Source organism: Salmo salar, chromosome 25, assembly GCF_965601325.2.
Source record: "Salmo salar chromosome 25, fSalSal1, whole genome shotgun sequence".
In the NCBI taxonomy this organism is placed as follows: Eukaryota; Metazoa; Chordata; class Actinopteri; order Salmoniformes; family Salmonidae; genus Salmo; species Salmo salar.
This window is the reverse complement of record NC_138315.1, coordinates 11921875-11993963: the sequence shown is the minus strand read 5'-3', so window position 1 is coordinate 11993963 and position 72089 is coordinate 11921875. Positions and strand designations below refer to the sequence as shown.

The window sequence follows — 72089 nt, the reverse complement described above, 5'->3', positions numbered from 1 at the left end:
CTGCACACTGCTCTACCACGGGAACTGCTCAAGAACCACTCGAGAACCTCTCGAGAACCTCGACATGTGTCATAGTCACAATTTAACCGAGAGCTGTGTTGTGAAACAGATATACGATAGGCCTACCATAGTACTTACAAAGTTATTTTGAAAATGGTAAGAAGTCCTGGGCCCGCTGCCGTTGGAAAAATCTCACATCCGACAGAAAAGATTAGGTGATACAGGCTGATATGCAGATAGCATTGGGGAAAGGTGACTGGAAGGCGGGGAGATTCAAAAGATCTAAGATGGAGTCCTCACTACTCAGGTCTTATTATCTGAAAGGGTCAAAGGTTAGGTTGGGGTTAGAGAGTAGACTATGTGCGTGACATAAAGAAAATAAACATTGTTTTTGGAGAGTTCATAACAATGAATTACTCCACCACCAAAATGAAGACAAGCTGCAGAGGATCGGTTGCTGTGATGTTAATGGGTCCAATTAGTAAAATAACGACCAACAAAGCAATGGTGGATGGAGTTAAAGAGGTTTAGAGAAACAAAACAAAACAGAAAACTTTTACACTGGAAAATGTAATGGCCCTATTACATTTTATGACAGTGATGAACCCGGGACAATCCCTGGATGCCTCCCAAATAGCACCCTAAATAGCACCCGAGTGCACTTCTTTTTGACTAGAGCTCTATAAGACCTATTTAGGGAACCATATAGGGAATAGGGTGCAATTTGGGGCGCACAACATGGGTGTCGCGTCCTGACCATAGAGAGCTTGTATTTTTCTATGATAGAGTAGGTCAGGGCGTGACTGGGGGGTTTTGTCTAGTTTATTTGTTTCTATGTTTGGTTCTAGTTTCTTTTTTTTATGTTGGGGTTTATGTTAAATTTTCGATGTTGTGTTCTAGGTTCTTTTTTCGAGGTTGGGGTTTTCGTATGATTCCCAAATAGAGGCAGCTGGTCATCGTTGTCTCTAATTGGGGATCATATTTAAGTTGTTGTGTTTCCCACTAGTGTTTGTGGGAGATTAATTAGATGTAGGGTATGTTGCATCTCTTTGTCACGGTTTGTTGTTTCTTTGTTTATAGTATGTCTTGCATAGTTTCACAGATAAATAAATATGTGGAACGATACACACACTGCGCCTTGGTCTCGTTCATACGACAACCGTGACAATGGGAACAGAGACAATACAAGACAATAAATTAAATCTTATTTTCTTGGGGGTACAACTTGAAAAGAAGATACAATCACGCTTTGATATATCAGCCGCTACCTCAAAGAAGGGCTCATAGGCCGCCGGTACTGGCAAGGTGCTTTGCCCATCTGCGAACTTGGGGAAGTGTAATCATCTGTGTGTGTGTGACCACAGCAGAGCTTTCACTGATGGCGGTGGACTGGGCCCTGACATTCCCACGGAGTCATCCTGATGGGCATCGGCCATCGCCATGTGTGAAGTAGCACAGGGGAACCACATCATGGGCCGGCCCGGCCCAGTTAACCCAGAGCTCCCAGTCACACACCAGATAGGAATCCAACAGCCCCCCCCCCTAGCAGCAATGACCATTAAATACACAGAGACAGGCCCGCCATATGGAACCAAGCAGGACAGTCACATCGGATTTGTCGAAAACTCCTTTTCAGAATCGTGTTGATATGATTGTGGTGTGCGCTGGTGGGAAAATTCACAAACAGTTACAGTGAAGCATGGGAAAGCAGTTTGAATTCAATAATACTGTGCTAGATCATCTAATGCAGTCTGTCACTCTCTGAAATATTGGGATTACTATATGTCATTGAAAGGCATTACGTTTCTAGCATGTTCCAAGTTAAAATGAGTGAAAATATATGATTGAGGATTTATCATGGAGAGTCTGGGGGTGTTGAAACAATACAGGTTGTACAGGTTCTCTACATAGTGTGCAACTTTTGACCAGGCAAATGGCACTGTATTCCCTACATCGTGCACTACTTTGGGCCCTGGTCAAAAGTAGTGCACTATGTAGGGAATAGGGTGCCATTTGGGATGCAGACACACTCCGATCCCATCAATGTGACACAGTGTTTGTCTCTCTGTCTGTCACGGTCATTAGTGTTGGTGTGGTCTATTTTTGATGTTCAGTCAATGTCCATAAAACGATAAAAAAAAGGAAATACATTTAGGTTTACCCAAATAAAAAAGATAATGTTGCGGTTTTATAAAAAAGGAAGGATTTTAAACAACGAGAGGCGGCAGGTAGCCTAGTGGTTAGAGCGTTGGGCCATTAACCATAAGGTTGCTAGATCGAATCCCCGAGCTGACAAGGTAAAAATCTGTCGTTCTGCCCCTGAACAAGGCAGTTAACCCACTGTTCCTAGGCCATCATTGTAAATAAGAATTTGTTCTTGCCTACTTAAATGAAAACAATGCTTTTTGTATTTTTATTGAGTAAACCACTAGGAAAAAAATAAATGTCACTGTCCAATGTGAATAGAAGTACAGAAGAATGCCATTATGAGGAATGATGAACGCTTTTGACCTTTACAGTAGTAAATTACTTAATTATTGCAACAGGATGTTAATAGTTACTTTATGAGTTCTCTGGTATCTGATTGTCTCTATAGCTGGCAGCTCTCCAGAAGCAAAGATATGTCGCATTGATAGCAGTAAAAGATGAATGAAAATATCATTTTTGTGACTTATGTTTATATTGTATATACCGTATAGCATGTGTATCTCTTATGTGTGAATAGTGCAGTTATATGTTTACTACATATCTTTCTTTATCTTATCCGACGCCTATTATTTCAGCATAAAACAAAATGACATTTCAAAATATGCATAGATTTGTCACCTCATTGCCAAGGAAGACCATTTCCTATTTTCTGTGAGAAACGTTTTATTGCTAAATGTATTCCCTATTTGATCATATCCATTTGAAAAGTAACAAAGCCAGACTAAGGAGGTTGTAATGTTGTGATTAAGCATAAAATGGTGGCGGGGCACACAGTACAATGGCCAGAACAAGACATGTTTCAACTGCTCCCTGATTCAGCCACCACTGGCGGAGCACAGAGCTTAAGATGAAAGTCTGTGTTTTGTGATTCATATCTCAGTGATGTGGTCCCAGCTAGTCTGTCAGGTTTACATGCCCTGCTCGTAAATTGGCACCAGAGTGTCAGGGCACCAGAGTGTATGCAGTGTGGCAGTCTGTGGCGGGTGACTTTAAAGAGCTGGATTATCATCTGGATACAATTGTGTCATTACAGTCTACTTCTGTCTGTAAGTATGGGGACGGTAAATACCCAGACGATAATGACTGAAATACCCCCATCCCCCCTTAGACTCACTCAAACCAATCACTGAAGCCACACAAGTCGTGACAAGTAAGTTGGACCTACTTTGACCTCTGACCCCTGTGACTCACTCCTTCCCATAGTGTTTTAATTGGACAAGTAGTCATCCACTTTTAACTATGTTTTGTAAGTCCGTTAAAAACAGCGCAAGAAAGAGATCACTTTTCGATATTACTGGAACTGTCAGAGGAATCCATGAGAATACAAACCTTGGGAGTAATCACAACAGCAGACAAATGCACTATTTGCACGTTTTCTGCTAAGACTGTTCTATTCGCCAAGCTTTCTTTTTTTTATTCCCTTGGAAAACTAGACCTGAACTACTTGTCATAAAAATGCCTGCAATTTATCCTCAAGAGAATTGTCACAAATCCAAAGGTGATGATGACTCAAATATTATTTTTTTATGGCAGACAACTTGTTTTAATATGAACCGCATTGCAGGTCTTCTGAGTCCAGTATGTCTTGAGGTTTCAAGTTACACCTGGGAATTGAGTTAAGTAGTCATTACCTCATCACAAAATACTTTAAGTAGGTCTCTGTCATTTCCCCCCTTACAGGATCTTATATCCTGCCTTTAGCGACTCATTAAACATCTTTATCCTCCGTAAGTGACAACCGTTCATTCTCTGGCCCTGCGATTAACATCACCCTGTTATTTGGCTTCAAGCTGTCTCATCCCTCACATAGGACAGGTCAAAGTCACAGCTATTACACTTAAGCTTGTGGTCATAACTTAGCCTGAAATCAAAGACCTAACTGCATGCAAACTAACTGACTCCCCTGTGAGGTGTTTGACATCTTACCTGCGAGAGGGGCACAACCAGTAATTGTCTAAGTTTACAGTTTACCCATGTCATGGCACTCTGTAATCTAGATATGCAGATTGGATGGGACGTCATGACGGATGGAAACAAATCAAGCACTTGTGTGACAGAGGCTGGACTAGTTGTGTGGTCTGATTCCGTCAACGTGGCCTGCAGATGCCTGATCAGAAAGTCAGTCCAACTACAACCAGGGATCTTAACATCGTATCTATTCTAATGTTTTGACGACATCCAAATAAAAAAACGTCCATCCAAAATGATCAGTCAAATAAAAAGTTATTAGTCACGCTTTCCATATTAGGACAGCCTCAGTCTCAAACAACAACGTCAAACCTGCCATCCAGCGGTTCCAGGATGGCCTGGTTTTGATGTTGAGATCATATCCCCTGAATGGAGACAGCTGTATGGTGTTGATTGAAACAATTCCTGCTGAGACTTAGGCTGTGCAAATATGGACAACGTACACCTGGTCAGCCAGCCGCTCGGGCTTTCCTTCAGTGATGATGCGATGTGTACTGGGATGTCTAACGAACCCTAACCCTGAAGAAAGCCACTGCCTCTTTTTTACGACAACTATTTGGACAAACATGGGTACAGGGTCAAGAAAGAGGATTTCGACACCCACCATCTCAGATTGTTCTGAAATCGTTTCTGTAACAGATAGTAGTAACAGATACAATTAGCATTCCTGAAACATTATTTTGTTGAAATATAATTTGATCTCTGAGAAATTAAGCTAATTGATTGTGCCCAAATTGGCAATTTAAATGTATAGAATTCAGATAATATTCAATTAAAATAGTACCCAACATCCGATTTGGACCAAACTATTTCATACCAATGAGTAAGATTAGGAATACCCCAAAAATGTCAAAAGCCACCCACGGACCCACCACACCCCATGCCAATCCCACCCCAACAACCAGTATACGTTCTCTATGTTTGACGAGTAGTATGGAGCTTTGGCTTGGAATATTGCTTCTCCATACTATGTAATGTATTTTGTTTGAGTTATTTGTATATAGTTTTTTTTACCCTGTTCAGAGAAATTAGTCAGTAGCTAGGTTTCAATCCAATTGGCGAAAGATTTTCATGTGAATACTCTAAAATCAGCATAGAAACATTTCCCCACCAGAGATTCCATTCAATTGACTTGTTTCCATTCAATTGACTTGTTGCGGATAAAAGGTTGTGCATGATTTCGTAGTGCGCATAAAATAACTTTTGCTGTTAAATTGCCACGTACTGAATAAAAAATACAAGTGCAATGGGTTTACATCACATTTTCAACTCTGCTGATGGTTTTGTCACAAAAAAGGTTGCATTATATCATTAAGGATATCTTATACCATATCCATCATTAAGTTTGCTGACGACATAATGGTGGTAGGCCTGATCACCGACAACGATGAGACAGCCTATAGGGAGAAGGTCAGAGACCTGGCAGAGTGGTGCCAGGACAACAACCTCTCCCTCACCGTGAGCAAGACAAAGGAGATGATCGTGGGCTACAGGAAAAGAGGGCCGAATACGCCCACATTCACATCGACGGGGCTGTTGTGGAGTGGGTCGAGAGTTTCAAGTACATTGGTGTCCACATCACCAACAAACTATCATGGTCCAAACACACCAAGAAAGTCATGAAGAGGGGAGATTGAAAAGATTTGGCATGGGTCCCCAGATCCTCAAAAAATTCTATAGCTGCACCATTAAGAGCATCCTGACCGGTTGCATCACCGCCTGTTATGGCAACTGCTCAGCATCCAACCGCAAGGCTCTACAGAGGGTGGTGTGTACAGCCCAGTACATCACTGGGGCCAAGCTTCCTGCCATCCAGGACCTATATACTAGGTGGTGTCAGAGGAAGGACCAAAAAATTGTCAAAGACTCCAGTCACCCTAGTCATAGACTGTTCTCTCTGCTACTGCTTGGCAAGCGGTACTTGAGCACCAAGTCTAGGTGCATATTATCTATGCATAGTCACCTTACTGCAACCTATATGTTCAAATTGCCTCAACTAACCTGTACCCCCTCACATTGACTCGGTACCGATACCGCCTGTATATAGCCTCATTATTATTATATATATTTGTTTTACTTTAGTTTATCTAGTAAATATTTTCTTAACTCTATTTTCTTAAAACTGCATTGTTGGTTAAGGGCTTGGAAGTAACCATTTCACTGTTGTATTCGGCTCATGTGACAAATAACATTTTATTTGATTTGATTATAGCAAATGTGCCCACTCTGGTATTGGCATGTGCGCTCTAGTCAACAGCTCGCAGATACAGTGTGGGTATAGCTTACGTGATGAGTTTTGTATTTGTCAAACTGCAGCCAAGCAGCAATCATCATGTCACCAGAATAAGACCTTCAATATTTATTGGAAAGTAGCATCAAGCTCACACAACCTAAAAGTAAAATAATGGAATTAAGGAATATATAAACATTAGGATGAGCAATGTCGGAGTGGCATAGACTAAATACAGTAGACTAGAATACAGTATATACATAAGAGATGAGTCAAGCACAAATATGTAAACATTATTAAAGTGACTAGTGTTCCATTATTAAAGTGGCCAGTGATTTCAAGTCTATGTATATGGGGCAGCAGCCTCTAAGGTGCAGGGTTACGTGACCAGGTGGAAGCCTCCAAGTGATCGCTATTTACCAGTCTGATGGCCTTGAGATAGAAGCTGTTTTTCTCTCTGTCCCAGCTTTGATGCACCTGTACTGACGTCGCCTTCTGGATGATAGCGGGGTGAACAGGCAGTGGCTCGGGTGGTTGTTGTCCTTGATTATCTTTTTGGCCTTCCTGTGACATCGTGTGCTGTAGGTGTCCTGGAGGGCAGGTAGTTTGCCCCTGGTGATACGTTGGGCAGACCGCACCACACTCTGGAGAGCCCTGCGGTTGCGGGAGGTGCAGTTGCCGTACCAGGCGGTGATACAGCCCAACAGGATGCTCTCAATTGTGCATCTGTAAACGTTTGTGAGGGTTTTAGGTGACAAGCCAAATTTCTTCAGCCTCCAGAGGTTGAAGAGGCGCTGTTGTGCTTTCTTCGAACACAGTGTCTGTGTGGGTGGACCATTTCAGATCGTCAGTGATGTGTACGCCGAGGAACTTGAAGCTTTCCACCTGCTCAACTGCGGTCCCGTTGATGTGGATAGGGGCGTGCTCCCTCTGCTGTTTCCTGAAGTCCACGATCAGCTCCTTTGTTTTGTCGACATTGAGTGAGAGGCTGTTTTCTTGGCAACTCACTCAGGCCTACTATTGTTGTTGTCTGCAAACTTGATGATTGAGATGATTGAGACGGAGGTGTGGGTGGCCACCCAGTCATGGGTGAACAGGGAGTACAGGAGGGGGCTGAGCATGCACCCTTGTGGGGCCCCTGTGTTGAGGATAGCCGAAGTGGGGGCGGCCCGTCAGGAAGTCCAGGACCCAGTTGCACAAGGCGGGTTCAGACCCAGGGCTTCAAGCTTAATGATGAGCTTGGAGGGTACTATGATGTTGAATGCTGAGCTATAGTCAATGAACAGCATTCTTACATAGGTATTCCTCTTGTCCAGATGGGATAGGGAAGTGTGCAGTGCGATGGTGATTGCATTGTCTGTGGATCTATTGGGGTGGTAAGCAAATTGAAGGGGGTCTAGGGTGTCAGGTAAGGTAAGGTAGAGGTGAAATGATCCTTAACTAGCCTCTCAAAGCACTTCATGATGACAGAAGTGAGTGCTATGGGGCGATTGTCATTTAGTTCAGTTACCTTTGCTTTCTTGGGTACAGGAACAATGGTGGACATCTTGAAGAAAGTAGGGACAGCAGACTGGGATAGGGAGAGATTGAACATGTCTGTAAACACAGCTGGTCAGAACATGCTCTGAGGATGCTCTGAGGATGCGGCTAAGGATGCCGACTGGGCCGGCAGCCTTGTGATGATTAACACGCTTAAATGTCTTACTCACGTCGGCCATGGAGAAGGAGAGCCCACAGTCGTTTGTAGCGGGCCGCGTTCGTGGCACTGTGTTATCCTCAAGGTGGGCAAAGAAAGTGTTTAGCTAGTCCGGAAGCAAGACATCGGTGTCCGCGATGTGGCTGGTTTTCCATTTGTAGCCCATGATTGTCTGTAGATCCTGCCACATACGTCTCGTGTCTGAGCCGTTGAATTGCGACTCCGCTTTGTCTCTATACTGACATTTTACCTGTTTCATTGAAGGAATAACTACACAGTTTGTATTTGGCCATATTCCCAGTCACCTTGCCATGGTTAAATAGGGTGGTTCAAGCTTTTAGTTTTGCGCGAATGCTGCCATCTATCCACGGTTTCTGGTTAGGGTAGGTTTTAAAAAACTCAGCAAAAAAAGAAACATCCCCTTACTGTCAACTGCGTTTATTTTCTGCAAACGTAACATGTGTAAATATTTGTTTGAACATAACAAGATTCACCAACTGATACATAAACTGAACAAGTTCCACAGACATGTGACTAACAGAAATTGAATAATGTGTCCCTGTACAAAGGGGGGGGGGGGGGGATCAAAGTCAAAAGATAGTCAATATCTGGTGTGGCCACCAGCTGCATTAGAGCTGCAACACACCTCCTCCTGGACTGCACCAGATTTGCCAGTTCTTGCTGTGAGATGTTACCCCACTCTTCCACCAAGGCACCTGCAAGTTCTCGGAGATATCTCGGGGGAATAGCCCTATCCCTCACCCTCCGATCCAACAGGTCCCAGACGTGCTCAATGGGATTGAGATCCGGGCTCTTCGCTGGCCATGGCAGAACACTGACATTCCTGTCTTGCAGGAAATCACGCACAGAACGAGCAGTATGGCTGGTGGCATTGTTATGCTGGAGGGTCATGTCAGGATGAGCCTGCAGGAAGGATACAACATGAGGGAAGAGGATGTCTTCCATGTAACGCACAGCATTGAGATTGCCTGCATGACAACAAGCTCAGTCCGATGATGCTGTGACACACTGCCCCATACCATGACGGACCCTCCACCTCCAAATCAATCCCGCTCCAGAGTACAGGACTCGTGGTAATGCTTATTTTTTTGACGATAAACGCGAATCCGATCATCACCCCTGGTGAGACAAAACCAGGACTCGTCAGTGAAGAGCACTTTTTGCTAGTTCTGTCTGGTCTTGCGACGGTGGGTTTGTGCCCATAGGCGACGTTGTTGCTGGTGATGTCTGGTGATGACCTGCCTTACAACAGGCCTATAAGCCCTCAGTCCAGCCTCTCTCAGCCTGTTGCGGACAGTCTGAGCACTGATGGAGGGATTGTGCGTTCCTGGTGTAACTCGGGCAGTTGTTGTTTCCATCCTGTACCTGTCGCGTAGGTGTGATGTTCGGATGTACTAATCCTGTGCAGGTGTTGTTACATGTGGTCTTTCTTTCTTTCTCTCTCTCGGAGGACCTGAGCCCTAGGACCATGCCTCAGGACTACCTGGCTTGATGACTCCTTGCTGTCCCCAGTTCACCTGGCCGTGCTGCTGCTCCAGTTCTAACTGTTCTGCCTGCAGCTATGGAACCCTGACCTGTTCACCGGACGTGCTACCTGTCCCAGACCTGTTGTCCCAGACCTGCTGGAACCCTGACCTATTCACCGGACGTGCTACCTGTCCCAGACCTGCTGTTTTCAACTCTCTAGAGACAGCAGGAGCGGTAGAGATACTCTCAAAGACCGGCTATGAAAAAGCCAACTGACACTTACTCAAATCAAATCAAATCAAATTTATTTTTATATAGCCCTTCGTACATCAGCTGATATTCTCAAAGTGCTGTACAGAAACCCAGCCTAAAACCCCAAACAGCAAGCAAAGCATGTGAAAGAAGCACGGTGGCTAGGAAAAACTCCCTAGGAAAAACTCCCTAGAAAGGCCAAAAACCTAGGAAGAAACCTAGAGAGGAACCAGGCTATGAGGGGTGGCCAGTCCTCTTCTGGCTGTGCAGGGTGGATATTATAACAGAACATGGTCAAAATGTTAAAATGTTAAAATGTTCATAAATGACCAGCATGGTCAAATAATAATAATCATAGTAGTTGTCGAGGGTGCAACAAGCACGTCCGGTGAACAGGTCAGGGTTCCATAGCCGCAGGCAGAACAGTTGAAACTGGAGCAGCAGCACGGCCAGGTGGACTGGGGACAGCAAGGAGGAGTCATACCAGGTAGTCCTGAGGCATGGTCCTAGGGCTCAGGTCCTCCGAGAGAAAGACAGAAAGAGAGAAAGAGAGAATTAGAGAGAGCATATTTAAATACACACAGGACACCGGATAAGACAAGAGAAATACTCCAGATGTAACAGACTGACCCTAGCCCCCCGACACATAAACTACTGCAGCATAAATACTGGAGGCTGAGACAGGAGGGATCAGAAGACACTGTGGCCCTTGTGTTACTGACTTGTTGCACCCTCGACAACTACTATGATTATTATTATTTGACAATGCTGGTCATTTATGAACATTTGAACATCTAGGTCATGTGCTGTTATAATCTCCACCCGGCACAGCCAGAAGAGGACTGGCCACCCCTCATAGCCTGGTTCCTCTCTAGGTTTCTTCCTAGGTTTTGGCCTTTCTAGGGAGTTTTTCCTAGCCACCGTGCTTCTACACCTGCATTGCTTGCTGTTTGGGGATTTAGGCTGGGTTTCTGTACAGCACTTTGAGATATCAGCTGATGTAAGAAGGGCTATATAAATACATTTGATTTGATTTGGTCTGCCACTGTGAGGACTATCAGCTGTCCGTCCTGTCTCCCTGTAGCACTGTCTTAGACGTCTCACAGTACGGACATTGCAATTTATTGCCCTGGCCACATCTGCAGTCCTCATGCCTCCTTGCAGCATGCCTAAGGCACGTTCACGCAGATGAGCAGGGACCCTGGGCATCTTTCTTTTGGTGTTTTTCAGAGTCAGTAGAAAGGCCTCTTTAGTGTCCTAAGTTTTCATAGCTGTGACCTTAATTGCCTACCATCTGTAAGCTGTTAGTGTCTTAACGAACGTTCCACATGTGCATGTTCATTAATTGTTTATGGTTCATTGAACAAGCATGGGAAACAGTGTTTAAGTCCTTTACAATGAAGATCTGTGAAGTTATTTGGATTTTTCCGAATTAGGTTTAGGTACTTCTCCTATACACTTCCTAATAAACTCAGTCACCTTATCCGTGTATTCGTCAAATGTTATTCATAGAGGCTTCCCCGGAACATATCCCAGTCAGTGTGATCAGGACGATCTTGAAGCGTGGATTCCGATTGGTCAGAACAGCGTTAAAATGTCCTTAGCACAGGTACTTCCTGTTTGAGTTTTGCCTGTAGGAAGGGAGGAGCCAAATGGAGTCGTGATCAGACTTTCCGAAAGGAGGGTGGGGACGGCCTTGTAAGCATTTCAAAAAGCTGAATAGCAGTCGTCTGTTTTCTCAGAGCGAGTGCTACATTCAATGTGTTGGTAGCGTTTTCCTCAAATTTGCTTTGTTAAAATACCCAGCTACAATAGTCTCTGATCCAAAACCACTAATTTGTCATTCTCTTAGCAACCTAATGCTTCAAACCAACTCTTTAAATAGTCCAACAGGGCTGTGGTGCAATTCTCATATGAAGTTTTCCTACAAGTCCAAAAAGTTAATAGAGAATTGGGCTAGGTATCACATTTGAAGGTAAGGCCCAGGTGCAGACAATGTTGAAGTAACAAAAGTTTATACATTTGAACACGATCAGGCAAAGGTACAGGACGGCAGGCAGGCTCAGGGTCAGGTCAGGCAGAGGTCGGTAATCCAGAGTAGTGGGGCAAAGGTACCAGGCGGCAGGCAGGCTCAGGGTCAGGTCAGGCAGAGGTCGGTAATCCAGAGTAGTGGGGCAAAGATACCGGACGGCAGGCAGGCTCAGGGCAAGCACAAAGAACAAAACCGGGAAAACTAGAAACAGGAAAATAGATGGCAGGAGCAAGGGGGAAAACGCTGGTAGGTTTGAGGAACAAAATGAACTCGCACAGACAGACAGAAAACAAAGGTATAAGTACCCAAGGGATAAATGGGGAAGATGGGTGACACCTGGATGGGGGTGGAGACAAGCACAAGGACAGGTGAAACAGATCAGGGCGTGACAGTACCCCCCTCCTGGGACGCCACCTGGCATCCTACCTGGGCGCATACCTGGTTGAGCAGGGTGCCAGCACTGGAGCTCAGATATGAGGCCTGGGTCCAGGATGTCCCTAGCGGAAACCCATCACCTCTTCATCACCTCACCTTTCCTTACCGTGCGGTAACGCAGAAGCAAAGTCCTGGTACTCTGTGGAGCTGGCAGAGAGGTCCGGGGCAATTTCCAAGCCCCCCCGGGAAGACGTCCAGGCAGGTAGAGCTGATTACAGGCAATGAGTGTGGCAGGACTGGCTCCAGCCCACGGTGGCACCAGTAGCCCAGTCAATGGAGGGATTGTGTTGCTGGAGCCAAGAGAATGCCAATACCACAGGAACCTGCAGAGACTCAACCAGCAGGAATTGGATTGTCTTGCTGTGGTTCCCCGACACTTGTAGGTTGACGTGGGTGGTCTGGTGGGTGACCCGGCCAATAGAGCGCCTGTCCAGTGCTCTAACACCCATGGGAATGTAGAGGGGTTGAGTGGGAATGCCCAGCTTAGACGCCAGGGTAACATCCATGAGATTCACATCGGCCCCTGAGACGATGAGTACCTGGAGAGACTAGGACTGGTCGCCCCACCGCAGAATGGCATGGCGAGGGAGGCGAGCCAGGGGAGATGAAAATTGTTCTTTAAGGCCTACCAGAGTACTTACTCCAACGAATAAGATAGGTTTCTTGAAGGGACAGGTCGACGCATAATGACAGACAGTACCGCAAATCAGACAACTCTGGGTCTCAAGTCTGCGTACGCGTTCGGCTGGGAGCCTAGCCCTGCCAAGCTGCATTGGCTCGGGAAGAGGTGAATCGGCAGTCTCCGGAGGCTCTTGGAGGGACTCAGGTAAGCTCGGATACTCCCGGGCACGTAGACGCCGGGGACTTCCGGAGTTTAACAGATGCAAGGTTGGATCCCTGAGTGAGCGATTGGGACTGCAATCGGACCTCTTCTCCCTCCATGTTCCCGTAGCCAACCATCGATCTGGATGGTTAAAGCGATGAGTGAGTCGAGATTCGATGGTAGTTCTCAGGCTGCCAGCTCAGCCTTTACCTCCTCCAATAATCCGTGCAGGATCGTGTCGAACAGCGCTTCCGGGTTCCAGGTACCCTCCGCTGCTAGCGTGCAGAACTCCACCGCATAGTCTGCCACACTGAGAGTGTCCTGCCGAAGCTGGAGTAACTTTCGGGCAGCCTCTCTCCCGGACACCGGGGCCTCGAAAACTTTTCTCACCTCCGCCACGAATACCTCCAGACTGAGGCAGACGGCGGATTGTTTCTCCCACACCCCCGTGGCCCAGGGGAGTGCCCTCCCGGACATCAACGTAATAATGTTCGCTATCTTCGAGCGGTGCGAGGGGAACGAAGAAGGCTGCAGCTCAAAAAAACGAGGGAGCACTGGGTGAGAAAGGCCCGGCAGGTTCTGGAATCTCTATCATCGCACTCTGGAGGAGGTAAGCGGGGTTCCTGGGAAACCGGGGTGATGGTGCTTCTACCAGCCGGGTTACTGAGGGGCTTGGAGGTTACCATTGTGGTAGGCTGCCTGTTAGGCAACCCACGGAATTGCTCCCGCAATGCGTCCAATGCTAGGTCGTGATGTTCGGCCACATCCTGGAACCCTTCCATCAGTCTGCGAAGCAACTCCTTGTGTCTACTAATAATGGCTCCTTGGGAGGAGATGGCATTGCGGAGCTGGTCCAAGTCTGCTGGGTCAGTCATGGTGAGTTTGTACTATCACATTTGAAGGTAAGACCCAGGTGCAGACAATGTTGAAGTAACAAAAGTTGATTAATTCGAACACGGTCAGACAGAGGTACAGGACGGCAGGCAGGCTCAGGGTCAGGTCAGGCAGAGGTCGGTAATCCAGAGTAGTGGGGCAAAGATACCGGACGGCAGGCAGGCTCAGGCTCAGGGTCAGGTTAGGCAGAGGTTGGTAATCCAGAGTAGTGGGGCAAAGATACCGGACGGCAGGCGGGCTCAGGGTCAGGTCAGGCAGAGGTCGGTAATCCAGAGTAGTGGGGCAAAGATACCGGACGGCAGGCAGGCTCAGGCTCAGGGCAGGCAGATAGGACAAAACCGGGAAAACTAGACAATAGGCCAGGCAGAAGCAAGGGGAAAACCGCTGGTAGGTTTGAGGAACAAAACAAACTCACACAGACAGACAGAAAACAAAGGTATAAGTACCCAGAGGATAATGGGGAAGATGGGCGACAGCTGGAAGGGGGTGGAGACAAGCACAAGGACAGGTGAAACAGATCAGGGTGTGAACCTAGGGATTAAAATATTGTGACAACCCTAATAGAACCCAATAAAATGGCATTGCAAATGCCAATACAGTGTGTGTTTGGACTTTTACAATTAAAGACCATTACAGACCATAACATTGAAACCATTATAACTGCTGTAGTCTAATGGTTTGCTTCTTCACCAGGAATGGTAACTAATTCAGACCATTTTGAAGGGAATAAACCACCCACAAGGGGGCCGTTTCCTGGACACAGATTATGCGTAAAAGAAGAACAAACTGAATATCCCCAGATATAATGACTGATAACATTTTATTTGCTCTTCTTTTCAGGACAAACACAATGCACACTGAGCATGTGTTCCCGTGTTCTGAGAAACAGAACAGTGTCTTTATGCATTAATGAACAAGAATGCTAGTTTATAAATCCAAACACTGTGTCACACCCATCTTTATCACCAGATGCAGAGGTCTCTTATGCATTTTAAACTAAATTGTAAGCATCACGAAATGCCATTGGAATGTGGAACTACAGGGACATCGCTCCTCATTGGTTTTAATAGCTACGCGAACACCAAGGAAACAGAAACATTATTCAACAAACCATTATTCGGCTGACATTCCATTAGCCTGGTCCCAGATTTATTTGTGCTATCATTTCAACTCCCAGGCACATGTTTGGCATGATAGCACAAACAAATCTGGGACCAGGCAAACGTTACATTACCCTACTGTACCCTGACAATGTAGCCAAACTTCAGGTCTCCCTTGTAAAAGAGGTATTCTGACCTCAATGGTACTTCCTGGTAAGATAAAGGTGAAATTAATAAAAATGGGTATATTTTTCAACAAATCAAAGAAGTGGACAAGTGTGTTGACCGTTGCTTCTTCCCAATGACCTGTCTGCCACTGGAGAACAGCTAAACATGATAGATATTAAAGCCTATCTTCTTTACATACCCCTGATAGCCTCAAACCTGACAGCATCTGAACTCTGGGAGAAACCACTTGAGTCCTATGAGCCCATTGCATCCATCATCCTCATGTTATCAAATAGGAGATCAATGACCTCAGGGCCAGATGTGCACGCAGCTAGGCAGAACTAAGGGCTCACGGCCTGCTGTGGTTGCCACTATTGACGATACTGTACATCTGCAAATGAGCCAATTCTTTGAAATAGATGAGGACAGAATACATTAGCTAATGGGTTAGCATTGGACCATTAAAGTATGTGTGTATTGCCAAAATAATGTGATGTAAAGAGTTCATCTGGATAATAACTTTGTCTACTATAATGACATTATGTAATATATTTCATGGTTTATTTTAATTTTTAATTTTTTAGGTTTTAGCTTTAACATTGCAGATAGATTGTGGCTTCCATCAATGTAATTGTCTGCATCATTTTCAATCCCCATATATATTTTGTAAATACACTGTATATCTATAAAATATATAGATATTTAAAAATATCTATATATTTTTCTTTATTATTTTCCCCTAACCCTACCACCCTTTCCCTAATTGGAGAAAACGAATGGACAACAACACTTAGGCTTCTACTTCCAGCTTGTACATAATTACATACATTTTACAAACACTGGATATTTTACAATACTCATATTTTGTTTGTTTTTGGTCCCATCCAGCTTCCCTCAACCACTCCCATCTATCTCTGAACACCATCCAGTTTTGATTTCTATTTTGCCATATATTTTTCAAATGTGCTGTGTTATTTCACAAAAGTTCTGAACATTTCTATTCTCATAGTTTCTACACATTGTAAATCAAAGATAAACATTTTCGCTAAAAGTATTATTATATTATTGAGTGATTGACTACAGTATAACTTTTCAAATCACCCAGCAGTGTTATTTGCAGTGTTAGCTCCAGGTAAATGTTGCAATTCTTCAGCCATTCCTGAATCTACGACCAAAAACAAGCTACATATGGATAGTACCAAAACAAATGATTTAATGATTCTGTCTCTTCGCAGCAAAATCTGCAGAGCTGGGAAGGTTGTATCCCCCATTTAACATTTTATTGGTTGCAAGAATTTTACATAGTAATTTAAATTGAAAAAATGTAATCCAGCGTCATTGTCACACCCTGATCTGTTTCACCTGTCTTTGTGATTGTCTCCACCCCCCTCCAGGTGTCGCCCATCTTCCCCATTATCCCCTGTGTATTTATACCTGTGTTCTCTGTTTGCCTGTTTCATGTGTCCAGAGTTAAACCCATGTCTCACAGCCCTTTGTCTCCTGTTTGTCTGTTGCCAGTTCGTCTTGTTTAACAAGTGATCCAGCGTTTTTTGTCTGTCTCAGCTCCTGCTTTTCCCCAGTCTCTCTTTTTCTCACCCTCCTGGTTTTGACCCTTGACTGTCCTGTCTCTGAGCCTGCCTGCCTGACCACTTTGCCTGCCCCTGACCCTTACACAGAACCCAAACCGGCTGCTCGCATGCGCCATTGTGCGCCATCGTGCATACATTTATTTTGTCCCCCTACACCAAACGTGAACACGACACGCAGGTCAAAATATCAAAACATACTCTGAACCAATGACATTAATTTGGGGACAGGTCAAAAAGCATTAAACATTTATGGCAATTTAGCTAGTTAGCTTGCACTTGCTAGCTAATTTGTCCTATTTAGCTAGCTTTCTGTTGCTAGCTAATTTGTCCTGGGATATAAACATTGAGTTGTTATTTTACCTGAAATGCACAAGGTCCTCTACTCTGACAATTAATCCACACATAAAACAGTCAACCTAATAATTTCTAGTTATCTCTCCTCCTTCCAGGCTTTTTCATCTTTGAACTTATATGGTGATTGGTATCTAAACTTTCATAGTATTACCACGATGACCGGCAACACAGTTCGTCTTTCAATCACCCACGTGGGTATAACCAATGAGGAGATGACACGTGGGTACCTGCTTCTATAAACCAATGAGGAGATGGGAGAGGCAGGACTTGCAGCACGATCTGCATCAGAAATAGAAAGGACTTCTATTTTAGCCCTTGGCAACGCAGACGCTCGTTGACGCGCACGAGCAGTGTTGGTGAAATAATTGAATAACATAGAATTCTACATTTATTTTGCAACGACGCGAGCGGTGTAGTCAGGGTATTAGCCTGCCTGCCGTCCTGTACCTTTGTCCCACCTCTGGATTACCGACCTTTGCCTGACCCGACCCGAGCCTGCCTGCCGTCCTGTACCTTTGTCCCACCTCTGGATTACCGACCTTTGCCTGACCCGACCCGAGCCTGCCTGCCGTCCTGTACCTTTCCCCCACTACTCTGGTTATCGACCCTTGCCTGCCTTAACCTGACGTTTGCCTGCCCTGTTGCTGTAATAAACATTGTTACTCCGACACCGTCTGCATCTGGGTCTTACCTTCAAACCTGACGAACTGGCCATGACTAACCCAGCAGACTCGGGCCAGCTGCGCGGTGCCATCTCCTCCCAAGGAGCCACCATCGGAAGGCACGAGGAACTGCTTCATTGACTTATGGAGGGGGTCCAAATGTTGGCTGAACGCCATGACTGGGCATTGGACAGTTAGCTGGAGCAATTCCGAGGGTTGTCTGGAAGGCAGTCTACCACGGTGGTAACCCCACAGCCCCTCAGTAACCTAGCTACTAGCAGCGCCGTCTCATTGGCCACTCCACCTTCTCGGGAGCCCCGTTTACCCCCCAGGAACCCTTCAACGGAGAGCCGAGCACCTGTCGGGCGTTTATAGCTCAGTGTGCCCTCATTTTCGAGCTTCAGCCCTCCTCCTTCCCCTCGGATCGCTCCAAGATAGCCTATCTCATCACGCTGATGTCCAGCAGGGCTCTCACCTGGGCTACTGCTGTATGGGAACAACAGCCAACCATATGCGTTAGTCTGGAGGGGTTCGTGGGAGAGATGAAGTTTTTATGCCCCGTTCTCCGGGAGAGAAGCTGCCCAGAAGCTAATCCAGCTTCGGCAGGACTCCTGCAGTGTGGCCGACTATGCGGTGGATTTCCACACGTTGGCAGCGGAGAGTGCTTGGAACCAGGAAGCACTGTTCAATATGTTCCTGCACGGCGTCTCGGAGGAGGTCAACGACGAGCTTGCTGCTTAGGAGTTACCTACGGATCTCGATTCCCTCATCGTTTTGACCATCCGAATCGATGGGCAACTACAGGGATGAGGGAATGAGGGAAAGGAAATTCAACTTCGCTATCACGTCCAGGGATTCCACCTAGCCTCCGAGTCATCCCAGAAGTCCACGACGATCCCATTGCTGAGAGAACCTGAGGCTTCCCGACCTTCCCTGAGAAGACGACTGATTCACTGCTTCCCGAGCCTATGCAACTAGGTAGAGCTGGGCTATCGTCAGCGGAACAGCAATACAGGATCAACATGAAGAGTTGTCTGTATTGTGGGACTCTTGGTCATTTTGTGTCCTCTTGTCCTTTAAAAAGATCAGGCTCACTGGTAGGAGCGAGTACTCTGGTGGGCCATTTGGAGAACTTTCCTGCTTCCCTTGCTCGCACCCCTGTTCATGCCATTCTGCTGTGGGGAAACCAGTCTAAATCTCTCCGGGTCCTCATTGACTCTGGTGCTGATGAGAGTTTTTTGGATAGGCCGGGTCACTCATATTACCACTCCCATCAACATACAGGTGTCAGGGGAATTACAGCAGACTATTAAATTCCTTCTCATCAAGTCTCCTCATATTCCCGTGGTATTGGGATTCTCCTGGCTCCAGCGACACAATGCCCTCATCAACTGGTCTACTGGTGCCATCATGGGCTGGAGTCCGTTCTGCCATGCCCAGTGTCTGAAGTCAGCGCAACCTGCCCCGGGACTTCTTCCTGGGGGCTCGGAAGGTCCCCGGACCTCTCCTCCATTCCCGCAGAGTACCAGGACCTTTGGGAGGTCTTCAACAAGTCCCGGGCCACTTCACTTCCCCCGCTCGACCATATGACTGTGGGATTGACCTTCTCCCTAGCACCGTTCCACCCCAGGGATGACTGTACTTGCTGTCGAGACCGGAGACCAAGGCTAGCTGCAGGATTTATACGTCCTAGTCCTCTCCCACCAACGCAGGGTTCTTCTTTGTGGAGAAGAAGGATAAGACCCTGTGCCCGTGCATCAACTACTGTGGACTCAGTGAAGACAGTGAAGAACCGCTACCCTCTACCACTCATCTCCTCGACCATCGAGCCGCTCCAGGAGGCCACCGTGTTTTCCAAGCTGGATCTACAGAACGCCTACCACCTGGTGTGGATACGGGATGGGGATGGGTGGAAGACTGCCTTCAACACGGCCAGTAGCCACTACAAGTATTTGGTCATGCTATTTGGCCTCACCAACATCCCTGCTGTGTTCCAGCCTCTGGTAAATGATGTTCTTCGTGACATGTTGAACCGGTTCATCTTCATCTACATTGATGACATCCTCGTCTTCTCCCACTCCACCCAAGAACATGTGCTCCACGTCTGACAGGTTCTTCAGTGCTTCCTGGAGAACTAGCTGTTTGTTAAGGCAGAGAAGTGCGAGTTCCATCGCTCCACCATCCCCTTTCTGGGGTACATCATCTCCACTGGGAGTGTCCAGATGGATCCCGGGAAGGTGAGAGCGGTGATGGATTGGCCCCAGCCTTCATCCAGGTTGCAGCTGCAACGTTTTCTGGGGTTCGCCAACTTCTATCGCAGCTTCATCCGGGGTTACAGCACCATGGCTTCCCCCCTGTCAGCACTCACCTCTCCCAAGGTTCCGTTCACGTGGTCCCCTGCTGCTGACCGGGTGTTCCGGGACCTCAAACACCGCCTCACCACTGCTCCCATCCTGGTTCATCCTTACCCTTCCCGTCAGTTCGTGATGGAGGTCGATGCCTCGGATGTAGGAGTGGGGGTGGTCCTGTCCCAGCGTTCTGCCCTGGACCTGAAGCTACATCCCTGTGCCTTCTTCTCCCATTGCCTCAATGCCACGGAGAAAAACTATGATGTGGGAAATTGTGAGCTTCTCGCAGAGACGATGGCATTGGAGGAATGGAAGCACTGGCTGGAAGGGGCGGAACACCCGTTCAACATATTGACCAACCACAACAATCTGGAGTATCTCCGCACCACCAAACGCCTCAACTCCAGGCAAGCTAGATTGGCCCTGCTGTTCACACGGTTCAAGCTGGATGCACTGTCTCGCTGTTATAGCCCCATGGCTATTACCCTGGAGCATGAGACCATCCTTCCCACCTTGTGCCTGGCGATGGCACTCAGCTGGGGTATAGGGAAACAGGTCCGGGAGGCACAGCATTCCCAACCGAACCCCGGGTTCGGCTGGGAATGCTGTGCCTCCCGGACCTGTTTCCCTATACCCCAGCTGAGTGCCATAGCCAGGCACAAGGTGGGAAGGATGCATGTCCCTCACCGTCCCTGGTTCCACATCTCCCTGGACTTTGTCATGGGTCTTCCCCCATCTGATGGCAACACCGCCATCCTGATTGTGGTGGATCGGTTTTCCAAAGCCACCCACTTCATTCCTCTCCCCAACCTACCCTCTGCCAAGGAGACGGCCCAGCTCATGGTGCAGCACGTCTTCTGGATCCATGGACTACCGGTTGACATGGTCTCAGACGGGGGCCATCAGTTCTCGTCTTGGTTCTGGAAGGCGTTCTGCACCCTCATTGGGTTGTCGGCGAGCCTGTCCTCCGGATTCTACCCCCAGTCCAACGGCCAGTCGGAGCGAGCCAACCGGGATTTGGAGATTACTCTGCTCTGCCTGGTCTGGAGCCAGCAGTTGGTGTGGGCCGAATACGCCCGCAACACCCTTCCCTGCTCTACCACGGGCCTATCTCCTTTTGAGTGTTCCCTGGGGTATCAGCCCCTGCTCTTCCCTGAGCAGGAGGAAGTGGTTGGCATTCCTTCTGCCCAGATGTTTGTCCGCCCGCTGTCGTCGTACCTAGAGGAGAGCCCGGTCAGCCTTCCTCAAGACCACCTGCAGGTATTGACGACAAGCGGATCGCCATCGGATCCCAGCTCCCCGGTATCGTCTCGGACAGACGGTATGGCTATCCACCCGGGATCTGCCCCCTCCGGGTGGAATCCCACAAACTCTCAAATTTTCTTTAACCGATTTTGGTCTTTAACAAAGGGCCGACAGACAAGTTCCTTACTTTCTCCCCCTTCCACTTGCCTCTTCCATTTTTGCGGTAATGCTGCAATTAGTTGGTTTTAATTTTGGGTAGAGCAGACATTTCCATATATTTTTGCTAGCTGCATGTGTGACATAACCACACCAGTCCTATTTATCATATAATTTACATTATCCCACAAAAAATGTATCCAAAAATAATGTTTTTTTATCAACTAGTGTATTTGAGTTTAACCACAATATTTGTTGTGTTATTTGTTCAATCTTTTCTGGTGGATTAAACTGAAATTGGAATCAACTTTCTATGGCTTGTTTAAAAATAGCAATATTTTGGAGATTTTGTTTTCGAATAACCCAAAGTAAGAGGTTGTAATCTGAATAAGGGGAAACATTTATTTAATTAGGCAAGTCAATTAAGAACAAATTCTTATTTACAATGACGGCCTACCCCAGACAATTGTGCATCACCCTATGGGAATAAATCACGGCCGGATGTGATACAGCCTGGATTTGAAACAGGGACTCTAGTGACACCTCTTGCACTGAGATGCAGTGCCTTAGACCACTGCACCACCTGGGAGACATTCTTGAGACGTTCTTACTAATCTGCTTGAGAACTAGTTCAGATTTAAGTATAACTTTTGTATGACTGAAGTCTGTAGTGAGAGGTCTAATGATTGAATTCGAATGAATTACTGAATTACGGCTTCAAATCCATGACATTTTTCTCTTATGACTGGCTAGCGTTTATAATCACTTTGATTTATGATCCTAGATCTGTTAAGTGATTGGGAAACCTCCCCATTAGTCATGGAAGCTCAGATTAGGATCAATGTGGGGACTGGGTCTGGGAGAGACAGATCATTATCATAGAGAGACGTTACATGTTCCTCTGGAAATGACTAAAGATTAAAAACAGTAGCAATACTCATGCATGATGCATCATGCATGAGTCGTAGAGCAGGAAAGACCACACCTGCATGTCCTTCCTTTATAATAATAATTGGCTGCAAATATACACAGTGAATGTATTCACTATTATTTATTTATTTCCTTGTCTATTTATTGTCATCTACTCACAGCTGCCATCAGATTACTTCCATTGATTCAGTTTAGAACATGAAACCTCCTGTCAGTTTTGACCAGACTTTATGACTAATGAAAGTGTCCTGTATCCACCGCACCTCATTATATTATCTCATATCAGAAAGCTCTTGAAGGTGTGGTCGGTATCTGAAGTTATCTCATGAACTTTGATACAGAGCACAACTTATTTACATGTGTATGGTAAACACTTGCATTCCTCTCATGTGAGGTAAACTGCTTTCCTTAGACCTATCCCTGTGGCCACCTATCACCTGGGGCACATTTGTAAGGGAGACATTTTTTAACTGCAGCACAGTAGCTCCCTCTCAACCCCTGTGCAACCTAATGATGCACAAATGACAACCCCTAACGTTGACATCAACTCCAAAACATTACCTTGAAGAACTTCTCATTCTTACTATGTTGATAGCTCACTGTTGTGACATAAACAGGTTGTAAATGAAAGGCAGCAAACCACTTCAAAGCTCAGGATGGTGCCTTCTGATTCTGCAGTCTTGCTGAGCTAAATTGTCTATTTTACTCTCAAGTGTAAAAACAAAGGGATTCTGCAAACTGTGTACTGTTACTCCAAAGTTAGGATTACACTCTCTCTCTCTCTCTCTCTCTCTCTCTCTCTCTCTCTCTCTCTCTCTCTCTCTCTCTCCCTCCCCCCTACTTGGAAAGTCCCCCTGTTTGGGAGCAATGTAGTAGAGGCACGCCACTTGCAGCTGCATGACCACATGAGAGGGAGATAATGAGAACCTCGGTGCTGTCAGCCGCGGCCAGCTGGTCTAGCCAGATTAAAGACCTGCGTTTATTGCTCGTCTAACTGATGTGCTCGGCACTGCCGCTCCGCTCCACGCTGTGTGCCTCTCTCTGGCCTATGTCACCATCCTGGCTGGATGGCTGGCCACTCAATAAAGGGCCAATCCCTGAAAGACCCTCAACCCATCCATGTCTCCTGCTGCACACCTTTCACCTTTCTCATAAGGCAGTCCTAATATGGACACCGTAGTTTTATTAACTACAGTGTATTATTAATGCATGGTGCATCTACTGTATGCAGTTTGGTCCCTGCATGGCTGAAACCTAAATTTAGCTATCTGTTTAAAAGCTCCACTGTGGTTATTTTGCATGAATATACAGTATTTCACCGAATATCACGTTACACAGTAGCAGCAGGACAATGAGGATCTCCAGCAGTCAAAGGGAAGTGGGAAGAGCACACCACCAGTGCAGGTCTTTCTTGTGCGATTCCTAAGGTTTCCTTAAAACTCATTTGACAATGCATTACCGCTGATTAAAATCATCAAAGGCTCGGCTGTGTAGGGCTTCACAACACATTTCACAGAGGGCTCTTTTGAGTCGGCACTGGGCTCATGCTTTTCCTTGTTTTGGTTTTATGGCTGTCTCATACATGCAGCATGTCATTATAGGCTCTTTCTTACTGAACTTCGAAAGAGTGTATAGTGAGTGACTCACTTGTCTTAATTTGAAACCACCAACCTGGTATCAATGCCAGAGAAAAGAGAAAAGGAGAAAGGGATTCCTGCTTGGAGAAGATTGGACAATTAGCTATCTCTGGCAGACATTTGCTCTCTAATAATTTTCTGTATAACCCACAATCCCTTCTTCACTAAAGTGCCTAGAGAAGCTGTCAGTTCTGTGTCAAGTGCCAACCATCAAACATTCAGCTAGGGTGAATGAGAGTAAAGGGGCTTTTCTTGATACAAATACAGCAATGCTGTTCAATATCAGAGCTGACTTTGATTCCATAGCCCACCGACCCGAATGTCAATTGAGCTAAGCTAAGCTAAGCTAAGCTAAGCTAAGTGTATTCCATCATTCAGATGACACAGAAGCCTCCCAGGTGCTCAGTTGTGGTTTCCACATTGAGATGAGGAATATACCTATGACACTGGCTGTTTGGAGATCCTGCAAGGTACCCACCCACCCATTTACGACCTCTTGTTTTTTATTTATCTGTAGGAAAACACCCCGATGTCATAATCCTTCTAAAAGTTGCCTGTTCCAGACGTCACCCCTGTGTTGTTTTAAAAAGCCGCGTGTCACTATCTTGGCAGATCACGTAAGAAGAATTACACCTCAGAGAAATTACGTCTATTGGGACCCCGTCCTCCCGCCACCACCCCTACCCCTCCAAAAGGTACGGCGTCAAGGATTTCAAAAGGGGGCGGGTTAAAATTGCATGCTGTGAATAAGACGTGTACATACTGTAGTAGGATGCTGATGTCACGTGACCAAGGTTATGTCATCTGATTCAGGCTTCGTGTTTGGCGCAGGTAATGTCTGACACACACATCAGCAGGCAGGTTTCAACATTAGCGAACAGTGGAGCCTTGACACTCCCCTTCAGACATGTCCCAATCTGTCTCTCCCAAGTCATTTCTAGTGCTGCTTAAGATGACTCTAACATATCAAATAAAACGAGAGAGGGAGGGGTGGTGGTAGATGACACCCTAGCACTGACACACTTTCATTTTGACTTCACGGGCACCCGTGAGACGTCGAGGGTGAAAGTGGAGTACATTCCTGTCCAGGCCTTCCTTGGTTACAGTCAATGTATACAGCTGATTCAACTTGTTCACAGTATGCTTGTTTAGTGTGCCACAAGCGGTATTAGACATATTTCACTGGGAAATATCTGCAGGGTGGAAGGAGGGAAACATTTCTGGAATGATCTCTGAACTCAGTTCTACAGGTCTGTGCAGAGCATATTGAACTTTTGTTTAAGGTAGCAGAAATGCCCTGGGGGTTTGTCTTTTTCTGAACAAAGAGCTGTTATTGATTAGCCTATATCTAGCCGTACGTAGCCCAATGCCATGTCCCTTTACCAATGGTTTATTGATAATAAATACCATTTCATGTTTTTTATGAGGTAAGTAAATCGTATGGAACAAGTTTGCACGTACTTTAAAAAAAAACGTAGTTCTACTGTTTGTCTTGGAATACTTGTCAGAACTTCTGTGTTCTGCTTGGACCGTATATTATGCCATCCCCCACTCTTCATCCCACCGTCCTCATTGTCAGGCATACTGTAGCTCAGAGGTATAAATGATTCATCCCAGGCCTAATGGTCAGCCAATGAGTGGCAATGGCATACCTGGTGATTTGTTGTTCTTGAATTCAAACTCTTTACGGTAAAGTCCGTTTTGAAGTCCTTTTTGAAGTGTGACCGCAGTAGAAGAAAGCAGGTTTTGGCACCAAAGTGTGTCCATTACATTGGTCCCATTATAAATCTTCATCTAAAGAACTACTACTTTGCAGTTGGAAAGACTTGAGATAATAGCCATCCGTTTGACCATGCAGTTGTGTAGATGGTAAAGATTTGTACTGAAATTGCAAGAATTCCTTTAAGGCGGCAATCAGCAGTTGAAACAATAACAAAGTGCCCACCCCGCCCCTGTTTCAATAAATAGCTGAGGGATGGGGCTGGAGAAATGTAAGAACTCTCAAATTCATTTAACATACAGAGCGAGTGCATACATTTTCGTACTGGTCAACCCGTGGGAACCAAACCCACAACCCTGGCATTGCAAGGACCATGCTCTACCAACTGAGCCAAATGACAGAGCTGTGGCTGAAAAGACTGACCATCCATAATGTCAAAATGATTGTTTAACCATGTTTTAGGCGTAGTGTTTGTTTACATTTACTTTGTTTACAAACATTGGAGTAAAGCTTATATTTTGGGTTCTGATGAGTTGAACTAAGCACATGAGGCATTTATAAGTTATATTATTTAAGAACAAATGGGTACATGCAGTATCATACATTCACAAGTCCAAAAATGGACGTCGCAATTGCAGATTGCCCCTTTAAACCATTCCGTAGATATATTAAAATAGAAAAAACACAAAAATCATTCAAGTACAAAAGTACACATGGTCCTGTAGCTGTGGTACCTATTCCCATCTCAAGTTTTCTGGAATCTTCTCCAGATGCTTCAAATGGACTGTTTCACTCTGGAACATTGTTTTCACTTCGACAGTTCAGCTCCTCAGTTTATTCACAAGTGCTTGGCTCTGTTTCTGTTCAACCATTGCCCCTCATATCGGTTAATAAAAACCCATTACTATCCACAGCTCTGTGATTTAATATTAGGTGACCATAAACTGTGGCTTGTGGGTTGGTGTGGGTCAGCAATAAAAAAAAAATAATAATAATAATAATAATAATCTGAAGAGCCTAAGATTAAAGGGTAACGTTGCTTGTACGTTTTATGTTATTAATGCTGAAATTGCTAATTATATTCTTTAGAACTTTTGAATGGTTGGTTGATGAGGTTATTTAACTAATTTAGTGCAGATCACTTTGATCAAAGCTGTAGAGCCCAGGGTCAGTGGGTGGGAGAGTGCCAGGGTTTAGGAGGTAACTCCAGGGACACAGGGAGTACCGTTTTATTTCCATGATGACCAAGGGCTGGAGTCAGTCTGTATGGTTGGTGTCAATCTTCATCGCTGATGTTCAGCGTTAAAGCGTGATTGAAATTTAAAGGCAATGTTCCCGTGTTAGCGGAGACTGCATTCACGTAAACGCTGCAATATGTCTTCTCATTTGGAAATGACCTTAAAACTTTGATTGTGCAATCTGTAACGCTTCAGCGATACAGATTGAACCCAGCCCCAAGTGTAAACATTTTGAAACACTATATTATTCTCCAGGAGAATTCTCATGAAGGCCAAAGGGGCTGTTACACCAATGCTTACAGCTGTCTGTGTTCGGGAGAATGCAAGACAGATGACCAAAATATGCATCCTAGCACAGATAAAAGATTGTTTTCTAATGGCGTTTTAAGTACATTCCTATGTTTAAATGCAATCATGGATGTAACTGTCCCAAAATCTACCTAAAACAACTCTTAGCCCTTGAGGAGAGGCCAATGATATCGAAGGATAAGATAGCATCTGTATAAAAATGTCACCCATCAGGAAAAGTGATAAAATGACCATGCTGATAAAGGAAAAATTACATTTTTCATTTTTACTAACTCCATTAGTTAGTTGGGAAAATCTGTGGACTTCCCCAATTCCCTCCAGAGTTTCAAGACATTAGGTATGTTTCAAACACGCTCTCTTTAAATAACTAACAAAATGTTCCCAAAACGGCACGACGTCCATTAGATCATCGTCTTCAGCCCCCATTAGGGCCAAAGGACATGATGTTCTATGAAGGATGCAACAAGTGACTTAAGGAGCCTTTTTAAAAGAGAACTCGTGAAGTATTTAGGACATCACAACAGAGCACGAGAACAGATTTGATCTAATGACAGAAGGGGACCTGGGTTGGTGGAGTGGGCTGGCTGTGAGTCGAAAGCTTTCCCTCTTAGGGACCTAGCTGGACCGAGAGCTTGTGGTTCCTATCCGTTTATAGCACTCGTGGTGAGGAAATATTTAACCCCGCTAATCAATATTTCAGTAGATTGCTCCTTGTGTCACTCCAATCTCCTGATTGGTGAAGACATGGCCATAGAGCCTAAACTAGTGTAAATTGGGAACAGTCACTTGGGTTAGCAGGCTTCATAATCCTTTTCGCAAAGCCTTCAAGAAAATGGAACTAAAGCTACTCGTGGTGTCGGCTTAGGTCACCCAGAACATGTTGCAAATGGTGTTAAAAGCATGTACTTGCTGGCCTGCTCTCAAATATTTCATGAATACGGCCCACATATTATCATTCTTTCCTCCTCGATAGCATTCATGCTGGTACAGGCCATTAAAAAGTAATAAAGATCAAACTGTAATGTTAGCACAGATCAAGTATTTGTAAAGAAGCTGACAGAATGAGGTATGTATGTATGTATGTTTGTATGTATGTATGTATGTATGTATGTATGTATGTATGTATGTATGTATGTATGTATGTATGTACGTATGTATGTACACTACCGTTCAAAAGTTTGGGGTCACTTAGAAATGTCCTTGTTTTTGAAAGAAAAGCACATTTTTGGTCCATTAAAATAACATTGTCACGTCCGTCGTAAAGATGGGACCAAGGCGCAGCGGGAATGTGAATACTCATCTTCTTTATTGTGAAGAAAACCAAAATAAACACTGAATACAAAACAACGACGAGAAACAGTCCTGTAAGGAACACAGCTTACAACTACCCACAAAAACCCATGAAAAAACACCCCTACTAAATAGGACCTTCAATTAGAGAAACAGCTGCCTCCAATTGAAAGTCAAACCAATAAACTAAGCATAGAAATAGACTAACTAGACACAGACATAGAAATAGACTAACATAGAACATTGCCCAACAAACCCCGAAACACAGTAAACAAACACACCCTGCCACGCCCTGACCAAACTACAATAACAAACAACCCCTTTTACTGGTCAGGACATGACAGTACCCCCCCCCAAAGGTGCAGACCCTGGATGCACCTAAATGTAAAAATAAAAAATAGACCCCCCCCAAAAAAATTATCCCAAACTAAAGGGAGGGAAGGGAGGGTGGCCACCATCACCAACGGTTCTTGTGCTACACCCCCCCTCCCCCAATCCTCCTACTATGGAGGTGGCTCAGGCTCTGGCCTTAGTCCCCAACCTAACCTGTCCACCCCGGCTGAAGGCTCAGGGCTAAAGCGCGTCGCTGGAGACCTCGTGCTGATGCGCGTCGCTGGAGACCTCGGGCTGATGCGCGTCGCTGGGAGCTTCGAACTGGAGGGCGACTCTGGGAGCTCCGGACTGGAAGGCAACTCTGGGAGCTCCGGACTGGAGGGCGACTCTGGGAGCTCCGGACTGGAGGGCGACTCTGGGAGCTCCGGACTGGAGGGCGACTCTGGCTGCGCCGGTTCCGGACTGTAAGGCGACTCTGGCTGCGCCAGTTCCGGACTGTAGGCCGTCTCTGCAGGTTCCGGACTGTAGGCCGTCTCTGCAGGCTCCGGACTGTGGGCCGTCTCTGCAGGCTCCGGACTGTGGGCCGTCTCTGCAGGCTCCGGACTGTGGGCCGTCTCTGCCGGTTCCGGACTGTGGGCCGTCTTTGCAGGCTCCGGACTGTAGGACGTCGCCGGCGGCACTGGACGGGGAACTGTCGCCGGAAGCACTAGACGGGGAACTGTCGCCGGAAGCTCTGGACGGGGAACTGTCGCCGGAAGCTCTGGACGGGCAACTGTCGCCGGAAGCTCTGGACGGGGAACTGTCTCCGGAAGCTCTGGACTGGACAGGCGCACTACAGGCCTGGTGCGTGGGGCTGGCTTTGGAGGTGCCAGACTGGTAACACGCACCTCAAGGCCAGTGCGAGGAGCAGGAGCAGGACGAACTGGACTGGGCTGACGCACTGGAGGCCTAGTGCGTGGGGCTGGTACTGGAGGTACCAGACTGGAGACACGCATCTCAAGACTAGTGCGAGGAGCAGGAACAGGACGTACTGGACTGGGCTGACGCACTGGAGGCCTGGTGCGTGGTGCTGGCTTTGGAGGCGCCAGACTAGAGACACGCACTTCAGGGCTAGTGCGAGGAGCAGGAACTGGATACACCGGGCCATGAACAAGCACTGGAGGTTTGGAGCACACAGCCTGCACCACCCGTCCTGGATGGGTAGTCACAGTAGCCCTGCACAGGCGGAGTGCTGGCACAGGGCGAACTGGGCTGTGCAGAGGCCTGATGGCTGCCGTGCATAGAGCAGGCGCAGGGTAGCCTGGGCCTAGGAGACGTACTGGTGGCCAGATGTACTGCGCAGGCATACTCCTACCTGGCTGGATGCCCACTCTAGCACGGCACTTGCGGGGGGCTGGTATCACTCGCACCGGACTGTGCGTGCGCACGGGCGAGATCGTGCGCACTTCCGCATAGACCGGCGCTCTTCTCCCCGCCAAACGCTCCCCATAATAAGCACGGGGAGTTGGCTCAGGTCTATTGCCTGACCTAGCCCCACTCCCCGTGTGCCCCCCCCCAAAAAAAATTATTGGGGGTGCCTCTCGGGTTTCCTTGCCAGCCGTGTCCCAGCATAGCGTTCTCTCCAATCTCCTGCTGCCTCCGCTCTCCTGGCTTCCTCCACTTGTTCCCATGGGAGGCGATCCCTTCCAGCCTGGATCTGCTCCCATGTGTAGGATCCCTTTCCGTCCAATATCTCCTCCCATGTCCATGAATCCAAACAGCTCCTCTGCTGCTCCTTCCTCCGCTGCTTGGTCCGTTGGTGGTGGGTAGTTCTGTCACGTCCGTCGTAAAGATGGGACCAAGGCGCAGCGGGAATGTGAATACTCATCTTCTTTATTGTGAAGAAAACCAAAATAAACACTGAATACAAAACAATGACGAGAAACAGTCCTGTAAGGAACACAGCTTATATACGGAACAACTACCCACAAAAACCCATGAAAAAACATCCCTACTAAATAGGACCTTCAATTAGAGGCATCGAGAAACAGCTGCCTCCAATTGAAGGTCAAACCAATAAACTAAGCATAGAAATAGACTAACTAGACACAGACATAGAAATACACTAACATAGAACATTGCCCAACAAACCCCGAAACACACTAAACAAATACCCCCTGCCACGCCCTGAACAAATTACAATAACAAACAACCCCTTTTACTTGTCAGGATGTGACAAACATAACATTTATCAAAAATACAGTGTTGACATTGTTAATGTTGTAAATGACTATTGTAGCTGGAAATGGCCGATTTTTTTATGGAATATCTACATAGACGTATAGAGGCCCATTATCAGCATCCATCACTCCTGTGATCAAATGACACGTTGTGTTAGCTAATCCAAGTTGATCACTTAAAGGGCTAATCAATAGAAAACCCTTTTGCAATTATGTTAGCACAGCTGAATACTGTTGTACTAATTAAAGAAGCGATAAAACTGTCCGTCTTTAGACTAGCTAAGTATCTGGAGCATCAACCTATCACGCCCTGACCATAGAGAGCCCTCGGGGTTCTCTATGGTGTTTTAGGTCAGGGCGTGACTAGGGGGGTTTCTAGGTATTATATTTCTATGTTGGTGTGTGTGTATGGTTCCCAATTAGAGGCAGCTGAATATCGTTACCTCTAATTGGGGATCATACTTAGTGTGTCCTTTTCCCCACCTGCTTGGTGGGATATTGTTTTGTATGAGTGCCTATGTGTGCTACGTATTTCACGATCGTTATAGCTTTGTTGTTTTGGAAGTTTCACTATCATTAAAATGTGGAATTCTACTCACGCTTCGCCTTGGTCCAATTATTCATACAACGTTCGTGACAAAACCTTTGTGGGTTCGATTACAGGCTCAAAATGGCCAGAAACTTTCTTCTGAAACTTGTTAGTCTATTCTTGTTCTGAGAAATGGCTATTCCATGCGAGAAACTGCCAAGAAACTGAAGATCTCGTACAACACTGTGTACTGCTCGCTTCACAGAACAGTGCAAACTGTCTCTAACCAGAATAGAAAGAGGAGTGGGAGGCCCTGGTGCACAATGGAGCAAGAGTACAAGTACATTAGAGCGTCTAGTTTGAGAAACAGATGCCTCACATGTCCTCAACTGGCAGCTTCTTTAAATAGTACCCGCAAAACACCAGTCTCAATGTCAACAGTGAAGAGGTGACTCCGGGATGCTGGTATTCTAGGCATAGCTGCAAAGAAAAAACCATATCTCAGACTGGCCAATACAAAGAAAAGATTAAGATGGGCAAAAGAACACAGACACTGTACAGAGGAAGATTGGAAAAAAGTGTTATGGACAGACTAATCTAAGTTTGCGATGTTCGGATCACAAAGAAGAACATTCGTGAGTCGCAGAAAAAATGAAAAGATGCTGGAGGAGTGCTTGACGCCATCTGTCAAGCACGGAGGAGGCAATGTGATGGTCTGGGGGTTCTTTGGTGGTGGTAAAGTGGGAGATTTGAACAGGGTAAAAGGGATCTTGAAGAAGGAAAGCTATCACTCCATTTTGCAACGCAATGCCATACCCTGTGGACGGTGCTTAATTGGACGGAGCCAATTTCCTCCTACAACAGGACAATGACCCAAAGCACAGCTCCAAACTATGCAAGAACTATTTAGGGAAGAAACAGTAAGCTGGTATTCTGTCTATAATGGAGTGGCCAGCACAGTCACCTGATCTCAACCCTATTGAGCTGTTGTGGGAGCAGCTTGACCGTATGGTACGTAAGAAGTGCCCATCAAGCCAATCCAACTTGTGGGAGGTGCTTCAGGAAGCATGGGGTGAAATCTCTTCAGTTTACCTCAACAAATTGACAACTAGAATGCCAAAGGTCTGCAAGGCTGTAATTGCTGCAAATGGAGGATTCTTTGACGAGAGCAAAGTTTGAAGGACACAATTATTATTTCAATTAACCTTGTCAACGTCTTGACTATATTTCCAATTCATTTTGCAACTCATTTCATGTATGTTTTCATGGAAAACAAGGACATTTCTAAGTGACCCCAAACTTTTGAACGGTAGTGTATGTATGAGGTACAGTATGTATGTATGTATGTATGTACAGTGAGGTACCGTATGTATCTATGTGTTTGTAGAGCATACTTTACCTATGCTAGCGACGCAGTATTTTCTTTCATATTGAATCTCAATTTGAACTAATATAACAATGAATATACTGCACCCATCAAGTTTAATTTACATTTACGTCATCTAGCGGACACTCTTTTACAGAGCGACTTACAGTTGCATTTGTCACGGGTTTGCATACTGGTAGCGAAGTCAGGTGCAGGAGAGCAGAGAGTTGTGAACAGGCGCACATTTTATTTAGGCAGGAGCAAACAGCAGACGGACGCAACTGCGTCAAAACCTCCAGCAACAATGGCAAAAGTGCAAAGCGCGAAAACAGTCACAAACGCTATAGTTTACCACATAAACGTACTTTGTGAAATAAACACGGATCATGGAAAACCAGCCTGGCGTGTCACATAAAACATGTAACACAAAACAATTCCACACAAAGACATGGGGGGGGGGGGGGGGGGGCAGAGGAATATATAGCAGTGTAATTAGGGAATGTAAACCAGGTGTGCAGGGAACAAGACAAAACAAATGAAAAAATGGAGCGGCGATGGCTAGAAGACCGGTGACGTCGAACGCCGAACACCGCCCGAACAAGGAGAGGAGCCGACTTCGGCGGAAGTCGTGACAGCATTCATCTTAATTAAGATAACTAGGTGAGACAACCACATATCACAGTCGTAGTCAGTACATTTTTCCTCAATAAAGTAGGAAAAGCCAAGTGCACTTTTAAAAAAATATTTTCTTATATCAACGATGGAGCCCTTCACCAACGACAGCCAAGAACCTGAGGGGAAAAACATTTCTCCAAACTCGAGCTGAATATCGAAAAGAAGTAAGGATTATGATGTTTTCACCAAAGCAGGATGACAGTCCAGAGTATTATCATATTAACCATAGAACAAATCAAATAATATAGGTGCATCAAAGTGATTTATCACAGTGTAATCTGAGGGAGAACAAGGGCCTTGATGGGATTAAACGTCTGTATGTGAGTTCTCGTCTGATTTGACCTGAGCTCTTACATGTCTGCTGATTTACTGACTGTGGCATCTCTCAGACCACTGATCAGTTACAGTAGGCTACAGTCCATAATCACCTAGAGCAGCATCAGGCGGATTCACTCAACCGCCCATCCCATGAATGTCTTTGAACATCACCCGCTAAGGCATTAGAATTATATAAAGTATTGTAGCATGTGTGGCTAACTCTCTAACATGACCAACTGCTTGGAGTTACACAGAAATCTTGAACCAGCTGGAAACCCCCAGCCATTGAGTTCAGATGAGTGTCAACTATGGATTGTTCATATAGCCCGTTTATAAGGAACCTACAGCCCTCCATGTTTGCTTGGAAGGTTCCATATAACTCAACGGGGCAGCACTCTAATGCTCACAATATCATATTTGACATTGTCAAGAAATAAAAACGTGTGGTGGTGTCTTGTTATTCCCCACTGCTACTTCTGAGCTTGATCTGTGATAGGGCTGCAACATCTTGGTAGCTTTCCCCAAATTCCCAGGATTTTGGAAGATTCAGCCAGGATCTCCGCAAACACCTGGGAATTTGGAGAAATCTACTGGAATGTTGAAACCCTGATCTGTGATTAACCATCACGCTACTGGAATGGTCCATTTTTATGTGAGTTATTATCAAAAAGTGGCACAACGATTGTTTCGCTACACTCCTTTACAAACATATGTGTGTCTCTACAGAAGGTGTCCTGTGGCTCTGTTCAGCCACACAAGTCAGGACCACCAGCTGAGCGCCGGTAGGAAGGGTGTCCGTAAACAATGGGTCTGGTAATCACCAAGCCCTTCTCGTGATCTCCTCCCTAACTGCAGCCACAGTAGTGTACCTCTGTACGGTGTCCATATTAGGACACCATACCTGTGCTAAGCTATGATGGATAGGCCACGCACTGGATGTCAAAACATGAGAAAAGGGGTTGTTTTCTGTTGGATTGTAATAAAGCAATAATGACTATGCTTCATAGTTTGTCAGCCTTCAGCAGAGCTTGTTCCTGTCAGACACGTCAAACAGACCAGTAATCCTACACCTATAACAGCACTCACGTGTGGTCTTCGTGCTGACGATCATGTCAAAGTTCATCACTGTTTGTAGACATCTAATTAGATCAACAAGTTTCAATTGGGCCTCTTGTGATAATAACTCTTCTTTCGAGTATGGTCAAATAAGCATAAATGAGTCATGTAACACTTTCAATAAACATGCTATGGTTATTAACCCTGAATTGCAGTGTGTTTGCGTTCAACAAAGGAAATCATGAAGACTTCTTGCAATAAAAACTGTTGCTCAGAAGTTCCCATGCTGTGTGTACTCTCTTCTGTTTGGGACCTTGTTTGTATGGACTGGTCCCTCGAATCTGCTTTAGGCGATCCACCCTTTGGGGAAAAATGCACAGAGAACATTTATTCCAAATCAGGCTTTGGCAGTGCTGACTGTTTTCCATCTGCTAGCTCTGAGCCTTGCTCTGCTCTTCTTTATGGCGACTGGCTTTCCCCGCTGTCTTTACACCACAAAGAGCAAAGCTTGTTTGTGGAGAGTAATGTACTAGCATTTTCAGTTGCTTACATTTTTGGTCACCAACTCTTTAAATATATGACTGGTGAAACAGTTCATGTTTTTTAATTCAGAGCATGCAGGTTCTATGCCCCAAGGTCAGACATCGGGCAGCAGTGTTTTCTGACATTTAAAAACACTGATTAAAATGCAATTGAAGGTTTTTCTGCTATTTCATGAGACTGGGCTGGAAAGGGTGTGCTATTGGATAATGAGTGCGTGTAACGATAAGTATTTGTTCAATGTAGGTCCAAGTGTGTCCTCATGTAATTATTGCAGTGTCTGAATGTTTGTTTTTTGTATTAAAAGGTTTAAACCACGCCTGCCAGTTCATGCAACTGGATCAAAAATCTCATTCTCAATCACCAACCTGATGTTAGGTACTTTAAGAGCCACTGAACATTTCGATTGGCACATGTTTTTCTGTTGCTCATTAGAAAAACGAGATGTTGCCTAACCGATTCCGTGTCTGGTTAATGATGTTTGTCTCCCATGTGACACTGTAGACATGGAAGCCTATTTCACTTCCTCAAAATCCCCAGAATTGTCACGCCCTGACCATAGAAAGCTTTTATTTTCTATGGTAGAGTAGGTCAGGGCGTGACAGGGGTTTTTGTCTAGTTTATTTATTTCTATGTTTGTTCTGGTTTCTTTTTTCTATGTTGGGGTTTTGTCTAGTTTCTGTATTTCTATGTGGGGCTCTAGTTTCTATATTTCTATGTTGTTTTTTGGGATGATCTCCAATTAGAGGCAGCTGGTCATTGTTGTCTCTAATTGGGGATCATATTTAAGTTGTTGTTTTTCCCACTAGGTTTTGTGGGAGATTATTTTTTAGTTAGTGTATGTTGCACCGCTTCGTCACGGTTTGTTGTTTTGTTTATTTGTATGTCTTGCATAGTTTCACAGTTATAATAAAATGTAAAACGATACACAGGCTGCGCTTGGTCCCATTCTTCAGACAGCCGTGACAAGAATGAATCTAAGATAACTCAGGAAATCTGTCATTCATTTTGACATTTTTTCAGAGGAAGTTTTAGTTAACTAAGGTATTTGGTGGAGTATTTCTCAAGTTAAAAAAAGGTCTAATGCGTTGTCTTATGTAAACAAAGTCGGAGCTGCTGGGCAGGTCTGTCTCACTGTCTATGCTATTGGATAGAGCGAAATCACCGCAGCTGTTCACCCCATGTTACTGGACAAATGGACATCTTCAAATCAAAACCCAACTTTCATTTACCTGTTGTGACCCACGGATGTTCCAAACTTCTTTTCAGCTGAGACTGACTTTCTGACCAAAATTATCCTATGTACACTTCGTAGTCAACTTTGACACTAGAATCAGTGTTTCTGACTCATATACAGTAGATGCCACATCAAAGGAATTTGTTTCTTTTTAAAGGCAGTCACTCTTTAAGTTTAGAATAACTTTGGGATATACTCTCAAGATCAATAACAGATACTATTCAAATTAACTAAAAGTCCAGACACAGATGCATGCACCAGTTAAGGACAACGATTGATCGCTTTGTTTTTAATTTGATATTTCTGAAGTATTTATCTGGGTGATTATACCTATTCATGATTCAAATGGTAATGTCCTATTTTTTTTTTTTTTTTGAAAGACAAGGAATTATCAAAGGGAAGCTTAAAATCATCTAACACAAGTTCTGTTTGCTCATTTCTGGTACTGCCTGTTTATATAAGGCAAAAATGATCAACTCGCTGCAATTTGGCTGCTGATGAAGCTCACTGTCGACTGACAGAAGGCCTGGGGATATCTCTGTGCGGATTGCAAAAGCTACATGTCAACCTAGGGTTTGAGGCACGACATGTTCTCACAGTTCAAGCAGCTCTTACCAAGGCAAAAATGAACCAAACTAGTGCTGGATGCCAAGCTACTATTATAAGACAGTAAAAGAGGGGAGAGCTTTTTTTCTCAGCTTGTGTGTTTAGATAAGAATAGGTCTGTATGACTTTCCACATTAATAGTGCACATCTATTTACTTTGAAAGCTTATCTCTCACATTCTTACACTTGACTTGGTAACTTCATCCTACACTAGGGAACTGAGAATGCATCACTGAGCCAGGATGCCTCAGTGGTGTCATCTGCTGCTGCACGCAAACATCTACGGAAGGCAAAAGAGTCGGGATAATGTGCATCACCAGTAAAGTTGCTGACTCATGACCAGATCAATTTTTGCACTTTTATTTTTTTAAACAAATGTACTCTTCTCATTTGTCATCACATTAAAGTCCCTTTTTTTTACTCTCTAGTTCTTTATTGTTTTACAAATATTAAGTTATCCACAAAAATAAAATAACTTAGAAAATAACCAGGACCATTGAAGATGAAAAATAATACATTCATAACAAAATGTATATTGCTATGTTATATCCCCAAAATACACGTTCTCCAGAACAAAATGAATGTGCAAACTACTAATCTGCATCAAAATAATCTAACATTTTACCAGTAACATATTATGTGTTTTCTTAACACAGACCCAATGTATTTGCTCATAATAAATTACCCTAACTGACAAGTTCTTTGATAAAATGCATTTTGATATATTCTATGCAGAAATTCGATTTTCATAATAAAACACACAGCACAGGCAAACAATGGACCTATTAGCAAACAAGGATACACTGTAAAAACACCCACAAATGTAGTTGTTTCAACAAATTATTATTAAGTAACTGGTTCCACAGACTTTTTTCTGTTTACTCAAGCTCCAACTTGAGAACATTGATAAATTCTGTCAATTTAAAATGATGTGTTTGCTCAACTTGTCTCATATGTTCATTCAACTAGACATTATTTAGGCATCTTAACAACAACAAAAAAGTCTGTGTAACTGACAGTGATTTTAACGTACATATTTGACACACATAATTACATTGTGCATGTTTATTTACAGGGTTATTATATATTCACCTGGGATTTGAACTCACAAACTCTTGGTTGATGGCATTTCCGATCCTCCTGCTACACCACCATGTCTTTGTGAATTATCACTTAATCTGACTATTCTCTCATCGTTGATTTGATTGACTTATTTAAGTCATTTTAGTTTTTTCTGTACAGTTGTCTAATGATGGTGGAGCATATTACTCCGTTTTAATGTTACTCCTTAATCACTATGATGAATATAATAGTTTTTCTTGAGTGTACTTTTAACGGAGCTGAAATTTACTCTGAAGTGCAAAGTGTAGCAATACAGGTGAAATCAGTTGTTGACACAGACATGATGGCGTAGCAGGAAGATTAGCATGCCGTAAACCAAGAGGTTGTGAGTTCAGAGGGACATGTTGAATATGAATTACTTTACAAATGAACACGTCTGTCAAATATGTACGTTGAAAACATTGTATGTTAAACGCACTATGTCTGTTTAAATAGTTCCACAGCCTTTTTGTTAGGTAAGATGCCCAAATAATCATTTCTAGTTGAATGAACATTATGAGATAATTTAAGCAAACACATGATTTTAACATGACTGGATTTTTGCCTAGGTTTTCTCATGTTGGAGCTGAGTTTGGGCCAACTAAAAATGTTAATGCTTTGACTGAAAAGGTGTGTAAACACACCTAGAAAAGCTGTGGAACCAGTTACTTAATAATATTTAGTTGAAACAACATTTTTTTTTTTTTTTACAGTGTATAGACAACCATATATTTGCATTGAGTTTTAGGTTTGGAAGAACTTACATCAACCATTCATCTGTACAAACTTTAATGGTGGTTTACAGCTAAATTAATTGGGGACAGTTAGAAATGTACTGGGGGTGGGGGTCTGGTCCAACTCAAGGTGTCATAGAAAAAAAAAATCGCCCCCCTCCGCAACATTTGAAATATTTTCACACAAACCTCCCCTTGTACTGTAAAATAAAATGCACACCCCCACACAGAATTAACAAAAAATGATGTTTACGACCAAAATCACAATATCTGTGTTTATAAACGTGGATGTCGACTTTGCCACTTCTGCATGCTTTTGTGGCACAGTCGGTGCCACGCAAGGTTTCAGGCCAGAATGTTGAGGGTTTGCCGACCACCTCGGACAGCTAACTCTCCCTGCCTGTTTCATTAGACCTACACTACGATCAGAGCCCGGCTGCAGACAATGATAAGCTAGGGGGAAATCCGATTTTCAAGATTTTGATGCTATATTTATAATTTTTTATATATATATATATATATATATATATATATATATATATATATATATATATATATATATATATGTGTGTGTTTTTCACCAACAGGTTTCTGTACCAATGCACCACAACCAATAAGCAAAGTAGACCAACTTCATGGTTTGCGTTTTTAACACCACAATCTGCAGTTTGGATGCTAGAATTATATTTTGGATGAATGTGCGCAAGCAGCCTAAAGGAGGCTTTTAAAGTAGCCTAACCAGATTAAAACATTGTGACCGGTTGTGTTTATGCCACACATAAAAGGTAATACATTTTAACAGTGAAATGACAAATATTCAGGCTATATTGAAGCGTTAGGTTCTAGGTGCGCGAGGAATAGTCACTCAGATTGGAGAGAAGGCAGAGCAGTGTTAAAGGGACACATTGGGATTTTGGCAATGAGGCCCTTTATCTACCTCCCCAGAGTCAGACGAACCTCGTGGATACCATTTGTATGTCTCTGTGTCCAGTTTGAAGGAAGTTAAAGGTAGTTTTGCGAGCCAATGCTAACTAGCGTTAGCACAATGACTGGAAGTCTATCCCGAAGTATCCTTTTAAGCTTTCCTGAATAACTGGACCTGCTGGGAGCATATGTGGCCCAAATATTATAAGACAACTTGGGAGAATGATGATACGCAACAGACAGCGCATCGAGAGTAAACCCACAACTGATCCAAATGGAATTAATGGAATGAAATGTTCAAATAACAGGGCTTTTTCAAATTACATTTTCATTGCAGTTTACAGCCTAGAGCATGAATTTTGTACTCACTTGAAAACAATAATGCAATTATTCTTTGGATTGTGGTGTTGTAGGCTAGTTTAGGTAGGATAATTGTATTGTCCCTAAAAAAAGATCACCGAGGGAGCTTTTAGAGTTGCGTGTCTCATGTCTTCACTGTTCTTTCATGCACCTGGCATCTCCTCTTGTATTGAAAATTGGTGCTGATTTGAATGATTTTATGTGTGGTATGATTGCTACTTAGCATATATCAGATCTGGATAAATTATCCGCAGGTTAACATTTTCTGTCATGAATCTTGTTCTGGAGTTAGCTCTGCACTAGCTAGCACAGCCACAAAGTCATAAAATCTGATTTTAAACCTAACCCTAAACTTAAACCTAACTTCAACTACACTGCTAACCCTAATACCTAACTCTAACCTAAAATTAAGACCAAAAAGCATTTTTTCCCCCTATACATTTTTACAATATAGCCAATTTTGACTTTACAGCTGACCAATCTAACGGGACATCGCTCAGTTCTGCCTTCAGGACAAGACAATATACGTCAACCTGCAAACGATCTACCTACCACTATTGTCACTATGAATGGTGGATAGATAGCAGTATAGACAGTTAGACTGGTAGACTATATTGACCTGTGGTATAATTAACGTGCGGAAAAGCGTAGTGCATAAGGGAAGTACCAAAACATCTTGATAGGGAAAGCACAAGCAGATGAGGACATTTGGCTAGGATGGAAGAAATCATATATTAAAATCTGCAAAATGGCGAATGTAAACCAGAGAAAGAACGCACTATACCCACCCCTGTGCCCAAAAGAAAAACTGCCCTCCCCTATTTTGGACCACCACCACAATCCAGTACATTTCTAACTGTCCATTGAGTCAAACCTATGAGATAACGGTAGTGCTTTATAACATTGACTATATCTTAACAGTTAGTAGTGTGAAGGCAGGGCTATAGATGACCCGATTTTGCATAGACCAACCAACTGGCCCAGTCTTTTCATTGTTTCAGCCTTCCAGACATGAATCAGCTCCACCATTGCCCTCGGGCTGTTTCTCATGTCCATTCTGTGTACTGTAACTACTCATGTCTCTATCGCTTGACCATCTGATCCTCTGTCTTCACAACTCCATCCTTGCAAGAGAACACCCGCAACAGTCAACACTCTAGTCCACATTTCCTGCCTTTTTGCCAGTATGGACAAATGTACTGTTGTGAGGGACAAGGTAGCCATTTTGCAGAGTGACGTCTAGAATTGCCACATTTTGTAACCTGAAACATTACATAACATTCGAAATGAGTTGACATGGTTAACCTGTCGCTCGGAGTATAGCAAGAGTAGATGTAACATTCTGGAACGATCTCTAGCTTTTCCCAACTGCTGCTTGTCTTCTTCTTCTTAAATTACCGGAATCCCATGCAGTTGTTTTAGTCTAGAGATAACAAAATCCACCATTTGTCATTTTCGGGAAGCCTTGTTTAAATAAATGAGTGCTCAGTTATCAATATTATCCATAGTATTTCACTATCTTTAGTCTAATTTATCCTAAAAACACTTTCTGAGATGAAAGGCAGTGCAGATCCAGAGTCTCTGAACTATGGTGGTTGGACACATGCTGTGCACACATTGATTGTACACCTTTTAGAACTGGCTATATTCCAGTCTTGTTTTCGTGCGATCCATTCTACTAATGGAAATGGCAATCCATTGCAAAGGGAAGGGGTGCATTGCAGTCTTTCTCTGTTTAAAAAAAGGTATATTATTACATTTCTGCATTTCTTCATTTGCAGACACTGACCCACTCTGTTATTCGACACTCTTCGCAGACCACGTAACAGCACCAGTGGAACTTGCAGTTGCATCGTTCACTGCGGGTCTGCTGTAAAATGTTATGGCCTCGCCCGCAGCAGAGGCTTTCACAGTTGTCCATTTCGTGACTTGTCTTGTTACAGATCCTCCCTTGCGTTCCGGCCGAGTCGGACCGCAGATCCCTCTCGCAGAAGTCCGGGGACTTCTCAAAGTAGACCAGCTCGTTGAGTCGTCTGTGTGTGGGGTGGTGGGCGTGCTCCAGCTGGCCCGTGTTCCTGTTGTGGGCTTTGATGAGGGTGGCTATGTGGAAACGCTCCTTGAGCAGCGAGCCTACCACCCTGAACTCCGGTGTGACTTGCCAGCAGGTCTTCAACTGGCAGCTTCCTGATGTCCCGTGGCATTTGCATTTCCGTCTCATGTGGTTCATCACCACCTGCACAGAGGGGAACAGGGAACTGCACGTTAACATCCTCCTTCATCCCATCCTGTAGTAGGACACATGTTCCCTCATCAAATTAGGCAAATCATATAGACTGTGATTAGACTCCTTTTTCATTCTACAACTGGTAACATTAAGGACTTACAATTGTCACTAAAAGAATTAGCTTGACTTTTCTGCAATAATGTTTAACAGAAATAAACTTTATTTACACCATTTCTCACTCTAAGGTGGTGGAACTCCCTTCCACTTGATCCTGGCCCCCTCTCCCAAAACGAGGTGTGTGTGTGCTTCATATTGCTGAGTAACCAATTAGGCATCAAACAAATTACAGGCATCACAAATATCTAGGTAGAGTAGCACTAGCCTAATATTGAGCGGTTTTGTACAGCCGAAGCTGTACTGCAGTAGCGTTTTTTCATGACAATGTCAAGTTCACATCCCGACTGAGGATGTCCCTCCCACACTCCCAGACCTCCCATTCTCTCAACAACGCACTCACCTGTCACTCTGAGTTATAAACTTTTAGATCCAATTACCAACAGGAAAAGGGGCCACCCTCAGCACTGACAGATGCTCCCTACACCCACCCCTATCAACAGCACAAGCACAAACACACACCTTCAGCACTCACACATTCTACTCTCTCCTAGGCCTCTACCCAGCTGCCCTGGGACACACACACACACACAAGTTTAGTTTGCTGAAAGCCAAAGGATTTACGTTTCTACTAGTACAGTATGTGATTCACAGCTGAAACGAGCTGGGGTGAAACTGGACTATTTAATGTGCTGGCTTCTCTTTCTTTGTTTTGAGATAGAATCTGCTGAAGAGCGAGGAGATCCCGAAATGTGTTTTCCCTTTGGATAGAAACGAGTTGAAAGCCAACTTTATTATTCAGCTGTGTTCTGATCCATTAAACAGAGCGTTCCGACGGTTTGAGCCGAGGACATGGTCGTAGCCACTCTAAGACTAAAGGTCATTTTGAACAGTTGCCAAAGCAGATATACTTTGTGAAGAAGCAGGAATTTTTTTAAGGCTTGGGTTTGTGTGCTGTGGGTTTCCATTTCAGGGCCTCTTGTAGGTGTTCCCATTGAATAGAGAGAAAGTGCTATTCTGTGTGAATGAGAGTTGGAGAGTGATAAATTGACCCACTTGATTCATCCATTAGGAATGATACGGAAAGAGAAACAACACCTGATCTCACTGGGGCCAAAGCTAACAACTATTGATCACAGCCCATTCAGACCAAATATCACAAACCTGGTAAATACTTTTATGCTTCGTTTTTACATCAGCGCATTGGGTCCCTGAACTGCATCCTTCTGGCTTTATATACACCCTGTAATTACACAACAGTAACCCACTTAACCCTTTAGATACACACTGAACTGGCCGGTCTAATTGTATCCCTACTGTACTTTTTTTTCTCATGAATTCTCACAATCAACTGTCTATCTAGTAGACTTGTTAACTACAAAAAAACGTCTGGATGAAGCGATATCTTGGAACCTGTAAGCGGGGGACGCAAAAAACGACACACTAAAACGAGAGACGACTGAAACCAAAACGGGTATAAAACCTCAGCTCTGTTCACAGTTTAGGGAATGGGACCTGCCTGCTCATGTCATGAGTGGCCCGGTATGACATGACTGCGGTGATGATGATCAGATCAGCAAGCTTGTTCCCTTTACTCCACGCCTTGTCCAACCGCGCACCTGGGAGCATGAGCTGAGTCCACGTGCCTGTGGCATCGGGAGGAAGCGTGTGTGAGCTGCCTGCCGAGCCGAGCTGTCCGATAGGTGACTGACTGACGAGAGACGCTGACAGTGATTTAAGGAGCCCTTTTGGATACGGAACTGACTGACTGGGTTTTAGAATCTCACTCATAGGACCAGCGGCTAGACAAGCCTGGAGGGGAGAACAGAGATCGGAGTACAGGAACTGTCTAATGCTCATATCTGTGTCTGCCATCCACTGATTAGCAACTCCTAAATGGCTCCCTACTCCCTATATAGTGCGCTACTTTTGACCAAAGCCGTATGGCCTATGGCAGGTATACTAAAGTACAATTTGAAAAAGTGAGGTCACAAATATTTCCTAGACGGCAAAGGTCCGGATGGATATTGTCATTTATCGGCGTAGTAACAAACCCCCTCCTTGCGACCCAAGAGACCCCAAACTGTTCAAACTGTTCCCACCCCCTCGTTTTGGCAGAGAGAACATTTTGCAATTTTAAAGCTCATTCCCTGCAATTCTACACATTTTGTCATGGGGCGGAGAGAACATTTTTCAGTTTTAAAGTACATTTTCTGCAATTCTCAACAGGCTCAGAGACAGTTTCTATCTACAAGCCATCGCAGTGCTGAACACTTGAGCTGGACTGACCACTTGCACTGACCCTCCACACTTTAGTACACATGCACTCACTCACGCACACACCCACACAGATATACACTCATCCACACACACACACACACACACACACACACCACACACACCAGTAGAGGCTGCTGAAGGGAGGACGGCTCAAAATAATTTCTGGAACGGAGCAAATGGAATGGCATCAAACACATGGAAACCATATGTTTTATGTATTTGATACCGCTCCACTAATTCCACTCCAGCCATTACCACGAGCCTATCCTCCCTAATTAAGGTGCCACCAACCTCCTGTGACACACACAGACACACATATACATTCCTGCTACACATCACAACTGTTCCTTCCAGACTCCCCCTTCCCCAAAACAAGTGGACTATAAATTTTGCATTCCTGTGGGGGTACCGTATTGAACCCGTTCTGGGTCCGGATCCGGACCGCGGTCCGCCAGTTGAGTATTGCTGGCCTACAGTGTATAGGGATACCATTTGGAATGCAACTTATCCTAACAATGGTCTCATTACTGACGCTCACTGCTAACACTGCCTGTCTTGTACAGGTCTCACTCTATAGCAGGGTTCCCCAATAGGTGGTCCGAAGGTGATTTTATTTAATTAAAACATATTGGACATAAAAGACAGTAAAATAACTTTTTCCAAATGTTGTTGTGTTAGAGCCTGAATTTAAAATTGATTAAATTGAGATTGTTTTGGTCACTGGCCTGCACACAATACCCAAAAATATCAAAGTGGAATTATTATTAATATATATTTTTTTTTTACAAATGAATTAAAAATGAAAAAAAAAGTAACAGATTGGTTTAACAAGTCAAATAATATGTTGCATGGACTCATGGATGTCTTCCAATGCCTCGCAAAGAAGGGCACCTATTGGTAGATGAGTATAAAAAAAGCAGACATTGAAATTCTCTTTGAGCATGGTGAAGTTATTAATTACACTTTGGATGGTGTATCAATACACCCAGTCACTACAAAGATACAGGTGTCCTTCCTAAATCAGTTGCCAGAGAGGAAGGTAACCACTCAAGGATTTCATCATGAGGCCAATGGTGACTTTAACAGTTAAAGAGTTGAATGGCTGTGATAGAAAACAGAGGATGGATAAACATTGTAGTTACTCCACAATACTAACCTAATTGACAGAATAAAAAGAAGGAAGCCTGTAAAGAATACAAATATTCCAAAACATGTTTGCAACAAGACAATCAAGTAGCACTGCAAAAAATATGGTAGAAATGTTTACTTTTTTGTCCTGAATACAAAGTATTATGTTTGGGGCAAATCCAATACAACACATTACCACTCTCCATATTTTCAAGCATAGTGGTGGCTGCATCATGTTATGGGTATGCTTGTAATTAAGGACTGGGGAGTTTTTTCAGGATAAAAACATCCTAGAGGAAAACCTAGTTCAGTCTGCTTTTCACCAGACTCTGTGAGATGAAGTCACCATCCAGCAGGAAAATAACCTAAAAGTCCAAATCTACTCTAGAGTTGCTTGCCAAGAAGACAGTGAATGTTCCTGAGTGGCCGAGTTACAGTTTTGACTTAAATCTGCTTGATAATCAATGACAAGACCTGAAAAGATCTGCTAGCAATGATCGACAATCAATTTGACAGAGCTTGAAGAATTTAGAAAATAATAATGTGCAAATGTTGCACCATTCAGGTGTGGAAAGCTCTTAGCGACTTACCTAGAAAGATTCACAGCTGTATTCGCTGCCAAAGGTGATTCTAACATGCACAGTATTGACTCAGGAGTTGAATACTTACCTATTCAAGATATATTTGTTTTATTTTTCATTATTTGTTTTAATAAATGTTTGACTTTTTCTTCATCTTTGACATTATTTTATGAGTATTTTGTGTAGATCGTTGACAAAAAATTGACAATGAAATCCATTTTAATTAAACTTTGTAACACAACAAAATGTGTAGAAAGTCAAGGAGTAAGAATATTTTCTGAAGGCATTGTATCTGTTTGGGATTCTTGCTGTCAATTTGCGGTGTACAAATGATTTATAACAATGTCCCGCCCCTCCGACTCCGCTCAAGGAAAAATCGTCCCAAAGCTGAATTTAATTGGGGACCCCTGCTCTATATTATATTCACACAATAATCCATCATGTTTACAACACATACTATATTATACATGGTAATCACTGTCAGATGATATAAACAAACAATACATACAGTATTTACAGTAATACCAAAGGCTGCTACCTCTGTATTACAACTGTGTCATCTTAGGGAAAAAATATTAAACGATTCTTTGGCTGTCCCCATGAGAGAACCCTTTGAAGAAACCGTTTTGGGTTCCAGGTAGAACTTCTTTTTCATTTCATGTAGAATCCTTACCACATTAGGTTCTACCTGGAACCCAAAAGGGTTCTTCAAAGGGTTCTCCCATGGGGACAGCCAAATAACAATTTTTTCCAAGTGTATCGCCTCGATTTGAATGCCCTCTTATATGAAGAAACATTAACGTCCAACTGCACATGGTCATATCCTCCAAAGGCCTCTATCTCAGGCCTTTGACTGTCAGTCTCACTGAAAAGTGTGTGTTACATATGTAGGTCTTATAAACTAACACTGTAGTTATGCAAAGAAAAAAATATGTACTTTGAAGTATTTGCCCCCAAATTCATTGGCAGACCACCGTTAGAAACACACATCTGGGCTGTTTTAATTGGGGAAGAGTGAGACAGACTCCTCTATAAACCAGCCTCAGACGGAGATCAAATAAGACATATTGGTAGCAGAGTAGGACCACAGGCAAAACTAGGTATTACATGGTCTACAGAGCACTCAAACGCGACACTATCTCTCTGTCCCAAATACAGCGCAGGGCCCTGGTCAAAAGTAGTGCACTTTATAGGGAATAGAGTACCATTTGTGACACAAGCCATGCTCCTTCCTTTATCAAATGCTGTGTCTGTTTAATATTGTCATCATTCTCAATCCCCTTATTCCTGTCATCCTTACTGTGTCATTAAAAATGGGATTTAATAGTCTATTAAAATGTTATGACCTAAACGGCTTCTGTTGACTGTCTTACTTGTGAATTGTTACTGGTATGTTGTCTGTCTTCAATGGGATTAACAGTACGATAATGACGCAATGTTGAGCAAATATAACATTAAATGATGAAGTTAGATACAACTACTAAGATATTTGTGCTAAATAGATCTGTCCTGGAATCGTAAACAGACATTTTTACGAACAAAGTTACATTGCACACTGCTTTATGTCGTTCCATGTAACAGCAACCATAAAGGGATGTGAAGCCACGATTTCAAAGAACATAAACAAACCCACATCGTATTAAGTTTCAGCATCACTTAAGTAAATCAAACACAAGTCATCAAAGAACGGTTAAGACGGCGACACGCAACAACTGACACTAAACAATCATTTCATCTCAAAGTAATAAGGAGACCAAATGAGAACCTTCCACTACACACCAATCATGTGCAGGATTACTCTCTGTTAATTGTACACAACATTCACCGATCCAATTTGGCCTTCCTAGTAAAATTCTATCCATAAAGTTTCAGTTTCCACCTGCGTTGCTTTAACAGTGGTGCACATTTGTTCTGGAGGCCAATGGAATGCTCCCTCTCCTCAGATGATGCTGCATGCCTCTAATGGAGATCCAACAGGCAACCATAAAGGATTTACAAAGACCAGACCAAAAAGTCAAAATGCACACAGTCAATGTGTAATAAGCTCTGCTACATATTAGCGAGAGAGAGAGAGAGAAGAAAAAACAGCATCATTAATCTAAATATACAACATAAAAGCAGAAAGATAATTGTCACCCACAGCACCAGCCGCTCAAACAAGCTATCCCGAAGGTATAAAGAAAGGCTCAGTTTGTGTTCTCATGAAATTACCTGCATTTACATGTAAATGTGTCCGTCTACTATCTTAGCACATTGCTCATACTCATAGCTGTGAAATTATGTCAGCGTTTGTGGTGGGTGTGCAGTTCCAATTGAGTGATTCCAATGAAAATATTGTTGAAAGGAATTTACTACCATTGCAAATGTCTCCATGTTGTCGACAGCCACTGTAAACATTTAATCACGCAGCGGGATCTTCAAAACTATGTTCCGATCAATCATGACATCATTATACACAAACATACTGATGTGCAAGGGCGTAAGTTTGTGTTGGATATTGGGGGGTAGGGGTCAGGTTCAGGTTCAATCGGTTCCCCTCTAAGGGGGGCAACGCATCCCGGGAGATTATTTATATATATATATATATATATATATATATATATATATATATATATATATATATATATATATATAGACAGATATATATATATATATATATATATAGACAGATATATATATATATATATAGATAGTTGTGAAATTATTGTTTGAATTTTGAAGGTAAAATACATCCAAAAATGTCCTGATAATTTGGTCAATATACCCCAATCACAACTGAAACACCAATATGTTTCTATTTTACTTTAAACCGCGTTGTTACTCTTAACTGTTCAGAAAATCACCACCACACCCCTTCTTTTTTAACTACATTTAACTGTCAAAACCCATTATTCTATTTGTGTACCCTTCACCATGGGTCAGATCTTCAATCTCAATTCACTTAAATGCGCCAAATACCTGTTTTAGCCTGTCACTGCCAGAAATTAAATTTTGGCATATTGTGTCATTGTTGAGCACAGCCACATCTTCACAACCAAATGACAACCACATGAAATCAGAATGCGGCAACAGCATTTGTTACATCACTTGGGATACAGTCAGAATAGATGAGGAGTTGAACCGAAAGTTCCAATCTGTGTGCAATGTAAATTGCTGTGCAATGTGCTTTACCAGACTGCCTTATAACTCAAATTCTCACCTGATGACCTGTTCATCCTCTCCCTGCCTCAACATGGGCAGTGCTCTCCTTCTCTCACTCTCTCTGTTGCCTGTCTTTGAACCCTGCTATAATCATATGACCAAATACCATTATCATATACAAAAATAGCTAGCCTTAACAATGATGGGGTTAGCTTATTAACATGAATTATATTCTGCTTTTATTAGCTAAATTATTTATTTACTGTCTGGCAATAGGTAGAGCTAGCTAGCTGACTACATAGTACCAGTATATTATTAATGGTATAGTAGCTAGCTAGCTATGTAGCCTTTCATTAATTTACTTACAGTCCTCTGCACTTCCCCCAAAAATCATATATCCTGCACTTTTCTCTTCTTTGGCATTGGCACCTCCATTAAGGGCACTAGCTATTTTTTCACTAGAGTGCACACTGACTCACTGAGTGCTGCTCATCTAAAACTACAGTTGAAAAGGGAAAGGGGAAGATCCAGATACTGTGGTGCTAGCTTTGGTACTAGCGTAACTAGCTAGCTAACGTTATCCGAGCTAAAATAGCCAACCTAACATTGCATCACTCGGTATAAAACTATTTTTACACAAAATGATGTCATTACCAATAGTTCGCTAGTTACACAAAAACGTAGGAATACATCTATGAAATGTTCATGATCTTTTACTCAATTTAAACTTTCTAAACATTCATACATTGGAGCGCAAACACCACAAAGAGAAAGAGTGAGAGGGTAGTGTGCGATGCTGAGCTGTTACTGCAGACCAAAGAAATACAATGCAGCCCGATGAAAAGGGAAATTAGGAGAAATTGCAAATTTCTGTTTTTCTTACAAGCAGTACTCAACTCTTTTTCCCTTTACCATGAACCGGCCAGCTGCCTCTGGGGACCAACCAAAAGGGTATTTGGCAGTGGGGGATCCAATCATAAAACGTGGAACTGAGTCACTGTTGTGCAAAGCAACATAAATCCAGTAGCTGCCTGGCGCTTTACAGTAGGGAAGTGTTTTCCAATCAATTAAACTCATCATGGTATATTATCGGGGGGGGGGGGGGGGGGGGTTAAATTGACCTGTTACTAATATTGGTGGGGGTCACGACCCCCCTTACCCCGCAAATTACGCACCTACTGCTGCGAAGTAAATTTTGCTAAACGTTTGTTTAAAATAAAGAAAAGAGAAATTAGTCAGAATGAGAGGGATGTGCTTCTTTTTTTTAAACTTTTCTCCCCTGATAAACTTCTCTGAAATCTGTATTTGTGGGGAAGGAAGGGCGAATCTCTTTACTTTCCGCCCTGTTTGATGTCTAAAATCTTTTGCTGGGTTTAAACATCTGTTTCCAAACAGCCAGCAGCCACTAATTAGAGCTTTTAACAAGACTGAACGTCGTGAGAACCAGAGGGTGGGCATGAGGCGACATGTATACACCAGTTTTTTAGGGGAGGTGTTGGGGGAGGTGGTAGAGGGTATGAGGTATTATTTGAGACCTCACCTGTCAGTGTTTTCGTTTTGATTTGGGGGGCTTTCTGCTCTGTTTGAAGTAATCAAGGCACTGCCCTGGCTGCATTCATCTAACGATGCACCACTCCCTGAATCATACTGTACCTCTGACGTCTCTGTACACTACTTCAGTATATTACATTTACACCTTCAATTGTTTTCTTCTCCCAGTGTAGAACTCATTAAAGCGTTGATATTTTGAGGTGTGCTAAGAAAACTGCACTCCACACGCCCAAAGCATTGTGCAACCTGATCTGAGAGACGACTAGCAGATGCACAGACTCTGCAGCATTGAACGCTGGTCATATCTGTGTCAAAACACAGCTCAGATACTCTACACTGAGTTCATTGACACTGTTCACAATAAACTCAATTCCAACTAGATGAAATGGAGCTTTACAGAAATACATTTGAAGATACAGCTCCTTCAAATTACACAGTGCAACTGCTGATTGACGTTCTTGTGAATCTTCTTGTAATGGAAGTTTTTGTTTCAACTCATGTATGTGAATAGTGCCGTTTTTCTTGGCTCTCCTTGTGATCCAAGAAGCTGTCTCCAAAAAGCGGTTTTGACAGTTTCAAAGCATTTCCCAGTAGCAGCAGGTAACGTTTCTAACACAATCAGCTACTGTTGCCAAATAGGCCTCTTGGCAAAAACAGAGCTTCAATGTGCCCAAACTATGAAATCTTCCCTGCAACATTTCACACTGAGTGTCGAATATATCGAAAGTTAGTAGCTAGCTATGCCTTTCTATCTTCCCTATGTTGATAGATTTTTGTCATAACACTGCAGCTTCCTAAAACCAAAGGGTGTAACATTGATCATATATCGTCAATCTTGGGATCCAACTAAGAACAGCAGCCTCGTAATACGTAAACATAGAAACTGCTGATTTGGAAATTATATTATTTGTTTTTTTCAATGTATGTCATCTGATTGTACAGTATATCACTGGCCTCTTGAACTTTTCCAAAAAGCAAATGGTGTCATGGCTTATTGTGTCTATGCTATGGACAAACTCATGGGTCACTGTGTAGGGCCGAGCACGGCTGTATCCCGCTGCACATGAGAAGCATGACTATCATCTGAGGCTCTCTATCTATCTTTCTCTCCCTGCTTCGCTAAGTAACTCCACAATTGTGTTTTGTCTGAATAATCAAGGAAACCAGAAGTAAACTGATGGAAAGATACAAGACCGAATTACTGAGGAGGAAGCGTAGAACAATGAGCAATTTACTACTCCTTTTGTTTATGGCAACAGTGCTGCCTGGGAGCATACAGAACTTATCGCTGTGATTTAAATATCAGTGTCCAGTGCATCAATAGTAACAATAGGAAGTAGAAATATTACTAGTTGTGGTAATAGTAGTAGTACATTTACGTCATTTAACAGACGCTCTTATCCAGAGCGACTTACAGTAGTGAATGCATACATTTCATTTCATAAATTTTTTTTCTGTGCTGGCCCCCCGTGGGAATCGAACCCACAACCCTGGCGTTGCAAACACCATGCTCTACCAACTCAGCTACAGGGAAGGCTGTAGTAGAATTAGCTGTAGTAGTAGTAGTTGTTGTTGTTGTAATAGTGTAGAAGGAGTAGTAGTAGTAGTAGTAGCAGTAGTTGTAGTAGTAGTTGTTATTGTTGTTGTTGTAATAGTGTAGAAGGAGTAGTAGTAGCAGTAGTGGTAATAGTAGTAGTAGTAGTAGTAGAAGTAGTAGTAGTAGTAGTAGTAGTAGTAGTAGTAGAAGTAGTAGCAGTAGTAGCAGCTGTAATAGTAGAAGTAGTGTAGTTGCAATAGTAGTTGTTGAAGTTGTTGATGTAATAGTGTAGAAAGAGTAGTAGTAGTAGTAGCAGTGGTAGTATTAGTAGTATTAGTAGTAGTAGTTGTTGTTGTAATAGTGTAGAAGGAGTAGTGGCAGTAGTAGTAGTAGTAGTAGTTGTTGTGGTAATAGTGTAGAAGGAGTGTGAGTAGGAGTAGTAGTAGTAGTAGTAGTTGTTGTAATAGTGTAGAAGGAGTAGTAGTAGTAGTAGTAGTAGTAGTAGTAGTAGTAGTAGTTATAGTAGTAGTAGTAGTAGTGGTAGAATTAGTAGTATTATTATTAGTAGTAGTAGTAGTATTAGTAGAAGCAGTAGTTGTTGTTGTAATAGTGTAGGAGTAGTAGTAGTAGTAGTAGTAGTTGTTGTTGTAGTAGTTGTTGTTGTTGTAATAGTGTAGAAGGAGTAGGAGTAGTAGTAGCAGTAGTAGTAGTAGAAATAGTATTAGTAGTAGAAGAAGCTGTAGTAGTAGTAGTAGTTTTTACTGTTGTAATAGTGTAAAAGGAGTATGAGTAGGAGTAGTAGTAGTAGTAGTAGTAGTATTAGCTGTTATTGTTGTTGTTGTAATAGTGTAGAAGGAGTGGTAGTAGCAGTTGTATTAGTAGCAGTAGTAGTAGTAGTAGTAGTAGTTTTCGTTGTAATAGTGTAGAAGGAGTAGGAGTAGTAGTAGTAGTAGTAGCAGTTGCAAAAGTGTAGAAGGAGTAGTAGTAGTAGTAGTATTACTAGTTGTTGTTGTAATATTATAGAAGTAGTAGTAGTAGTTGTAGTTGTTGTTGTAATAGTGTAGAAGTAGTAGTAGTAGTATTAGTTATAGTAGTAGTAGTAGTAGTGGTAGAATTAGCAGTATTAGTAGTTGTAGTAGTAGTAGTAGTAGTAGTAATAGTTGTTGTAGTTGTAATAGTGTAGAAGGAGTAGTAGTAGTTGTAGTAGTAGTAGTAGTACTTGTTGTAATAGTGTAGAAGGAGTTGTAGTAGTATTAGTAGTAGTAGTATTAGTAGTAGTAGTAGTAGTAGTAGTAGTAGTAGTAGTAGTAGTAGTTGATGTTGTTGTTGTAATAGTGTAGAATGAGTAGTAGTAGTAGTAGATGTAATAGTGTAGAAGAGTAGGAGTAGCAGTAGTAGTAGTAGTTGTTGTTGTAATATTGTAGTAGGAGGAGTAGGAGTAGTAGGAGTAGTAGTAGTAGTAGTAGTAGTAGTTGTTGTTGTAATAGTGTAGTAGTAGTAGTAGTAGTAGTAGTAGTAGTAGTAGTAGTAGTACTCCTTGTAATATTGTAGAAGGAGTAGTAGTAGTAGTAGTAATTGTTGTTGTTGTTGTAATATTGTAGTAGTAGTAGTAGTAGTAGTAGTAGTAGTTGGTGTTGTTGTAATAGTGTAGAAGGAGTAGTAGTAGTAGTTGTAATAGTGCAGAAAAAGTAGTAGTAGTAGTAGTAGTATCAGTAGTAGTAGTAGTAGTAGTAGTGGTAGTATTAGTATTAATAGTAGTAGTAGCAGTAGTAGTAGTAGTTGTTGCTGTAATAGTATAGTAGGAGGAGTAGGTGAAGTAGTAGTAGTAGTAGTAGTAGTAGTAGTAGTAGTGGTAGTATCAGTATTAATAGTAGTAGTAGCAGTAGTAGTAGTAGTTGTTGCTGTAATAGTATAGTAGGAGGAGTAGGCGTAGTAGTAGTCGTAGTAGTAGTAGTAGTATTAGTATTAATAGTAGTAGTAGCAGTAGTAGTAGTAGTTGTTGCTGTAATAGTATAGTAGGAGGAGTAGGCATAGTAGTAGTAGTAGCAGCAGTAGTTGTTGTTGTAATAGTGTAGTAGGAGGAGGAGGAGTTGGAGGAGAAGTAGTAGTAGTAGTAGTACTAGTTTTAGTTGTAGTAGTAGTAGTAGCAGTAGTAGTAGTAGCTGTTGTTGTAATAGTGTAGTCGGAGGAGTAGGAGTAGGAGTAGGAGTAGTAGTAGTAGTGGTGGTATTATTAGTATTATTATTTGTAGTAGTAGTAGTGGCAGTATTAGTAGTAGTCGTAGTAGTAGTAGTAGTTGTAGTTGTTGTTGTAATAGTGTAGTGGGAGGAGTAGGAGTAGGGGGAATAGTAGTAGTAGTAGTAATAGTAGGAGTTGTTGTTTTTGCTGTAATGGTATAGGAGTAGTGGTAGTAGTAGTAGTAGTAGTAGTAGTAGTAGTTGTTGTTGTTGTTTTTGCTGTAATGGTATAGGAGTAGTGGTAGTAGTAGTAGTAGTAGTAGTAGTAGTAGTTGTTGTTGTTGTAATATTGTAGAAGGAGTAGTAGTAGTTGTTGTTGTAATATTGTAGAAGGAGTAGTGGTAGTAGTAGTAGTAGTAGTTGTTGTTGTTGTAATATTGTAGAAGGAGTAGTAGTAGTAGTAGTAGTAGTAGTAGTAGTTGTTGTTGTAATAGTGTAGACGGAGTAGTGGTAGTATTAGTAGTAGTAGTAGCAGTAGTAGTTGTTGTAATAGTGTAGTAGGAGGAGTAGGAGTTGGAGGAGGAGGAGTAGTAGTAGTAGTACTAGTAGTAGTAGTATCAGTAGTAGTAGTTGTTGTTGTAATAGTGTAGTCAGAGGAGAAGGAATAGTAGTAGTAGTAGTAGTAGTAGTGGTAGTATTAGTAGTAGGCGTAGTAGTAGTAGTAGTAGTAGTAGTAGTAGTAGTAGTTGTAATAGTGTAGTAGGAGGAGTAGGGGAGTAGTAGTAGTAGTAGTAGTTGTTGTTGTTGTAATAGTGTATTAGGAGGAGTAGGAGTAGGGGGAGTAGTAGAAGTACTAGGTGTTGTTGTTGTTGTAATAGTGTAGTAGGTGGAGTAGGAGTAGGAGGAGTAGTAGTAGTATTAGTAGTCATAGTAGTAGTAGTAGTAGTAGGCGTAGTAGTAGTAGTAGTAGTAGTTGTTGTTGTAATAGTGTAGTAGGAGGAGTAGGGGAGTAGTAGTAGCATTAGTTGTTGTTGTTGTTGTTGTTGTAAAAGTGTAGTAGGAGCAGTAGGAGTAAGGGGAGTAGTAGTAGTAGTAGTAGTACTAGGTGTTGTTGTTTTATAATAGTGTAGTAGGAGGAGTAGGAGTAGGAGGAGTAGTAGTAGTATTAGTAGTATTAGTAGTATAGTAGTAGTAGTAGTAGTAGTAGTAGTAGTAGTAGTGGTAGTATTAGTTTATGTGTCGATGGGCTAGGGTCAGTCTGTCACATCTGGAGTATTTCTCTTGTCTTTTCCGGTGTCCTGTGTGAATTTAAATATGCTCTCTCTAATTCTCTCTTTCTCTTTCTTTCTTTGTCTCTCTCGGAGGACCTGAGCCCTAGGACCATGCCTCAGGACTACCTGGCTTGATGACTCCTTGCTGTCCCCAGTTCACCTGGCCGTGCTGCTGCTCCAGTTCCAACTGTTCTGCCTGCAGCTATGGAACCCTGACCTGTTCACCGGACGTGCTACCTGTCCCAGACCTGTTGTTCCAGACCTGCTGGAACCCTGACCTATTCACCGGACGTGCTACCTGTCCCAGACCTGCTGTTTTCAACTCTCTAGAGACAGCAGGAGCGGTAGAGATACTCTCAAAGATCGGCTATGAAAAAGCCAACTGACACTTACTCTTGTGTTACTGACTTGTTGCACCCTCGACAACTACTATGATTATTATTATTTGACAATGCTGGTCATTTATGAACATTTGAACATCTAGGCCATGTGCTGTTATAATCTCCACCCGGCACAGCAAGAAGAGGACTGGCCACCCCTTATAGCCTGGTTCCTCTCTAGGTTTCTTCCTAGGTTTTGGCCTTTCTAGGAAGTTTTTCCTAGCCACCGTGCTTCTACACCTGCATTGCTTGCTGTTTGGGGTTTTAGGCTGGGTTTCTGTACAGCACTTTGAGATATCAGCTGATGTAAGAAGGGCTATATAAATAAATTTGATTTTGATTTGATTTGATTAGTAGTAGTCATAGTAGTAGTAGTAGTAGTAGTAGTAGTTTTAATAGTGTAGAAGTAGGAGTAGGAGTGGTAGTAATTGTTGTATATGTATATTAATATTTTTTTATAAACTCTTTAATGTATGGGCACATTCTCTTCTTTGTTTATTTCAGAAAACATACTGAACTAACCCATAACCCAATCCTCTGATACTGCTACTTCCTGTCATCTCTGGAGCAACACAAATCTGACACAAATCATCCACTTAGTCCAACACCAGAGCAATAATACCATTGTCAACACCAAGCATCTGTCCATGAAAACAACTACATTGGCTGGGAAACTCCCCATGGAATACCACATTTATATTATTCAATTGATCACATGTGGTATCATAACATCAATCAAAGAAAACTAGCGTTAAGTATAACCAATTTTTTGAAGGAAACTGTTCTCATTCCAGACCAATGCTATATGTCCATCATAACCAAGCTTCTTTATTAGCCCACATGCTACACAGGGAAAGCCCGTAGTAGAACGTCGATTAAATAGAGCATTCATAAATTGCAAGATCCAAGTCGCTTGAACAGGAGTTATGGCAAAGACATCCACAACAAGCATAAGGGGGCATCTTGCATTGAAACGTAAGAATGACAGGAAAATGTATGTATGCATGAAGGTAAGGTGTGGTGACGATACTGAATTTTCCAATAAATGTCAGCTATGATATTTATTTCATATCAGTCAGTGAATAATTTCCTATATAGATATCTTAAAAACCATACTACGACTATGAGCACTTTCGAACATAATACGCAGCTGCGTCCTTGGGTGTTATTGTAACAGCCAGATTACAAACATTACTAAGAATAAAGTGGGATTGGAGGCCTGACTCAAAGATACCACCCTCGCAAGGCAATTGCATCATGTGGAGAAATCAGTGAGTAATCTGTATTGATAGGTCAACTACTGACTTCTGGGCCAATAAAATCAGACACTGTGTCTCAAAATGACGTGACCGTTAGGATTCAAGTCATAATCATCTCATTCTTTACCTGCTTTCATGGTTAATGTGTCTTTGTAGGGCGGCCCAGCCCCTGAAGTGACTCTTATCAACAGTATGCAAGGTCTCCTCTGTGTTGTCTTAGGAAAGCTGCATTATCTCACCAACCCCCATTCTGTCACACTGGGAATGGGAAGCAGAGGTTCTGTTGTCCTGACATTCTGTAGGTCTGACGTCTGCTTGGACATTAACTTAACAGTAATGCTATTAGTCAACAACTCAGATTTTGAAGTCAGATGCTTATAAAAGGGTCTTAGCTTTCCCTTCTTTGTTCTTGACCTGCACTGGTGAGATACACTCTCTCTCTCTTTCTCTCTCCACCTCTGGGACTCTTGGAGCATGGCCTTTCAGGCTGACTTCTCTCTCTCTCTCTCCCTCTCTGATCATGCCTAGGATAATGTCTTGTAATGCTTGTTAATGCTTTGCAACTTAAGCTAATGCCTTCATTCATTTTACAAAATAATTACATCTATTTGCCTTTGATAGACAATTCTTATTCTTTTCTTGATGCTTTATTCCTGTAACTCAACTATAGTCTCTTGCATATTGCTGAATCATCTTTATGGAGTCAGATAAACATTAGGCTTTGTTAACATACAAAGTGCATAGTCTTATCACGGGTCGCATGTGAAGTACAGTTGAAGTCAGAAGTTAACATACACTTAGGTTGGAGTCATTAAAACTCATTTTTCAAACACTCCAAAAATGTCTTGTTAACAAACTATAGTTTTGGCAAGTCGGTTAGGACATCTACTTTGTGCATGACACAAGTAATTTTTACAACAATTGTTTGCAGACAGATTATTTAACTTATAATTCACTGTATCACAATTCCAGTGGGTCAGAAGTTTACATTCACTAAGTTGACTGTGCCTTTTAGCAGCTTGGAAAATTCCATAAAATGACATCATGGCTTTAGAAGCTTCTGATAGACTAATTGTCAATTGGAGGTGTACCTGTTGATGTATTTCAAGGCCTACCTTCAAACTCACTGCCTCTTTGCTTGACATCATGGGAAAATCAAAAGAAATCAACAAACATTTTTGACCTCCACAAGTCTGATTCATCCTTGGGAGAAATTTCAAAATGCCTGAAGGTACCACGTTCATCTGTACAAACAATGGTGCGCAAATATAAACACCATGGAAACACGCAGCCGTCATACCGCTCAGGAAGGAGACATGTTCTGTCTCACAGAGATGAACGTACTTTGGTGTGAAAAGTGCAAATCAATCCCAGAACAACAGCAAAGGGCCTTGTAAAGATGCTGGAGGAAACAGGTACAAAAGTATCTATATTGACATAACCTGAAAGGCCGCTCAGCAAGGAAGAAGCCACTGCTCCAAAACCGCCATAAAAAAAACAGACTACGGTTTGCAACTGCACATGGGGACAAAGATCGTACTTTTTGGAGAAATGTCTTCTGGTCTGATGAAACAAAAATAGAACTGTTTGGCCATAATGACCATCATTATGTTTGGAGGAAAAAGGGGGAGGCTTGCAAGCCGAAGAACACCATCCCAACCATGAAGCACGGGGGTGGCAGCATCATTTTGTGGGGTTGCTTTGCTGCAGGAGGGACTGATGCACTTCACAAAATAGATGGCATCATGAGGGAGGAAAATTATGCAGATATATTGAAGCAACATCTCAAGACATCAGTCAGAAAGTTAAAGCTTGGTCGCAAATGGGTTTTCCAAATAGACAAATACACCAAGCATACTTCCAAAGTTGTGGCAAAATGGCTTAAGGACAACAAAGTCAAGGTATTGGAGTGGCCATCACAAAGCCCTGACCTCAATCCTATAGACAATTTGTGGGCAGACCTGAAAATGCATGTGCGAGCAAGGAGGCCTACAAACCTGACTCAGTTACACCAGCTCTGTTTGGAGGAATAGGCCAAAATTCACCCAACTTATTGTGGGAAGCTTGTGGAAGGCTACCTGCAACGTTTGACCCAAGTTAAACAATTTAAAGGCAATGCTACCAAATTCTAATTGAGTGTATGTAATCTTCTGACCCACTGGGAATGTGATGAAAGAAATAAAAGCTGAAATAAATCATTCTCTCTACTATTATTCTAACATTTCACATTCTTAAAATAAAGTGGGGATCCTAACTGAACTAAGACAGGGAATCTTTACGAGGATTAAATGTCAGGAATTTTGAAAAACTGAGTTTAAATGTATTTGGCTAAGGTGTATGTACTTCCGACTTCAACTGTATATATAATATGCATATATATCAAATATTACCCCACAACATCTTTTCCATTCAAAACTCCTCAATGATTTAAGAATACGTCCCAAATGACAATCTATTCCCTATAAAGTGCACTACTTTTTACCATAGCCCCTACCACCCACCACCCCCAAACAGCCCTCGTCAGTAGCTGAAACGCCTCCTCTCACCTGCCTGCCAACTCTGTTGTTGTGGAGCCTCATCCTGGCATGGATGTCCTTGTATGTCTCGCGCGAGTCCAGGAAGTCCCTGGAGAACTTCTCCCCAAAGTCCACGTCGGGGCTGCAGCCTCCCCACTCCCAGGAGTCCTGAGGCCCGGGCAGGTCTGCAGGGAAGTGCTCCATGACTCCGTGCACCATGCCCTTCCCCCGGTGGATGGCCTCTAGCTGCAACCGGTTCAGTTTGATGCGGAAAGCCTCCTCATCGCCTCTACGCTTCTCGTCGCAGCCGCACGCCTTCAGCTTCCCCATGGAGCATGCATTGGACACGGCGTGGACCACGCCCGCTGCCGCGATGGCGTATGCAAAGGCACTCTCTCGGAAACCTGCAAGAGATGAAGAGAAAGAAAAGATTAACAATAGAGATACTATCCTGTTATACTCCTTTTGATTCGTACTGCACATACAGTACAGTGCAGTAGATGACTATCTGTGGAGCTATACAGAAGTCCAATGAGCCCTGATGGGTTTTTGAGATACACTGCAGTACCAGTATAAACCCCCACCCTACCTCACAGCACAACAGAGGCAGAAACATCTGGGACAATAGCAATTAAGCCCAAACACTTGCATGTCTCCAGGCCCAGGGGCTGAGAGTGGACAAAGCCCCACCATCCTTTCAACATAAGGATCTGACAGTGATCATTAACAGGGCTGGAAGTGGCCGGTGGTGGTGCAGCAGATGTGAGCACCGTATTGTTAATCCCCTTTAAAGCTCTCCCTTTATTGAGCTCTCCAGCATGTTTACAATTAACCTGGCTACTGTTGGAAACCGTTTGATCTGCCTGCCAAATCACACACAGCAGCCGCACGGCGTCTCAGCCCTAATCAGGCCAGTATGGGCTGCTCTGTCATGCCATGCATGTTATGGGTGACGCAGCAAGGCAGAACAAAAAGAAATAGCAGAAAGTTACCAGTACTAGGGTTTAAAAATTAATTTTTTTCCAGAAATCCTGGTTAGAGGATTTCGGATTTCCTGCTTATTGCTTTCTGATTCCGGGAATCTTCCAACAGGGATTTCTGGAAAACCTGGAAATGTTGGGAAAGTTACCAGAATTTTGCAACCCTTGCCAGTACATACTGTAAGTAGGCCCCCATAAATACATATTATTCTACACATCTTTGAGAGAAGGTTCACGTGTGTAAGGTGATTTTGAGGACCTTCCTCGTGTTGTTCGTGCAGAATCCTAACATTGTTACAGCAACTTAATGGACCTAGAGTTTCTCTGTCCAGTACTGCCCATTTCAAGGGTTACAGGGTAACATACAGAGCATATTCACTACAGGTGTCTGTCTATACTGTACTCTCCTTAGTGGTGATCAGAGCTAATAGCCTGTAAACATGACTCCCCAAGTTCCTGTAAAACCAGCCCTTCTCAGAATCACTTACAGAAGAGAAAAAAAAAGTGTTATAAAAGAAACATGTTTAGAACATATACTCAAGACTTTAAAGGGGAAATCTGCAGTTGCTACATCAATTTTTTGGCTTATAAATGAATGATATGTACTAATTGATTCTTGAATAAGACTTATTAATGCCTCGTGAGCTTAGTTCAACTGTCATAGATGTAAATAAACACTATATTAAAACATGGTTAAAACTATAATTGTGATGTCATGAACGGTAAGTCCTTGCATCCGTAGCCCTGCCTATGAATTTGAGAGTGCTTGCATTTCTCCAGCTCCAACCCTCAGCTTTTTACTGAAACGGGTGAGGAGTATGATTTGTGATTGTTTCAACTGCTTACAGTTTGAGAGAAAATGATGGTATTACTACAAACAGCCCAATTTGAGAGATGCTCAGTGTTACTTATCTTGTGTTGTTGCAACTTGTGATATTTGTACAAGGATTTTCTTACTTTTCAATGACAAAAAGTAGACATGATCAAGACAGAATTCGACTGATCACATTTTTATACTTTAAAAACTCCCAATTGTAACTGTTATTATTAAATATGTATAGGTATACAGTATCAATTAGAAATTACATTTGGAGTAAAAAAAAAAGTGCAGAAGTTTGAACAAGTCCTAAACTGGCCATGACCCCAGTTCAATGCATATTGGGGCTTTAAAGAAAGCCTTAAAGAAAAGCATCCCAAGGGTATAGAGGATAGATAAGATAATAGTCGATGATGTTCCATTGATCATCCCCTATTCACTCACTCATACACACGCGCACGCGCACACCACACACACACACATAGTCGTTTTTCCGCCTCTCCAACTCCCCATGATTCCATGGGGGACTGAGGACGGCACTTAGATGCAGCCCAGAGACAAAGACATGAAAATGCTGTTTTAGATTTCCTCCCAAGCAGGCTGAGGCGAGAGACCTGGAACAAATCAATCTAACAAATAATTTAAAGTGAGAGGCACGCCCGGCTGAACTGATGGCTGAGGAAGTGGGAAAATGAATTAAAGATTAAAGAAAACTGTCACTTTGTGTTACAGAAACCAACTAAACAGGTTTATGTATTACCACTGAGAGTTGGGAAAGTGCTGAGAGCAAATTCACAGCACTTGCACTGGCAGAGAGCAAAAGCATTAGCCGGGCCCCGAGAAGGCTCACTTTATGTGTCTCACTGGCTTTTTAGCCTAGTTTTAATTCAAGCTAACGTAGAAATATGGCCCCATAAAGTATGTCAGAATAAATCAACAAGCAGATACATGTTTGAGGTAAAGAGGATATGTTTCCTGTAGTAAAATTAGATATCCAAACAAACAATTAGATAGGGCATGCATAATATGCCGCATGTGTAAAACTCACTCATAAAAGCTTCTAAACAAAAACTTGCAATAGCTTAATAGCTTTATATCTGTTGTTTCGCTACTGTATGTTTGTTGACGTAGTACAAGAAAATATATTTCAAAGCATGCATTTCTTAGCGGATGAATCAACTCATTTAAAAACGGTTGTTTTTGCCTCAGGCAAAACATACCCATCCATAACCAAATACCAGAAATCCAACAACAAACGCTGTGTGTAAAGTGAATGAGTAAAGGGGACGTGTGGGGTCGGTCCCAAATGGTATCCTATTCCCTTTATAGGGTAATACGTTTTACAAGTAGGGCACTGTAGGGAATAGTGCACAATAGGGAATAGGGTGCCATTTGGGATGCAGATGTGGGAATCAGAAGCACCTTTTTTTAACTCAGGAGGGGTCCCTACCCCATACTGCCTGTTAGGTGACTCACCCCTTTTGAAAACCACACTATCGTATGGGATCTTGTTCCTGGTCTCCAGGCTGGAACAGTTCCACCTGTGTCCTCTGAACTGGTGCTGGCACTCATGGATGGCGATCTGGATCCCTTGGATGGCCGAGGCGGTGACGTCGGGGTTTCTCATGCACACCTCCAGTTGTCTGTGGTTCAGTCCAGGCAGGGTCAAGCACACGGTGTTAGCATTGAGAATGGGGTCGATATTGGGGATTTTCAGCCCAAGAATCTTGTTGGAATCTACCCTGGAACACAGAAGGTTTGATGTTAAGGTGTGTCTGTACTGTAGCACATGATTGATACTTCTGTGGCATGTAAATCATTTATAACAACTGTCATTTACATGACAGGAGTCAGGTGTTTTACAGTATTACACTTCTGAGACTTTATGGTTGTAAATTGTTTCTGACAGTGTTGACTGATGAAGTAGTTGAAGGTCGAAAAGTGGCACGTTGTACATTGAGGAAATGAAAAATTCAGTTTTAATGATTTTATTGTTATGCATTCTAAAATGTATTGCCTATTGCACACACACACACACACACACACACACACACACACACACACACACACACACACACACACACACACACACACACACACACACACACACACACACACACACACATGCACATGGGGGTGCGTGCACACACACACCAGTCAATCTCAGGAAGTTCATTACATAAATATCCATTTGTGCAATCATTCATATTGGCAGTGTTGTTACTGTAATCTCAGTACTGATCAAAGAAACATGTTTGTGACATGTCATTGATAAAATAACAGATTGCATTTCTACAACTCATTTCACCATGTCTCAAAGCACTCCGTGACATCAAACTTTAAGTCCCGCAGTCTGATATTGAATGAAGGGGCATGTCACCGGAGAGGATGGACACCATGTTAACAAGAATGGAAAATAAACACTCAGTTCAAAAGTGTGGGATCACTTTTTAGAGTCATTGAAAAATCCTAAGAGCAAATTCACATCACTTTGATTCTGAGTAGAAAAGTACTTGGGAACATTGGGAACATTTATGTAAATCATGATAGAAATGTGGTCTGTCTGTGATACAGCATTCTCATCAGTAAAACAGTTATGCAGAAGTAAACATTTGATACCCCTTTAAATCAACTTTGGGTTATTACAATAGCGTAAGCAGGATACCTACACTGACCCAGTGTAGAACAAAGATCGTTTTTTTGTTTTTTGTTGCTTACATCTCCTAAAGATCTCCATGTGCATTACATTATCATGCAAAGAGTCTGATCTTTATGACAGTAAAGTTAGTCATCATGTCAATAATATGATACTTATTATTCAGTTATGACAAACTCACATAACGCTAAATGAACATGATTTGAGAAGTTAAAGTTGTTCTGAGTTATTTATTGTACAGTACTAATTGCACAATATGATTTGCGAACAAGAGCAATGCCTACAATGAACCTATAGTGATTGTGCCAACATAGACTAGAGTGTAAACTGTAGCTAGGTGCTGCAAAATGTAAATAAAATCACAGCCGAATATAACGTAGCAACTGTAGGTTGTAATGTGCTGCAAACTTTAGATAAACACTTTGACACACTTCATATTGAAGATGAATGACTACACCAGTAAAAGTAAAAAAAGACTACTGTTCAAAGAAATCTTCAGGTAAAATATTTAAGTAAGTAAATGAAACTTCTCAACTCACCTTTGACTGAACATAGTGATTGCCAACACAAGACATATTAGGCGGTCGAACGAGAAATCCATTGTATCGCTTGTTTTTGACAAAAGATAAGAAATGACATAGAGCGTGTATAACAAGTTATATGTCCCTCTAATATCTGTCCACTCCAGAGTTCCGGGGGACGCGCTTTGAGGATGACAGGTATTGAGCTCAAGTATGGATCTGATTTGAGAACTGATAAAAGACTGACAAAGTGCTGGATGTGCCTAACGACTGCAGGACAAGTCATTCAAAGAACGACAGAGTTGGACTGCACTATCTGTCAACTTATTGAATGCAGGTAAGAAGTTGGAAGAGAGACGACTGAACGCTCTTGCATGCTATCGCACATCTGCACAATTGTACGACAGCTCCGCCAAGATATTTGCATTGGAATAAAGTACTAACAGCGCGCTAACTGGAGTCTCGTTGACTTGTGATGATTTGCTTATACCGATAGCATTCTAAACTACACCACTTAGCACTTTGCCAGCCCACCTCTACGTCACTCAGAGTAACTAATAGCGGCAGAGGACCACAACCCACCGACTGGGCACACACTGGTTGAATCAATGTTGTTTCCACATCATTTTTAACAAACTTACGTTGAACCAACGTGGAATAGATGTTGAATTTATGTCTGTGCCCAGTAGGCACTGGGCATAAACTGGTTGAATCAACGTTGTTTCAACTTAATTTGTTCATGTATTGTGACATGGAAAATAAATTGGAGTTGCAAAACGTCATACATTTAAACTGTTGTTTTGAGGGTGAAATTTCAACCACGGGATTATGTCATCAATTTTCAACATGTTGTTTTAAGGGTACATTTTAAATAATGTCAGATCTTGAACATTATATCCACTATCATAAAAAACTATAGGCTGGGCAGCACCTCCTACTGGAGAGTTGATCTAAGAACTTATGTCATATATCAATTATTCTATTTAGGCCTATATTCGTGGATTTTCACTGAGAAATTTGCTAGCTAATGACAGACAACATTGCCATCTGTCTAAAGTACATTTGACAACATGATGATAACAGCAAAGTTGTTTCCTACTAAATATGTGCCTACTTTAGCAATGTCATTGTATTCCGTGGCCCTATATAGTGTAATTTAGAGAACACTGTCATTAGCCCACGTTCAAAGTCATTAGCCCCCGTTCTTCTTTTGAGCATCATATATGCTTGCGGAGTGTAGAATGTTGATACCGTTGGCAACTATGCGACTGAGTGACCGAGGTGGAACCCATGAATAGCATTTGCGAAGTCATCAACCACTATTGCTTCAATTCAACTCAGGGTTCAACTAAAAATGACAATACTTATAGGCCTAGGGTTTCAAGCTTTGGTTGATTTCAAATTGAATCTTCACGTTAATAATGAATGTGTTGGATTCACGTCTCCATCGCAACTTAAAATCTAAGTTAAAGAATAGGACTAAATCAAATCAAACTTTATTAAAAGTGCATTTAAAGTTTGATTTCATTTGCTTTGGTCCTATTCTTTAAATTTTGGTTGAGATGGAGACGTGAATTGAATGTATCGATTGTTCATTTGTAGACAAACTGGATATTGAATTGTGAATTGTGTCAAAATCTAAAGTTGTTCAAAGCCATGTGATATTACTCATCTTGGGCTTTTACGAGAGCGAAAAAAAAAATAAAAATAATAATATATATATATATATATATATATATATATATAATAACCTTTAGCCACCAGTGTATTCTGGCAATGTGAAGTCACAACATGAGTTCATATGGTCTGAACTAGGGGGGCTCTCCAAGACTGGGGGAAGATATACTCTATTGCAAAGGTCCCACTATCTTCTTCATACTGCTGCAGTTAACCACCACTGTGAGCCATTACAACGGAGTCACTATTCTGCTATATTACTCATATATTGCTTTCCGCAGGTCAGATTCATTACAGTGGACATATTTCCTCTCTGAAGATGAATAGCAAGATGTTGCAAGCTCAAGAAAAACAAAAAAATACTGCTTCCATCTGGTGGGCTGTGGTTTTCTGCCAAGCAGATCTGCTGTCAGGATTCTAACACACATGGAGCCTAATTGTTTCCCATTGTTCACTGGGGAATACATTTTCTGTTCAATTAAATGTATCATAAGTGACATGGGGAAAAAAATGTTTTGTCCCAAGTCAGCCAAGTGTACTTCTAACTTACAAAATGAGTTGCTTTACTCAAATGACTCAAGGCAATCGGTTTCCTGAAATCGTCAGTGTCCTGTCCTGACACACTGTATTCATATTGCAGGATAGGCCCTATATATTCACTAATTTGAATACTCCCCAATATTATTTATTGTCAGTTATAATGATACATTCCACCTCTTCTGTCCACCTATCATTCTCTTGAAGTTACAGTGACTTTAGAAAGTATTCATACTCCTTGACTTTCTCCACATTTTGTTCCGTTACAGCCTGAATTTGAAATGGATTAAATTGAGATTTTGTGTCACTGATCGACACACAGTAGAGTCATGTCAAAGTGGAATTTAGTTTTTACAATTTTTTACTAATTAATTAGAAATGAAAAGCTCAAATGTCTTGAGTTAATAAGTATTCAACCCCTTTGTTATGGCAAGCCTAAATAAGTACAGGAGTTAACATTTTCTTAACAAGTTACATAATAAGTTGCATGAACTCATAGTGGTTAACATGATTTTTGAATGACTACCCCATCTCTGTGCCACACACATACAATTATCTGTAAGGTCCCTCAGTCGAGAAGTGAATTTTAAACACAGATTCAACCACAAAAACCAGGAAGGTTTTCCAATGCCTTGCAAAGAAGGGCACCTATTGGTAGATGGGTAAAAATAAAAAAACAGACAATAAATATCCTTTTGAGCATGGTGATAGATGAACACTGAGGATGGATCAACAACATTGTAGTTACTCCACAATACTAACCTAAATGACAGAGTGAAAGGAAGCATGTACAGAATATAAGGCATTAAAGTAATACTGCAAAAAATGTGGCAAAGAAATTGACTTTTTGTCCTGAGTACAACACGTTATGTTTGGGGCAAATCCAACACAACACATCTCTAAGTATCGCTTTTCATATTTTCAAGCATGGTATAGACTGCATCATGTTTTGGGTATGCTTGTCATCAGCACGGACTATCGAGTTTTTTAGGATAAAAATAAATGTAATAGAGCTAAGTGCAGGCAAAATCCTAGAGGAAAACCTTTCAGTCTGCTTTCCAACAGACACGGGGAGACAAATTCACCTTTCAGCAGGACAATAACCTGCAACAGAAGGCCAAATATACACTTTAGTTGCTTACCAAGATGACATTGAATGTTCCTGAGTTGCCTAGTTACAGTTTTGACTTACAGTACCAGTCAAAAGTTTGGACACACCTACTCATTCAAGGTTTTAATTATTTAAAAAAAACTGTTTTCTACATTGTAGAATAATAGTGAAGACATCAAGACTATTAAATAAAACATATGGAATAATTTAGTAACCAAAAAAGTGTAAAACAAATTCTTCAAAGTTGCCACCCTTTGCCTTGATGACAGATTTGCACACTCTTGGCACTCTCTCAAACAGCTTCATGAGGTAGTCACCTGGAAATGCATTTCATTTAACAGGTGTGCCTTGCTAAAAGTTAATATGTGGAATTTCTTTCCTTCTTAATGTTTATTTTTATTAGTATTTTTTGTATTTCTCATTTAAATATATATACACTACCATTCAAAAGTTTGGGGTCACTTTGAAATGTCCTTGTTTTTGAAAGAAAAGCACATTTTTTTGGCCATTAAAATAACATAAAATTGATCAGAGATACAGTGTTGACATTGTTAATGTTGTAAATGACTATTGTAGCTGGAAACGGCAGTTTTTTTATGGAATTTTTACATAGGCGTACGTACGGAGGCCCATTATCAGCAACCATCACTCCTGTGTTCCAATGGCCCGTTGTGTTAACTAATCCAAGATTATCATTTTAAAAGGCTAGTTAATCATTAGAAAACCCTTTTGCAATTATGTTAGCACAGATGAAAACTGTTGTTCTGATTAAAGAAGAAATAAAATTGGCCTTCTTTAGACTAGTTGAGTATCTGGAGCATCAGTATTTGTGGGTTCGATTACAGGCTCAAAATGGCCAGAAACAAAGACCTTTCTTCTAAAACTTGTCAGTCTATCCTTGCTCTGAAAAATGAAGGCTATTCCATGCGAGAAATTGCCAAGAAACTGAAGATCTCGTTCAACGCTGTGTACTACTCCCTTCACAGAACAGCGCAAACTGGCTCTAAGCCAGAATAGAAAGTGGAGTGGGAGGCCCCGGTGCACAACTGAGCAAGAGGACAAGTACATTAGAGTGTCTAGTTTGAGAAACAGATGCCTCACAACTCCTCAACTGCCTGCTTCATTAAATAGTACGCACAAAACACCAGTCTCAACGTCAATAGTGAAGAGGCGACTCTGGAATGCTGGCCAACTAGGCAGAGTTGCAAAGAAAAAGCAATATTTCAGACTGGAAAATAAAAAGAAAAGATTTAGACGGGCAAAAGAACACAGACACTGGACAGAGGAACTCTGCCTAAAAGGCCACCATCCCGGAGTCACCTCTTCACTGATGTTGAGATCAATTTTATGTTATTTTAATGGACAAAGAAATTTGCTTTTCTTTCAAAAACAAGAACATTTCTAAGTGACCCCAAACTTTTTAACAATAGTGTATATTTTCTTTGCGTTTGAGCCAATCACCTGTGTTGTGACAAGGTAGGGGTGGTATACAGAAGATAGCCCTATTTGGTAAAAGACCAAGTACATATGGAAAGAACAGCTCAAATAATCAAGGAGAAATGACAGTCCATCATTACTTTAAGACATGAAGATCAGTGAATCCGGGAAATTTCAAGAACTTTGAAAGTTTCGTCAAGTGCAGTCGCAAAAAGCATAAAGCGCTATGATGAAACTGGATCTCATGAGAACCGCTACAGGAAAGGTAGACCAAGTGTTACCTCTGATGCAGAGGATAAGTTCATTAGAGATAACTGCACCTCAAATTGCAGCCCAAGTAACTGCTTCACAGAGTTCAAGTAACAGACACATCTCAACATCAACTGTTCAGAGGAGACTGCGTGAATCAGGCCTTCATGGTTGAATTTCTGCAAAGAAACCACTACTAAAGGACACCAATAATAAGAAGAGACTTGCTTGGGCCAAGAAACATGAGAAATGAACATTAGACCGGTGTAAATCTGTCCTTTGGTCTGATGAGTCCAAAAACACCTCCAGGCTGTGTAAGGGCTATTTGACTAAGAAGGAGAGTGATGGAGTGCTGCATCAGATGACCTGGCCGCCACAATCACCCGACCTCAACCCAATTGAGATGATTTGGGATGAGTTGGACCGCAGAGTGAAGGAAAAGCAGCCAACAAGTGCTCAGCATATGTGGGAACTCTTTCAAGGCTGTTGGAAAAGCATTCCAGGTGAAGATGGTTGAGAAAATGCCAAGAGTGTGCAAAACTTTCATCAATGCAAAGACTGCCTACTTTGAAGAATCTAAAATATTAAAAATATTTCGATTTTTGTAACACTTTTTTCGTTACTACATTATTCTATATGTGTTATTTCATAGTTTTGATGTCTTCACTATTATTCTACAATGACGAAAATAGTAAAACATTTATGAGTAGGTGTGTCCAAATGTTTGACTGGTACTGTAAATCGTCTCCCATTATCTTTGAGTGGAAGGTTTTCAGAAAGGATGCTATGGTAATTCTCACTATCAAATGTCTCTTTTCTCAAAATCTTCTCCCTCCCTGTCTAAAAATTGACAGATGTGAAAAAAGAAACATATTAGAATAGAATAACTTATTAGAATTGAATAGATTTAACCCCAACCCTAACCCGTATTATGGTAATAGATTTACATTACTTTTGCACTACATGTACATTAACAATACTGTATTTACAGCATTCACAGTTTTAGTAGATATATACAGCACTATATTGCTGAGAAAACTGTTAGCCGACAGTTCAAAAGCTCATGCCAAGTTCATGTTTCTTGGAGAGTTTTGTAAAGGAATGAGAAGAAGGTTAGCCAATTACAACAATTTCACAGGCTAATAGGCAAATACTTGAGAGTACATCAAGAGAGG

At 42.5% G+C, this 72089-nt stretch overlaps 1 protein-coding gene across 1 annotated transcript; it reads right to left on the bottom strand.

Annotated features, from left to right (window-relative positions):
• Positions 1–40048: 40048 nt before the first annotated feature.
• On the bottom strand, positions 40049–66430 carry LOC106586153 (protein Wnt-10a). The gene is made up of 4 exons (XM_014173057.3): positions 65922–66430; positions 64203–64468; positions 60960–61333; positions 40049–43003 (listed from the first exon to the last, which is right to left on the bottom strand). The coding sequence occupies exons 1-4, from the start codon at positions 65981–65983 to the stop codon at positions 42542–42544; spliced, it is 1164 nt and encodes a 387-aa protein (XP_014028532.1). The 5' UTR covers positions 65984–66430; the 3' UTR covers positions 40049–42541.
• Between the last annotated feature and the right edge of the window lie 5659 nt (positions 66431–72089).

Coding starts and splice junctions, on each gene's coding strand:
- LOC106586153 (XM_014173057.3), bottom strand. CDS start 65,983: ATGGATTTCTCGTTCGACCGCCTAATATGTCTTGTGTTGGCAATCACT. Junction 61,334..64,202: donor TAGTGTGGTTTTCAAAAGGG/GTGAGTCACCTA, acceptor CATCTCTTGCAG/GTTTCCGAGAGAGTGCCTTT. Junction 43,004..60,959: donor ACAACAGAGTTGGCAGGCAG/GTGAGAGGAGGC, acceptor CCCTCTGTGCAG/GTGGTGATGAACCACATGAG.